The sequence below is a fragment of the Nomascus leucogenys genome, chromosome 4 (genome assembly GCF_006542625.1).
Source record: "Nomascus leucogenys isolate Asia chromosome 4, Asia_NLE_v1, whole genome shotgun sequence".
Taxonomy (NCBI): domain Eukaryota; kingdom Metazoa; phylum Chordata; class Mammalia; order Primates; family Hylobatidae; genus Nomascus; species Nomascus leucogenys.
In genome coordinates, this window is record NC_044384.1 from 5,718,748 (window position 1) to 5,786,431 (window position 67,684).

At 38.1% G+C, this 67,684-nt stretch overlaps 1 protein-coding gene across 1 annotated transcript; it reads right to left on the reverse strand.

The window, feature by feature from the left end:
* Positions 1-2,951: 2,951 nt before the first annotated feature.
* Positions 2,952-39,301, reverse strand: C4H18orf63 (chromosome 4 C18orf63 homolog). Its single transcript, XM_030810071.1, has 12 exons — positions 39,168-39,301; positions 36,569-36,647; positions 34,406-34,462; positions 29,142-29,253; positions 28,163-28,204; positions 26,256-26,332; positions 18,377-18,486; positions 15,394-15,490; positions 15,196-15,281; positions 13,813-13,996; positions 3,203-4,213; positions 2,952-3,008 (listed from the first exon to the last, which is right to left on the reverse strand). Exons 1-12 carry the CDS (start codon positions 39,299-39,301, stop codon positions 2,952-2,954), a joined length of 2,046 nt encoding a protein of 681 aa, XP_030665931.1.
* Between the last annotated feature and the right edge of the window lie 28,383 nt (positions 39,302-67,684).

The following is a 67,684-nucleotide window of genomic DNA, read 5'->3' on the forward strand; positions in this document are numbered from 1 at the left end:
AAAATGTTTGAAAGCCAGAATAATATTCACTGTCTGAGAAGCTCCACTTCTGTTTCTCTTTTTTTCAAATGTTAGATAATTTATTTGTAATATGGACTAGAAGGTCATTCTGGACATATGCTTCAATACATATATATCCCTAAGTCTGTGCTGGGAACCCAGAATGAATTTGCTTGAGACTAGACCACCAGCGCTCCGGGGCTCAGGCCATGGCTCTCTCATCCATTTCCGCAGCAGACAGTGTTTTCCCCACTGCCTGGCACACAGAAGATGCTATGAGTACTGGTGGACACAGAAATCTCCACCCCAAAAAAGGCTCCAGTTTTGTTGAGAAATACGTTTTACATTTATTCAGGGCCTCCTGTTAGTTCGCATATAAAAGCAAAAGAGAAATTTAGTGAGCCTGCAGAGATATAGTAGAGATCCCCAAAATATAATATATATACACATTCTTTTTTTCTTAAAAAATATACTATATCTTATGTTAGAAATATATACACTTTGGTGTTTATGGGTAAAATTATATGATGTCTTGAATTTGCTTTAAAAGATTATAGCAAAAAAAAAGCATGTCTGTGAGGAACAGATGAAACAGTGACAAAATATTAATAACAGGTAGATCTGGGTGATAGGTACTTAGAGGTTCTTCATACTCTTCTCTGTGCTTTATGTGGTTTGAAAATTTCAATAAGGGCAAAATAAAGATATTTTCAACTATCAAAATGACTGTATAAGATCATTGGATATTTTGCAAAGATCTGCAGGAGACTATTTACATGACGTTGTAATAGTGAAAAGTTGGGAAGAACTGAAGTGTCTATCAATAGGGGACTAGTTAAATACAGAAACCCACATACAACAAAATGCTATGCAAACAATAAAAAGAAACTGTCGAGTGAAAAAGGAGGTTCCACAGCAGTAAGCAGAGCTGATTTCATGGTCACAGGAGTGTGACAGACATCTGGAAGAGTGTTCATCCTATATTCAGAATGGTCATCTCTGCGAAGAGAAATTACAGATGGTTTTTTACTTTTTTCTTGAAACTGCTCTGTACTACTCAAGTACAGGAGTATGTATTAATTTTATATTTAGGGGAAATTATTTTCTATAATGATTCCTGTTATTAGGAACTAAAAAATGTATACACGTGGACATACAGTGCAGAATGATAGACAGAAGAGTAGGGGGTAGGAGGGGGGTGAATGATGAGAAATTACTTAATCAGGTACAATGTACATTATTCCAATGATGAATACACTAAAAGCCCTGACTTGACCACTACAATACATGCATGTAACAAAGTTGCACTTGTACCCCACAAATTTATACAAATTAAATATTAAAAATTTTCTCATGTTATTCTTTCTACTTGATGAAATTATTTTTAAAATTTAACATTTATTGACTTTGAGACAGGGTCTCACTTTGTCTTTCAGGCTGGAGTGCAGTGGCAAACACAGTTCACTGCAACCTCCACCTCCCAGGCTCAAGCAATCCTCCCACCTCAGCCCCCAAAGTAGCTGGGACTATAGGCATGCACCACCATGCCCAGCTAATATTTCTGGCAGGGGATGGAGTCTCACTGTCACCCAGGCTGGGAGTGCAATGGAGTGATCTCGGCTCACTGCAACCTTCCACTTCCCGGGTTCAAGTGATTCTTCTGCCTCAGCCTCTCGAGTAGCACGTCCAGCTAATTTTTTGTACTTTTAGTAGAGAAGGGGTTTTGCCATGTTGCCCAAGCTGGTATCAAACTCCTGATCTCAGGTGATCCACCTGCCTCAGCCTCCCAAAATGCTGGAATTACAGGCGTGAGCCATCGTGCCTGGCCCTAATTTTTAAATATTTTTTGTGGAGACAGGGTCTCACCCATGTTGCCCAGGCTGGTCTGGAACTCTTGAGCTCAAGCAATCTGCCTGCCTCAGCCTCCCAAAGTGTAGGAATTACAGGTGTAAGCCCCCACTCCTGGATGACTTTTTAATTTTAAAAATTGTGTCAGGACTTAAGTAGTTCAAAGTGGGAAAGTGCTGTATTTCTAAAACAATATGAAACCTAGAATAGATTTCATTTATTTCTAAAAATGCAAGCAACATCTTAAAGGCACATGCATTTTTCCCTCAGTCACCTACTGAGTGCATTAAAATGTTAAGATGTCAAAAAGTACATAAAATACAACATCATAACGTATATAGGAATAGACTCAAATACTTTTTGGTTAATTAAAATCAGGCTGAAAATTCTTAGTTATAGGAAGAAATAGCAGTTGGAAAAGAAAATGTTTTCTAGTTGGTTCTTAAAGAATCTGAATTGAAAGTATTCCAATAGTTCTATGTAAAAAAATAACTTGTGGGTATTTTAGTAATATGTTTGTTCTTAGAATAGAACAGATAGCAGAACAAAATAAAATGTAATTTCCAGATGTATCATGTTGTAAATTCAGTGCCATGAACTCGGCATTATTAACTGAGTATCAAGTTTAAACATAGCCAGCACTGTAGCACTTTTGGAGTAAATTTTAACTAAATGATTAACCTTTGAAACATCATTTAAGGTTTATTATCTTGGGTAGGTATCCCAAAAAGTGGATATTGTAGTAGCTGTTCAAATCTTCTATTTTTAGATAGTCTGCTGCTGCTGTGTGAGCTCTTCCTAGTCTGCAAGGATGCCCAGAACAGAGTGAGGGGGAGCCCACAGTGGACCATTTGCACCCATCCCTCTTTGGAGTCATTACAAAACAGCTGCTGTGTATGGTCCTTATTCAAGGAGTGAACTGTTCCCACCATGTCCTATTTCCTTGCTGATTTTACGGTTTCAAAGAATTTAAAAGTAGCTGCTTTTTACCAAGAGGTTGGGGACCCCTAAATTTGGCAATCCCAATTCAGATAATGTAAAAACAAATCAAAAGCTATCACTTCAGTTACCTGGTAGACATTTCCTTCTTTCAGATCCATGTTCTAAGCATTAGGAATGATGAGAGATTTCTTAGGTTTTGATTTATCTGAGTCAAGTATCTGTATTAGATTGAAGAATCACATTTTGTTACAAATTAACTGCATATACTTACAGTTGCTCTAGGGTGGACATTCTGTTTATTAATTAGCATGGTTCTAAATGATCTTGGGGAAATCATTTAAATCCTTATTTAGGGGTTTTAAAGGTCTAGCAGATGATAAGTAGTGCCAGATTAATTTTTTTTTTTTTTTACCTGCTTCTCAGAAGAACTGGATTGGCCATAGCGCAGAGTATTGGAATGATGCTTCTTTGAAGTTTTGGAAGACTCTGGACATAATTTTCTTTTAGACCTGTGGGCTATTTTGCTTACTATCAACCTGTGGTCACTTGTACCAACTTCTTTAGCTTGATTTTCTGATTGCTGCTGTAGCAGTCGGGGAACTTCGGTTTCTCCATCTGATTCAAAAATATGTGGCTGTCTTTTCAGTTTTAGTGACCCATGGCTTTTCCCTAAAATTTGTGTTATACATTTGCCTATTAAATTTTCTTTTCCTTTCATTTGGAAGTCAACAGCACTTTTTACCACCCCTAAATGGTTATTTGACACCACAAATACTGCACTATTAGATAGTTGCTTATTTTTATTTAAACTCACAGTCGATTTTCCTTTAGAAGAGGGAAATTTTGTCATATTTTCGGAAGACTCTGTATTTTTTTCTTGCAGAGGTCTGGAATTCTCCTGATTTAAATTGTTAGCAGCCTGCATCTGAATGTTACTATTATATTGGCTTTTTATAGCTGGACCTAAATTCAGTTTGTCATGCTGGATCATACTAGTTTTGAGTGAAAACAATTTAGACTGTGTCACAACATGCTGTTTTCTTTTTGGGCTGCCAAGTACTGAGGTATTTTTGTTCATCTGTAACAATCTATTTTTGAAAACTGGTACAAACTTAGGGGTGATGTTGCTTTGGGAGCTAAGATTTGTGGGCTGAACTTGAGTATTTCCTCTGTTGGGCATTAATACTTCCGGAGCCCTGATAGACAGGGATTTCTCTCTACCCTGAACAGACTCTGGCTGGAGATGCAAAGCTGAGAAAATGCCTGATGTTGGCTGGCTGACTGAAAGCTCCACCTTGTGGTCCACTGCTACTGAACATGGTAGAAGACTTTTAGCACAGGCGGGCTTTCTGGAAGTGGCTTGAGTCGGAGATGCCCTAAACATTTTTTTAGTGGTCAAATTGGGTGGCTTGACTTTGTGTTCCTGAAAGGATAGAGATTAAAAAAAATTAAAAATGTTAATAATGTCCTTAATGGAAAAGAAATAAAATATAAAGTATCATCCAAATAAGAATATAAAGCAACACTATGATTTACAGAACAGGTAAAGAAAAAATAAAAATGAGCCTTCTGATGGAAATGTGTACATTTCTTATGGTTTGTATCCTCCTTCAGATACTATCCAAGATACTGTCTTAAGATAAAGGTATATACTACATTTCATATGAATCTACTATAAAAACCATTCACACAGCTACCCATTGTCCTCCAAACATGCTCATGCTGCTGTCTTGCTTACTGAACAAGGTATGGCCTCCTTTAGATACTCAAAGTCCCACCTTCTCCCACCCATCAATCTACCACAGAGTGACTGTTTTTCTGTCAACTCTCCAAGGATCTGCTATCAATTAAATAATATTTGTCACAAAAAAATAGTACAAGGTAAGCTCTCTTATCTTTTACTGCACATGTTCTATCTTCCTAAGTAGGTACTAGATTCTTGGAGGGTAAGAACCATGACTTACTTACTCTTATATCCTTCACAGTTACTAAAAATCCTTGTTGAAAGAAATTAATGAAGAGGTGGCTGCATCTACACTAGGCCTTTAGGAGTAAGTGGGATTTTGACTACAGGGAAGGCACTATCTGTGTCTTAATCATGTTTATTTTTTCACTGCCTACCACAGTGCCTGGTACCTGGTAGCAATTCAGCAAGTATTTGTCAAAGATATTTGTCAGATACATTAAAAAGAGCCAAGCATTTACAGTCTTTTAAAGATGAACTGTGGATACACACACACATACACATAAATAATATAAAATGTACCATTTTAACCATTTTTAAGTGAACAATTCAGTGGCTTTAAGTACATTTACCACTGTACTGTGTTATATAACCATCAACACTATTTCCAAAAATTTTTTTTCATTCCAAACAGAAACTTTGTACTCTGTAAATAGTAATTTCCTGTTTCCTCTTCCTTCTAGCCCCTGGTAACCTCTATTTTACTTTCTATTCTATGAATTTGCCCATTCTAGGTACCACACGTAAGTGGAATCATACAATATTTGTCTTTTTGTGTCTGGCTTATTTCATTTAGCATAACGTTTTCAAGGTTCATCGATATTGCAACATGAGTCAGTACTTATGCCTTTTAATGACTGACTACTCCACTGTACGTATAAAGCATATTTTATCTACTCATCTCTTGGTGGAAGTATTGTCTTTTAAAGTACATATCTTGTCCTGTTGTCTGTAAAAGAGTGATAGATGGCAATAACCCGAAACACTGAACACCAAGTTCTTTTCTCACTTTCCCCATCAAAACACAGGTTCACAGCTTGAAATAAACATTTTAAAATGGCTACGAATAATATGCAAACTTGAATGACTGGTTTTTCTCTCCACTACTGGAGGTTCCATTGTTGAATTAGGTTGAGAAAAGAATAGGAAAGATTTTGGGAAATCAGAGTTGGAAATAGGCACAAGTAAGAGACTAATCCAATTATCTATTAGGCACAAACAAATCACACCAACATTTAGTTGCTTAAAACCAATAATTATGTTATCTTCTCTCACTATTCTGGGGGTTGGCTTGGCTTAGTTTGGCATCTCTCATGCTGTGTGGTTAGATACTCTGCAGCTGGAGTCACATTGGAGTCACTTCCTCTTTCACATGTGATGCGTGATGCTGGCTGTTGGCTGGAATGCTGATAGGCAGTCTCTTCCTGTGCTGGGGATCTCTCACAGATTGGGTTCCAAGAACAAATGTCCCCAGAAAGACCGGGTGGAAGCTGTTTCTCCTAAAGACCTAGCCTCAGGGTATGTTGCATCACTCTGTCACAGGGACATCCAGACTCAAGAGAACAAGACCCATACCTCAATGGGAGGAGTATTGTCCCATGACCAAAATGATGTGGAGAAGGAAATTCCAGGAAACTTAGTTCCATAATACTTAAGTTGACATAATAGAAAGTCATTATAGAGAACAATACTCCTCCTTCCATGTTGACTATTCTTGGGAAAAATAGAAAGTCCCCAAGAAAATATTGAGTGAGATTTGGGGGCGATGGTGAAAATAGGTGATTGGGATTCATTTCTTATCTGGAGATTACTTCAGTTGGAGGCTTACCCATGCCACCAGGGCAAGAAGACACACCGTCTTTGTTTTGGCTGCTATAACAAAGTAGGTAGTTTATAAGCAACAGTTTTGGAGGCTGGGAAGTCCAAGATCAAGGCAAATCTCTCTTGGGCCTTTTAAGTAAGAGCACTAATCCTGTTCAGCACAGCTCTATCCCCATGACCTAATCACCTCCCAAAGACCCTACCTCCTAATATCATCGCCTTGGGAGTTAAGGTTTCAACATTTAAATTTTGGAGAAACACATTCAGAGCATTGCACATCCTTCTTAATTTGCCCATTATTTTCAAGGGGTACAAAGAAAACCCAGCTAAGTTTCATGACCCTGAATGAAGAAATACAGAAGTTAACCAAGGAAGAATTACTGGCTTACTGCCCCTTGACATTGCTCAGCTGAGTGAAAAAGCATGCATCAAGAAGGGGTTTGTATTAGTTTGCTAGGGCAATGTGGTACAAAGTGCTACACACTGGATGGCCTACACAACAGAAACATATTATCTCAGTTTTAGAGCCTTAAAGTCTGAAACCAAGGTGTTGGCAGGGCTGGTTCCTTCAGAGGGCCAGGAGGAAAGGGTCTGTTCTGGGCCTGTCTACTCGGCTTGTAGATGCCCATCTTCACCTTCACATGGTGTTCTTCCTCTATGTGTGTGTGTATCCAACTGCCCCTTTTCATAAGAACACTAGTCATATTGGATTAGGGGCCCACCCTACTACAGTATAACTTCATTTTAACTAACTATATCTGCGGTGACCCCATGTCAAATAAGGTCACATCCTAAGGAACTGGGGGTTAGGATTTCAGTGTATGTATCTGAGGGGTACACAATTCAACCCGTAACAGTGTTGGATATACACTTCTGTAGAGAATAGTGAGAGGAGGGAGCTGTTTTTCTGAAGACTCCCTGTACAAGGGAGATAGGGTAAAGCTAAAAAGTAACTGATAAAACCTCATATACTATCTCTGTTGAGATACCATATGAGCAGAGACCACCACCATCAAATCAACCCAGGTCAAGAAGTGAAGGTGTGAAGGCCTCCTACCCCCACACTCCCCACAGCCAATCTCTGTGCTGTGACTGCAATGGATAGGATGGACTGGTGTTCAACCTCTATTCCACCCTCCTCCTAGTGCTCCTACACAGACTAAAGCCTGGAAATCTAAAATTTATATTTCATCTTTTGCAGCTAGCTTTGGATGTGATTTAGAACCAGCCAATCAGATGCACTCATAAAATATTTGGAAGTAAAAGTAAGGTCAAGCCACACTTCTGCTGTTTTTGCAGAAACACTTAATTATGAATGCCTTTGATTTTCAGTTACAGAGTTAGCAGCTTAAGTGTAGGGGAGCAGAATGTAGGGCACCATTCTCTTGCTATAGAGGAGTAGTCCTCAACCTTTTTGGCACCAGGGACCAGTTTTGTGGAAGACAATTTTTCCATGGACCGGGGTGGTGGGGGGAATGGTTCTGAAACGAAACTGTTCCATCTCAGATCATCAGGCATTTGATTCTCATAAGGAGCATGCAACCTAGATCCTTCGTGCACGCAGTTCACAATAGGGTTCGTGCTCCTATAAGAATCTAATGCCGCTGCTGATCTGACAGGAGGCAGAGCTCAGTCGGTAATGCTTGCTCGCTCTCCTGCTACTCACCTCCTCCTGTGTGGCCTGGTTCCTAACAAGCCATGGACTGGTAGGTCCATGACCTGGGGGTTGGGGACACCTGCTATAGAGCATACTAGGCAAACATACCAATGCACTTCACCATATACCACTGCCCTCATCCTATGCAAGGTTTCTCTGCACAGATGCTATTGTGAGAAGAATGGTTCTTAAATTGGATTGAAGAATATTTCTACCTTAAAGAGATGTTTTGTCATAAGGGACTGAGTCACCTTGAAGTGTCCAGATTGAACTTTTTTCCATTTGATGAAAAAAATGTTAAAGAATTAAGTTAAAATGAATTATAGAAAAGCAAAGAACACCCACTGTTTGGACCCTTGGGTTCTATAAACTGTAGTAACACTTAAAAAACATATCTACTACTTGAGATAAAAGAAAACTCAGGCAGATTCATATAAATTATTTGTATTCGAACATAAAACTGTACTAGAATGTGTGGTATATGAAATATGTTCATATTCACACACTGTTTCTTCTTCTGCTGTCTTTTGGAAATATACATATGGTGAACATAATTTCCAGAAGTTTCTTTTGCTCCCTAGCCTAGACTGTCAATATATTATGTACTCATTCTTTCAATTTTTAAGATAAAGTAAATAGCTCAAAGGGGGAAACCTCTAGGTTTATATTCAAATTTATAAAAAGACTACAAAAGAGCCTATGTAAACAGCAGATGAGATGATAAATAATTCACAAACTTAAATATACTTAATAGTCAACAAACTACAGCCTTGTGAAGTCACAAGCCGACAAAAAAAATATGCTTTATTATATCATTATCATTGTTCTGCCAAGTGTCATTGGCAAATGCAACTTGGTTGAATTTTAATTTCTAGAATTTATATACAACTTATGTAACTTTATACATTAATGTAACATTATAGAAGAAGGCCAAAAGCTTGAACTTAGATATGAATGAATATCTCACAGAAGCTTTATATTAAAGTAATAATTAAATGAAAATGAAACTCGAGAAATGACAAAGATGACTAATCAAAAGTGTTTTATCGATTGAAATTTGGTTAAGTGCATTGCACCACCTCAGTGTATTTCTTGTTTCAAGTTGAATCAGGATTCAATCAAGCTTAGATATAACCACAGGTTTATAAGACATATGGGTTTTTGAAGAATATTTTCTTTAAGTGACATGACACAACAAGGAAGTAGTCAAGTTCAGAATATGGGACATTCTCCAGAGAAAACAATCTAGTTTTCTAGCAAATAACTGGCCTAAATAAAAGGGGAGAGAGTTTGAGATGTTACAGAATAAAGAGATTTAAGAGACATACATAAAATTATGTGGACCTTTTTTTTGTATTCTGATTTAAACAAAACTCCTAAAAATAAGTCTGTGTGAGATAAATGGGGAACTTCAGTGTGAACTAGTACTTAATAGATATTAAGAAACTATTGTTAATTCTGTTAGGTGTAATAATAACATAGGGGTTATATAAAAATATTTTGAAATGAAAGAGAATGTACACCATAGTCTTTACAGGTAAAACACTATATCTGGGATTGGTTCTAAAATCCCCCAGTTTACTCCTTACCCAAAAATATGTCAAGGGGAAACTAGATGAGAAGCACATGAGAGGTGATTATACTAATTTCCTTTATGTATCTTTAACATTCTCTCTATGTTAAAAAAAAAAGAAAAAAAAACAAGTTTGACTAAGCATTCCTAATTTTTTTAAGCTGGCTGAGTTTTATCTAGTCTGATCAACTTATTTCCCATTTTTAAAATTTATGCCTTTTACACTGCATGAATCTTAGAGTTAAAATGTATATGGTCTAGTAATAACAACTTACTGAGAGCTCACCAAGAAACTTTTCTATGTATTATCTCATTTAGTCCTAAAAACTCCTATGAAGTAAGTACTGCGAAAGACATGACCACCTTCAAAGGAAGGACTTACTGCCTCTGGTGGAGTGCTGTCAGCAGAAATTCCTTTAGGGATTGCTTTGGTTACAGAGGGCCAATGCCCAAGGATATGCCTGTCTCAGGGTGGCCCAAATCCAATGACAGATACAGAAAGGGTTATAAAGGCCTGGCTCTCTGGGCCAGTACAGAACAACTCTGATGGGCCATTTTAGTCTCAGAGCTCCTCAGAAGAGTGGCCAGGGCCATCTGGTGTCTGCTTTGTTTTTGACTTCTCCCTTTCTCCAATCTTGCTTCCTCCCTGCCTTCCACGGGTATTGTTTCCAAGGGCAGTCCCTAACCAACATCATGTGCACTAGACCACCTCAGAATCAGCTCCTAGAGAACCCAATCTGTGACAAGTTTTATCATTACCACCGCTAGCCTCTGCCTCATTTTACAACTGAGAAAACTGGGGCACACAGAGATCAAATAACTTCTCCCAAATTATACAATTAATAAGAGGTTCAAATTCAGGCAGCCTGTTTCTAGAGCTTGAGCTCTTAGTTACAAATATAAACTTTTTCCAATTACAGGACTAAGAATCTTGGGTTTCCATTCTAATTCTGCAATGCATTTAACTGTGTGGCTTTGGTTAAATTATTTGGATGTTCTGAGCTTTGGTCTCCTCTTCTGCAAAATTGAGTGAATTCTTTATCCAAAGATCAATCTTAAATGAAATAATACACATAAAAGCAGCTGGCATGCAGAAAGCACTCAATAGAATTGAGTAGGATAAATTCTTATTGCAAGGAACAATATAAAACCATAACTTCCAATTAAGTGTTATTTTACACTTATGAAGCAAATTTTAACTAGCACATTGTTCTGATTAACTATTTTTAAAACAGACATGGGCTGGAAATCTTAAGTATTCCAGAAATATATTCAATAAACATGCATGATGTAACAACATATCTTCTTCCAGATTCTTTAGGTTCAGACTTGGCCAGCAACTTTAAAAAATATTATGTCTGGACAAAACTTTAATACTATTTTAAAGATGTCAATGGGCATTTGTCCACTCACTCTCCCTTCTAAGGAGATGACCTTGCCTGTAGGTCTTTGTGTCTAGATTGTCAGGTTTTTGTACAATTTTTCTCTAACTAACAGTAGGAGGAGTTGACCCCTGACCAGGAAGATAAACAACTCTCAATTCTAAATTTACATGTATATAATATTGTGGTCTCAGAATACATAAAGCAAAATCTGAAAGTAGGAAAAGTGATAAATCCACATCATGTTGGGAGATTAAAACACACTTCTAAGCAACCGACTGACAGGTCATAACGTATTTAAGCCAGAAACACATAAGAAAAAGATAGCTAGAAAATTCCCATATCTTAGAAAGTTAATACATTTTAAAATAATTCATGTAATTAATACATTTTGAAGTAATTTATGTATAGGAAGTATAAAAGACTTCCCTATACATAAAGTTATAAACTATTATTGAGAGAAATTAAATAATATATATGTAATATGTGGAGAAATATACAATATTCTTAGATTGTAAGACTCAATGAAATTCCCATCAAAATCCCAACATGCTCTCTCTGTCTCTCCCTATGTGTGTGTGTGCACGAGTGTGTCTGTGTCTATGTGTAAGTTGACAAGTTGAAACTAAATGTGTATGGAAATGCACAGATCAATAGATAAGATGCTTTATCAGATTTCAAAAATCTTATAAAATTTAAGATTAAAACACTATAATAAATATAAAATTTAAGATTACATAATTAAGATAATTCTAAAAGCATGGTGTTGGTGCTAGGATCAACAAACTGGCCAGAGAAAGAGATTAAAGAGGCCTGAAACAATACCATACACACGAAGACACTGGATTTATGACAAAGGTAGTGCTGCAAAGTACTGAGGGGAGAAAAACTATTGGGGAAAAAGTACTGGGATAAGAATTGTGTTTTTTATTTTTGGCTTGGACATATGGATATCCATATCAAAGAAATCTGACTCCCTACATCACATCATATTACAAAAATAAATTCCAATTGCATTGCAGATCTAAATGTGAGTGCAAAACAACCTTTTATTGGATGATATTAGAGGAGAATACCTTCATGACTTTGGGGTACAGAAAGATTTTTTAAACAGGGTACAAAAAGTAGCAACCATAAAGAGAAAGATTGATCATTTTGATTATAAATTAGGACCTGCTGCCAAAAGATACTATTAAGACACCAAGACACCTTTAAGAGAGAAAGCATGTTATAGGATGAAAGAAGATAATTGTGTATAACTGATGAAAAACTCATACCTGGCTTATGTTAACAATACGTATAAATCAATAAAAAAAACAAACACATAACACAGTAGAAAAATGAAAGAATGGCATTTCAAAAAAAATCCAAATGGCCAAAATACATATGAAAAGATGTCCAATCTCATTAATAATCAGGAAAATGCAAATCAAAAACACACAATAATAAATACACCTATCGGAAGGGCTGAAATTAAAGACCAACAATACCAAAAATGGGCAAGGATGTGAAGCAGTATAAATTCTCCTATACTGCCTTGGGGCAGAGGGGAATACAGATTGGTTAGGGAAATAGTTTGGTGTAGCCAGCAAAGTTGGAAACACCCATACCAATTCTACTCCTGGAGGTTTCATGTACATGAGCACCAGCAGACACATATAAGAGCGTTCATCACAGTATTACTAGTAATAGCCCCCAAAGAGAAACAATCCAAATACTCATCAATAATATTCTGAATAAATTGCAGCATAATCACATAATAAAATGCTACATATAAAGGAAAAGAAACCGACTACAGCTAAGTGGAGCAACATGGATGAATGTCACAAACATGATGCTGAGCCAAAAAAGCCAGGCACAAAGGAATACATACTCTATGATTTATTTTACATGAAGTTCAAAAGCAGGCAAAATGAAATATGATGTTTAAGGACACATACTTAGTTGATAAAAACAAAACAAGGAATAATTTCCATAGTAGTGGTCACCTTTTGGGAGGAGGAAAGGAGTTATGACTAGGAAGGTGTTAAGTAGGAGGCTCCTAAGTCCTGGCAAGGTTCTATGTTTTATCTGTGTGATAGTTACATGGACGTTTGATATTCATTAAGCTATACAGTATTACTTTTCTATATGTGTGCCATATGTCATCATAAGAATAGATTTTAAAAATGCAGAGGAGACAAACTCAGTAGAAAACACCCTCCCTCCCCAGTAGTTTCCATCCTCAGTAAAAATAAAAACCGTGAATCTGATTTCAAGTTAAGTCTTCAACAGCTTTGTTCTGACAAACTCTGAGATGTAGGCCAATCCCCATATGGCCATTTCATCTTTGATTTGTCCATTAGCAGACAGCCAATTGTATTAATTTCTTAATGAAATCAGACAGGAGCCAGACACTAGCCCTCTGTTTTCCTTATACAGCAGGGGTCATACTTCAATCTCTAAGCGGTTCCATAGAAGCCTCAACTTACTTGATTTGGTGAGGGGCAGGCATCTTACCTTCCATTTAACTGAACTTGTACTGGCAGCACAGTATCTCCAAATAAATACTCTTCATGAAACTCTGTCTCTTTAATCTCCAATAACCCAACTCATTTATATCCTTGATGTAGGTGAAACATTTCAGTAAACAACTACTACTATAATACCGTGTTAAATATAATAATAATAACAAATGACTAAGTATAGTAATAATAATAACGAATCGTTTCAGGGAAACATTGAACTGAAAGAAAATAATTAACTGCACATTGGGTTGGGTATTCCACCCCAGAAGACAAGAGATTCAAGTAAAATAGATGGATAGTATGTCTTGGAGAACTAGATAGGACAAGAGATCTCTTACCTGTATATTAGGTTTAGTTAGTTCTTGTGTGTAGTAGCACGGTTTACTTGTCATCTTTATGGGAAATCCACATATATGGGGCAGTTTAGATTTTAAATCTGAAAGAAAACTTTTCAACATAACTTCCGAATCTACCCTTGGGAAGAACTGCATGGGCTGACTTCTGATGCAACTGAGAGGATATCTGAACAATGTTAAAGAACAATGTCTGATTTTATTACATAAGAGGTGGAAATTTTTTTATGGGATTTTAAAAAGTATTAAAGTAGCAATGTTAAAAAGGCACACATAAATATATCTTAACTCTTTAATATTGCTTATCTGATACCATCCACAGCTGAAAGTATGTTTTCTCACAGGGATCTTCATTCCTTCTATTCTAACATTCCAAACCAAGACAATTCATAATATCTTACTATATGGCTTTCTAAATGGAAGGGCAACTACGATATTCCAAAAACGATTTATAAGGAAGATACTATAAGCCTTACCAATTACAAAATAAGAATTATAATAAACAACGAACAGGTTGCACCTCCAAAAACAGTTAAAAATTCAGGACAGAGAAACAACACATATAGATTGTATTCAAGCTGCAAAAGCAGTTCTTTGAGAAAGCAGTTATTTTTCTGACGAAACATATTCTGAAGATTTTGAATAATATGTTGGCATCTAATGAAATAAAATAACTGATATATGTTAACCTCAGTTTTACTATTAAAATAAGTTTGGCTTAGGAAACATAGAATGCAAAAAGACAACACTACGGCTCTTCCTTCTTCCATTTTTAAACTCCAGCAGGGTCAGAAGATAGAAATGGTGAAATCAGTACTAAGATTTAAGAGTTTTGCCTGAGCACTTATGCTCTTCTCGTGTGTATATTTCGATTTTAAAAAATATTGTTTAAAAGATATTTTCTTAAGTCAATGGGGTGCAATTAAGTATAAGTCAAATCATCGAAAATTTGCCTATAAAATTAGATAATCTCCTCAAAAGAAAAATCTTGTTTTTGTTTACAACCTAAACTTTTAATTTAACCCTTTCAATTGTATCTGAAATGCCACTGGAGGGAGCACTTGGCTAAGGAGAATCATGATTGCTTTCTTACTTTCTAAGTACACATTTTTTTCTAACTTTTGTTTTCTAAATTGTTGAAATGGTGTTTAAGGAAAATATCCTTACTAGGCTCATCCTCAAATAAAAATAGGAAGATATTCTAAGCAAACTAAAAACACTTGTGCAGATAAGAAGTAGGAGGAAATGTACCATAGTTTCAGTTAGACACAGAGAAAGAAGGTTGCAAAGTATGACATGAGAGTGGGAGCAAAACTAGATTATAAGGTGGGCAGACAGCATCTGCTTCAGTTGGTGTGTAAAGGATATGTGAAGGTCCTTTCTCCGAGCATTTTGAAATAGATGTTGCAGTATATTTTAATTTTTCCACTATCATCTGGAAGTTTATAGCCATACTAAAAATTAAGCACAAAATATTAAATATCTTGGAGAAAGCCAAACTTAGGTTAAGTTACAATAAACAAAAATCAAATAACTTCTAATGTAACATATATTTCCATTCCTTACCAGGGCATCCCAGTGTCTCTGGAAATCTCCATATGAGTGAAAAGGACAGTCAGGGGGGATGGCATGAAAAATATTTATAATTTGTCCCATTTTCATACTATGAAAAATGAGAGGAAGCTATTATGAGTCAATGCTTAAATACAGTTTAATAAGTCAACTACGTGATTTAGAAAGTGCTCAAAAAAGATTTAACAACTATCTCACTAGCTATATATAGTAAACTAAACATCTCAAATTTCAAACACATTGTACTAAATCTTTTTATTTTGCTTTAATTGACAAATAAAAATAGTATATATTATTTATCATGTATGACATATTTCAAAATATGTACACATTGTGGATTGCTAAGTCGAGCTAATTAACATGCATTTACTCACATACCTTTTTGTGTGTGTGGTAGACCACTTAAAATGTACTCTTAGTGCTATTATTTATTTTTTGAGACAGTGTCTCGCTCTGTTGCCCAGGCTGGAGGGCAGTGGTGCGACCTCAGCTCATGGCAACCTCTGCTTCCGGGTTCGAGCCATCGTTCAAGCGATTCTCCTGCCTTAGCCACCAGCTGGGATTACAAGCGTGCACCGCTATGCTCAGCTAATTTTTGTATTTTTAGTAGAGACAGGGTTTTGCCATGTTGGCCAGTGTGGTCTCAATCCTGACCTCAGGTGATCTGCCTGCCTTGGCCTCCCAAAGGGCTGCGATTACAGATGTGAGCCACCTCACCCCTTCTTAGTGATTTTTAATATGTATGTAAAAAAAGTAATTGCGATTTTTGCCATTACTTTCAATAGCAAAAACTGCAATTACTTTTGCACCAACCTAATACATTTTTATTAACTATAGTCACTATGCTGTACAATAGATCTTTTGAAGTAATCCTTCCTATATAACTGAAATTTTGTATCCTTTCACCAACATCTCCCCAATCCACCCCTTCACTCCCACCTCCCCAGCCCCTGGTAAGCACTATTCTACTCTCTGCTTCTGAGAGTTCAATTGTTTTAGAGTCCATAAGGAAGTGAGGTCATAAGGTATTTGTCTTTCTGTGCCTGGCTTATTTCATTTAACATAATATCCCTTAGATTCATCCATGTTGCAAATGACAGGATTTCCTTCTCTTTTAAGGGTGACTACTATTCTATTTGTGCATATACCACATATTTCTTTATCCATTCATCTGTTGCTGGGCACTTAAGTTGATCTATATCTTGGCTGTTATGAATAATGCTGAAATGAACATGGGGGTGCAGATATCTCTTCAACATACTGATTTAATTTCTTTTGTATGTATCACCAGTAGTGAGATTGCTAGATCATAAGATAGTTCTATTTTTAATTTTTTGAGGAACCTCCATACTGTTTTCCATGATGGCTGAACTAATTTACATTCTCATCAACAGTGTGCAAGTGTTCCCTTTTCCCCACATCCTTGCCAGTATTTGTTATATTTTGTCATTTTGATAATAGCCATTCATCATGTATGAGGTGATCTCTCATTGTGACTTTAATTTGCATTTCCCTGATGATTAGTGGTGTTGAGCATTTTTTCATACACCTGTTGGTCACTTAAATATCTTCTTTTGAGAAATGTTATTCGAGGGCTTTGCCCATTTTAAAATCAGGTTATTTGTTTTCTTGCTATTGAGTTATTTGAGTTCCTTATATAGTTTGGATAGTAGCTCTTTATCAGATGGACGGTTTACAAATATTTTCTCTCATTCTGTAAGTTGTCTCTTCACTCTGTTGACTGTTTCCTTTGCCATATAGAAGCTTTTCAGTGATGTAACCACATTTGTCTATTTTTGCTTTTGTTGTCTGTGCTTTTTCACAGATATGTAGTTTTCAGTGTACAGGTCTTTCACCTCCTTGGTTGTTAAATTTATTGCTAAGTATGTTTTTGGTAGCTATTACAGACAAAATTATTTTCATTGATTTCTTTTACAGATAGTCTGTTGTTAGTATATAGAAATGCTACTTTTTTATGTGATTTTGTATTCTACAACTTTACTGAATCTGTTTATTAGTTCTAACAGTTTTTTGGTGGAGTCTTTAGGGTTTTCTATATGTAAGATCATGTCACCTGCATACAGCAACAAGTCAACTTCTTCCTTTACAAGTTGGATGCCTTTTATTTCTTTCTCTTGTCTAACTGCTCTAGCTAGGACTTCTAGTACTATGTTGAACAGAAGTGGAGAGAGTGGGCATCCTTGTCTTGTTCCTGATTTTAGAGAAAAAAGCTTTCAATTTTTCACTGTTGAGTATGATGTTAGCTACAGGTTTGTCATGTATGGTCTTTATTTGTATTATATTTTAACAACTAGAATTACTAGAAAAAACTAAATTAAATTGTTGTAGACAATGTGCCAATTGTAAACACAAAATAATGACTAATAAATTTTTCCACCCAAAGATATTGCTGGTAATTGTTAGACTTCAGGGAAAAGTCTGTAAGGGGGTGAACGAATTAGAGTCAAACCTATGTTTTCTACCTACCTCCTCCCAGCTTCAATGACTGAATTATTAGGTGTATGCTACTGAAGTTCTTTTTCCTAAGCAATTTAAAATTTTATCCCAATAGTCCTGCTTATACTAGTAACAAATTATTTTTTCCTGAAAATAGTACAAACTTAAAACTCAGCTCATATCAAATTATAATGAATCATTATTAGATACAAGTTTATGATGTTTTATTAATATTATTTTGATAGTTTTCATTTTATAATGAGAAATATAGAAATATTACCTTTTTGAAACTAGATCTAATAAGATGCGAATATATAATAAATTAGTAATTTGATAAAGAAAATTCATGGCTTTTGTAAATATGACAATATTGTTTCAATACCTTTGTGAAGTCATAATTCAGTATTTTAAAATTCACCAAAATGGTTTATACTTTTACACATATCAATGTTAAGGAAGCAAAATAAGGGAAACTACCATATTTTGAACCCACCCTAGATACTACAAATTGAAATCTCACCTTGGCAAAACGTAGCACCAGTTGCTTAAAATGGAATGTCTCTCAATGACAGCACGCTTGTTAGCATGAAAATCCCTTATAATATTCTGGGAAATCTCAAACTCTTTTAGCTTTTAATAGAAATAAGACTTGTAAGTCCTCAAATCATTTGGCAAAAAAGGAAACATTTTAAAAGATACGTATTTGTTACATGCACACAGTAGGTTATAAAGTAGTTTTAAAGACTTAAGTTACATTGAATCATGCATAACCACTTTACATAAGTAGTCAAAGTTGCAGCTCACCCTGCTTCTCCTTTATACAATATATGAAGTATTTCATGCTTTCCCTCTTACCATCCAAGCCCAAACTCCTATTTTGCAGTGATTTTAGCTGGTTTTCAGGTGTTTTTTAAAATTATGTTAATTTGCAGGAAAGTTGAATCTCTTCCAAAGGAAGGTGTTCATATTTTAAAATAATAGCTTTTAACCTCAATTTTTTTTTTTAAATGGAGGATGAGTAAGGGAATTATACTTCCATCTGGTCTTTTGGAGGAGAAAAGACAGAGCCAATGCTCCAGTCTCCTTTTATACCCCACCCAGCTTCCTAGAACACTTTCTTCCCTGTTCCTCCAGTGTCCTCCCTGTAGGGCATTTTGGCTTGTATTTAACCTACAAGAGTTTGCCAATTACAGCTCTCTTACCCTGGAAAATCTCCCTGAGAGGCACTGTTCCAGTTAGCCAAAGATATAAAGAGACCTCAAAGAGGGTGAAAAAATAAGGTATTAATGGGTGAAAGGACACTATATTAAGATTAGACAGAATGATTCATAAACCCTTACTCCATTTTTAACCAACCACCTAATATCTTTTGGGAAACGATGTTCTAACTTCACTGCCTACTACTTTTCAAGGAAGTCCAAGTAAACTAGACAACTTTTTATTGCCTGGACTCCTACCAATAAGGTCCTAATGCCTGGATCTAGACCCATCTTCTCCATGTCCAGTGACTGATTCTTCTCTGAGTTCCTATGTCATTCATTAAGACTAATGGAAATGGAGGAGCAGGGAAGAGCAGGAAAACATGAATGCAGGAAGAGGAAGATAAGATATGCTAGTTACGTTGTGAGGTAAAAGAGCAAGGACACGCAGAATGAATAAGGACACATATTTTCCTGTGCACAAGAGATAAATCTTGCACTGTGATGTACTGTGCTTAAGAGATCAGTTGCCTGAAATGTGTGATAAAAACATGGTTAGAGAAGGCATGGTTATGAATGTCAGAAAAGACTGGTTGCAGAGGGAGGACTAAACTGAGAGAAAACAGAACTTAAAATTGAATTCACAGAAGTTAGGTATCAGGTTCAAATGTTTAAAGTTTATGGGTTTCCATATACACCTACTTATATAGCTTGAGTATATATCCTCTGGGTACTTTCTACAGTATTCAGAGACTCAAGTCAATTGCTGCAGGGACCTCAATAAGTACCAGTACTTACTGTTTACATTGGTCTTTCTCAACACAGATTAAAGACTGGCAAACCACCCAACTGTTCACCATATACTCCAAGAGACTGTGAATGCTAACCCTTTGTATTTCTTTATTTAGCAAATATTTATAAAGTGCCCTTATATGATGACCAAAACCATACTGAAAAGCAGGTATTCAATAAATATTATTTTCTCCTTATAACGCCAATCTAAAGAATTTAGACTTAATTTTCTCTAGGCAATGTTGAAATACTAAAAATATTTAGGCTGGGGACCTTTGTTTTACAAAGTGAACTCTGTTGACATTGTAAGGAAAAATTAGATAATAAACTTGAAGGAGAAAGGCTGGAAACAAGGCCCATATGGAGACTAGTTTAATAGTTCAAGTAAAAAAAGGGAGTCTGAATTAGAGCAACAGAAATGGAGGCAGAGAGGAGTCCATTTCAGAGACCAGAGTAGGCTATTAAAGACTAACTGGAAAGAGAAAGTGAGAAAGAGGGAAAGCCAAGGATGACTCTGAAGTCTTTAGGTAGGTAAATTATTGACTGCTGATGCCACTAATGAAAAGAATAATTACACAGGAGGAACAGATTTGGGGTTGAGGAAGGTGACAAATAAATACATTCAGTTTTAGACATAATTGGGTCTGATTGCCATTAGTACATTCATTTGAAAGTATCCAAGAGATGACAGAAAAGTTACAACTATACAAGAATATTTGGGAGGTACTGGTGTATAGGCTGAAGCCACTGAAATGGGTGAGCCTGCTAAGGAAAAGAGGGCTGAAAATGGAACCCTAAGAAACAGCAACATTTAAAATGATAAATGAATGAGGATAAATGAATTCTAGGAGATTCTAGAAAAATCAGTTTCAGAGAAATCAAGAGAGGAGATTATTTCAAGAAGAAAAGGGTGAAAAATAGTATGTGTTCCAAAGATTTCACATATGATTCCCTCAGACATTTTCTTTTTCTCTTAATTCCTGAAGTAACATAGTTCCTATAACACAAATTTTGATACTCCATTACCAAACATTGTTTTTTAATTGTATTTTTATTTAACAAATATTAGGTTTCTATTTCTGTAAGGCTCTATGGGACATACAAATTTGAACCAAAAAACCTAAGGCTAGGTGAAGGAAGCATGGTATAGTAGAAAGAACAGAGTTGAAGGACAAACTCAGATCCTGAATCTCTTACTACCTTTATGACCCAGAGCAACTTACTTAACTGCTTTGTGTCTTAATTTACTTATTTATAAAATAATAACAATAGCTATCATTTTTTAACCTCTACTGTCAGGTACTATGCTAGGCCCTTAATGTACTTTACCCCATAACCTCCTTACAACCCTAAAAGGGATATCATTATCTCCAATTTATAAGAAAAATGGAGATTCTGCGAGATTAACTAACATGCCAAAGAGGCACTGCTAATAAGTGCAGATCTGAGAATTTTAATGTGATTCTAGGCCTACACTGAATTTTCTGGGTATGTGAATATTAACCAGTACTCAGTAAATGTTCCCTTCTTCTGGTGAGTTTTATGTGTGTATGCTCTTCTTTCTTCTGACCTAGATAAAACATTCTGGGAGGAAAAGGTGTTTTCCATCAGCACTTGGCATATATACATAGTAGTACCCAGTAAATATCCATCTATGAAATAAATAGAAATTTGTTTCGAGGCACTCATTTCCCAAATTTTCCATATATTAAATTTCAAGGCAAACAGTTTAATATTACATAATGCTTTTCTGAAATATATCCCTCATGTAACTGTGGATTCAATTATAATCTCAATGCACCAAACAGTAAAATGGCAACTTGTGCATAGAAATTCCTTTAGAAACATTTAATTACTTCCAGGAAAGTATTATTTTAAAGTTTAGCACAGTCCAAAATTTGAGAAATGAGTAAATTACTGTTTCAATTACCTCTTAAATTTTTTGATCTCTATTTAAATTGTAAAGATAAGGGCTGAAATCCCATTTTTCATAATGAATTATAATAAACTGCTTTAAAATTTTTCTAAATAAGGTCAAAGGTCAGGATTTAGAAAACTACTCCAATCTCTCACCCAGAGGAATTAAAAAAGAATTTAGAAACAAAAGTCACCTAGTTCAAAAAATAAATTGGTCTTTCACTCCAGTCAATGCTCCATTCATTCCATAAATCTTTACTAAAGTGAGTGACAGGCACTAGAGTAGGCTCCTATGATAGAAAGATTAGTAAGACACAGACCCTTCCCTCTAGGACTTCTCAGTTTAATGAGACATTTGCATAGATAATATGTGATAAACAACGCAGGGAGCACCAAGAGAGATGAGACTTAGGAGCTGGGGAATTCTTCAAAGGGGTGATGTCTGAGATATGCCTTGAAAGATGAGCAGAAAAAGGGAATTACAGGCTTAGACAATGGTGTGATAAAATACATGGAAGGATGAAAGATCATACTATCTTTGAGAAACAATTCATAGTTTGGCTACCTGAAGAGCAGTAATGGGAGATGAGGCTATAAGTAAGGTTGATTTGGATCAGTTTGCTGAAGACCTTGTATATCATAGTAAACAGCTGAGATTTCATCTTATAGTCAATGGAGGCCATGGTAGATTTTTGAAAAGGGGAATGAAAGCAAACAAAATAAACTGGAGGGAAGAGAAACCAGAAACATCCTCCTTCTCACCTCTTCATCCTTATTTCTCCCCTCCCCACAACCTGACCTAATAACTATGAAAGAAAAGAACCAGAATCTCAGAACCCCAAACTCGCTATGCCAAAGGGAACATTAAGCTTGGTAACTGAATCACGCAAAAACAAGAGATAAAAAACCCCTGCCTTCCTTTCATTCCCAGACAGCTTAGTTTCAGATTATTACTGTAAATGTAGATTTACTGAGTGAGAGAAATGCATAATTGACTTTTCCGCTACCCCTTTTCATGTGTATAATGTAGATTCACTCAGCTGTAATCAAAGCCTCACAAGAACATAAGCATTTGCCTCATTGCCTACCCTCCTCCTCTTTTTTCTCCTTCCTCTTTCACCTTCTGCTTGTTCTTTTCCCTTAAATACTGAAGTCCTCAAAACCCTCTTTGGAAAAAGCACGAGGCACGGATCCTGTTGTAACTTGTATTTCTTTTCCCTGGGCATGTCATCAACCTTGGCAAAATAAACCTGAGTCAACTGAGATCTGCCTCAGTCACTTTTTGGTTAACATAACCAATGCCAGATTTTAATAAAAGGAAAATTAAATGCAATTATCTTTTAGGCTCCATGGGGAATAAAAATGAATAACACAGGACCTAGAATCTCAAAAAGATTACAATTTAGTAGGAACATAGGTATATATGAAACTAATTTTTGTAGCAGTCAGAATGTGTAAGACACCATATCAAAAACATAAGTAAAAGTGAGATTCAGAGAAGCTGATGAACAATCATAATTTAGAGAATCGATTTAATTTAACAAGTACATGTTGAGTGTATAATGTTGAATAGAGGAGAAGAATGTGTTTGCCCCATTTTTGGTGTTTCCTTCCATGCCCAGAAAGCTCTACTAACACATATTCCTGGAATCATTCTGCTCTGTCATTCATTCCTCCCTAGGGCATATGGATGGTGATATGGTTTGGCTGCACTGCAACCCAAATCTCATCTTGCACTGTAGTTTCCATAATCCCCACATGTTGTGGGAGGGACCCAGTGGGAGGTAATTTACTCATGGGGGCAGTTACCCTCATGCAATTCTTGTAATAGTGAGTTCTCACGAGATCTGATGGTTTTATAAAGGGCCTTTCCCCCTTTGCTCTGCACTGTTCTCTCCTGCCACCTTGTGAAGAAGGACGTGCTTGCTTCCCCTTCCATCATGACTGTAAGTTTCCTGAGGCCTTCCCAGCCATGAGGAACTGAGTCAATTAAACCTCTTTCCTTTATAAATTATCTAGTCTTAGGTATTTCTTCAGAGCAGCATGAGAATGGACTAATACAGATGGTAAAATTGGGATGAATAACCAGGCATGCTGGCTCACCTCCTCCCCTTCCTCTTGGGAGTTGGCCTGCTGGCAGAGAGTGGTGTTCTGCATTCTCTTTGTCATATCAGAACCAGTGCCTTGTCTCCCAAGGGAGGCCTGTGGTTTTTCCACTACTGCAATAAGTGGGTAGGTAAGTCTGCCTAATTCTAAGGTTCAGATAAACCATGTCCTCCAAGAGCTGTTTTTCCTTGCCAGTAATGAACAGCATCCCAGTTCGTGCATGTTGGGTCAGTATCTCATCAGGTTAGTGCCCCTTTCACTCTCAGAAGCATCCTATTTCGAGGATAAATTATAATCTCACCCTAGTAATACAGGTGACATTCTGATCTCTATTTATGTCTTACTCCTCTGTCAATCTCTAAATTGGTTCAAACTGAGGTGTAGAATACAGAAGTATCATCTGTAGATAATTCAAAGGTAAATAAGCCACAATATTAGTCTTCATGATGCTTCTTATAAGGAAATCAGAGGTATAAAAATAGAAATAAGTATGTGAGTATAAACTACAATTTGACTATGAGTCCCCTCCAAAACTCATTTTGGAATTTAATCCCCAATGTGGCAGTATTGAGAGATGGAGCCTTTTTTTTTTATTATTTTTTATTTTTTTTCTCTGAGATGGAGTCTTGCTCTTCTGTAGCCTGGGCTGGAGTGCAGTGGCACGATCTTGGCTCACTGCTACCTCTGCGTCCCAGGTCCCAGTTCCAGCAATTCTCCTGCCCCAGCCTCCCAAGTAGCTGGGATTACAGGAATGCACCACCATGCTCAGCTAATTTTTGTATTTTTAGTAGAGACGGGGTTACACCATGTTGGCCAGCCTGGTCTTATACTCCTAACCTCATGATCCACCCACTTTGGCCTCCCAAAGTGCTGGGATTACAGGTGTGAGCCACCGTGCTGAGCTAATGTGGAACCTTTAACAGGTGATTGGGTGATGAGGGCTTTGCCCTCGTGAATGGATTAATCCATTCATGGATTAGTGGATTAGAAGGTTAATGAATTAATGATTTATCATGGGAGTAGGACTCATGGCTTTATAAAAGGAAGAGAGACCTCAGCTTCCACACCCTGCCGTCTTGCTATGTGACGCCTTGCACCACCTCAGTACTCAGCAGAGCAACCCCAACAGCAAGAAGGTCCTCACTGGACATAGCCTCTATAACTTTAATAAATAAATTCATTTTCTTTACAAATTACCCAGTTTCAGGTATTCTAAATGACAGAAAACAAAGACAGTATGGTACAGGAGAGTATGAGGGTTTAAATGAGGGTGGGAGATCACACAGGGTTTGGAACCTTGGGAAGGTTCCTCATCAGTCCAAGATATACATGTCATGTTACCCATTCCAGTTATTTATATGCAGGTCATCTTCCCTACTGGCTTACGTGATTCTCCAGGGCAGAAAAGTAGACCCTATTCATCTTGGACTTATCCATTGTCCTTTGTTACTTACCCACATAAGAGGTAATCAAAGAATTAAATGGAAATAAATGAATAGAGGAGTAGCATTTGAGTTGGCCCTTAAATGATGAGCAGGACACGTATAGCCAATCAGAGGGGCATTCTAAGCAAAGGAAGCATCATTTGTCCTGTGCCTGGGGTTTCTCAACCTCCACACTATTGACACTTTGGGCTGGATAATTCTGTGGGTGGGGATAAGATGATTGTCCTGTGCAGGGGAAGATACTCATTAGCATCCCTTCTCTGGCCTCTACTCACTAGATGTCAGTAGCAACACCATCCTTCCTCCATTGTGATAACCAAAATTGTCTCTAGACATTGCCAAATGTCTCATAAGGAGCCAATCATTCATTTCCCTGCCCTCAACCGCTTCCATTGAGAACTACTGGCCTAGAGGAAAGACAATAACATTGAGTGACACTAGTGTGAAAGATTCTATGCTAGGTGCTATGGGAATCCACAAAATAAAAGACATATCCTTCTACCAAGAACACAGAAAGTATTATGTGTAAAAAATAGATGCAAAAAAATGCTACTAGAATATCAAGGGCAGGGGAATTAATATTAAATTTAATAAGAGCTGAAATCATGCTTTTTATATTTGGAGGCAAAAGAAGAGGCAAGAAGTGGGTGCTAAGGCAGGATAGGTTGTGGAGAGTCTCAGATACCATCTTAACAAAGTTTTTGAACAAAGGAATAATGTGAAGACCTGTGTTAAATGGACAGAATAATATTTTCTTTGGGGAAGCAGATTTAGAATGATATAAATATATCAAGCATTTAATAATACAGATTTTGATAATAAACCCTTTCTAGCACCCTTCATGTTAAAAATTAAAACCTAATCACATGTTAGTAACAATAATAAACATAAAAAGTATATAGTCAATATAATAAAGTGTAGAAATCACAATATGTGGTACCTCAGGTGCTGGCAGTCTGATTGTGCAAGCTTCTATACTTAGACAAACTTGAGTTTCTGTTACATTGATGTTTAATACTGAAAATAAAATATTTAACTGTGAACTATCTGGAATTATTACTCTACCATTAAGTATTTTAGTAACAAAGGAAACTAACTTATTCAAGTCAAAAACAAGAACAGATTTTTTTCCACACATGATAAAATTCAAATAATAACCACTTAATATTTGACAGTTTACAGATGAGACATCTAATAGAGGACAAAAGTATGAAACAGCATGAATATGTGTGTGGGGTGCAGGTCATAGGCAAGGTTACAATAAAAAAAGAGACATCCCACAGTTAGGAGAAAAATCCAACAAATACCTTACATAAATCTGACATATATTATATATATAAATATGGAGATTGTCCTCTTCTGTAATCTAAAGAGGTATCACACCATGTTTCTGACTTGAGTAGTCTTTTACTAACAAATATCCTCAAATATACTGGCAGATATATTCCAGATCTCCTAGAGCCTTGAAGTCTTTACCTTTCTTTTTCATAAAGAAAACTACTTCTGAAATGTCCGGATAGTGGTGACTTTGGGAAGGGTTAGTACATGTAAAAAGCATGAGGGGGATTCTGGGGTGCTCTTAATGTTGCTTCTTGATCTGAGAACTGGTTACCAGAATGTTTAGTTTGTTAAAATTCAGTGAGCTAGACACTTAAAATTTGTGTATTACATTTCAATAAAAGTAAAAGAAAACAAATCCTAACACAGGAGTGAGGAATTTTCCTCTCCTAAACTGTTATTTTTAATCCCTACAGCTGTAGTCTCATGACAGTGTTTGGAGATGAAACTAGATGTAGGTAATGAACCCATTCACCCAGAGGTTGGGCACACTGACTGACACTACACAAATTAAACATACAACTAGTGCAAGGAGAGAAAACAGGCTTCAGCTGGAAAGTCAACCCAGATCTAATATCTGTAGATTACAGGTCAGGATTTTAAGGCTATGCCCAAATGATGTGAAAAGCTACCATGATTGATTAATAATGTCTACAGTGGTGGCTCAGGATTCTCATCTATCTGCTATCTCTGGACTACTGTTTAGGGAAGTGTCTATCTGAAACACAACCATGCGAATCAATGAAAGAACTGGATTAGGCCATGTAATAAACTGTATAGTTTAGATCATCTGTGTCTCTTTTTCCAATTTTTTAAGGAGAAAATGAATCCTATTCTATAAGAAATAAAGTTTTGACTTACATCAGTACTAAAGAATTTTTGATGATATGATTCTGGAAACTATACATTATAAATGCCTACAGAATTAAACTCCTTCACAGTCATGATTTTCTTTAAGTAGAGAGAATAAAAATATAGCTTTTTCCAATTAAGATGAATTTTTCTCATACAGTCTAGAATGTACATTTTGAATAAGAAGTGATTTCCCAGGTGAAATTCTGATTACAATACTATCTGATTAAGGTCTTATACAACCTAATTAATCAATAATTATACAGCCCAATGATCTATGTTATTGGTTTTTTGGGTTTTGTTTTGTTTTGTTTTGTTTTTAAATAGGGTCTTGCTCTGTCACCCAGGCTGGAATGCAGTGGCGCAATCATGGCTCACTGCAGCCTCAACCTCCTGTGCTCAACTGGGCCTCCACTTCAGCCTCCCAAGTAGATGGGGCTACAGGCATAGTGCCTGGCTAATAATTTTGTAGAGATGGGGTCTTACCATGTTGCCCAGGCTGGTCTTGAACTTGTGGGCTCAAACAATCTACCTAACTCGGCCTCCCAAAGTGTTGGGATTACAGGCGTGAGCCACTGTGCCCAGCATATGATACTGTTTTCCTTAGCAACTATGAATTATATTGTTTTATCTATTGACTTATGCATTTTTACTTACCAACAGCACTTTGTTTTCCCATCTGAGAAAGAAAATCTCTTCCTTAAAAGAATCATAGAATATGACATATTATTACAACTCATAAATAATCATGCTTGATATTTATAACTATGCTTGATGTGAAATTATCAAAGCTAAAGAAAATACTTTAAAATGCAGTTGTTATATGAAGTAATATCTGATGAGAGCTGAAAAAATATAATCATTCAAAAGGTATCTCTTCAATTAAAAGGATGGAAATACCCAATTCTTCCCCCAAATATCTATTTCCTGCTATAAAATATTTAGAAAACAGTCAGACTTCAAGAAAAATTCAGGATAGCTTCTCAGTTTTAACAGTATTGTGTTCATTTTATCATACTGCTTTGTAACTTACACTTATTCCTTAAGTATAAAGTATTATATACTAATTTTTTTAAAGAAACATCAGGCCTCTGTATATAGTCCCAAGGTAAAGAAATGACATTTATGTTGTTGTGGGCTTGCTTGAGATTGCTTAGTTAGGTCAGTTTTAAGAATTATTTTCTAAAAATTATATATCTTAAAATTAAGAACAGATGCATATTGATATGGTTTGGCTGTGTCCCCACCTGAATCTTGAATTGTAGCTCCCATAATTCCCACATGTTGTGGGAAGGACCCAGTGGGAGATGATTGAATCATGGGGGTGGGGCTTCCATGTGCTGTTTTCATGATAGCGAATAAGTCTCATGAGATCTGATGGTTTTATAAAAGGAAGTTCCCATGAGCACACTCTCTTGCCTGCTGCCAAGTAAGATGTCCCTTTGCTTTTCCTTTGTCTTCTGCCATGATTGTGAGGCCTCTCCAGCCATGTGGAACTGTGAATCCACTAAACCTTTCCTTTATAAATTATCCAGTCTCCAGTATGTCTTTATTAGCAGCATGAGAACAGACTAATACACACATAACAGAAGTAATCTAGTTCAGAAAGCCCCAATGACTAAAAAGATAAAGTTACCTTGTATCAAGAGATGGCCTGTTCTATTCCAGGCTGGAGCAAGTCTAGCCATGAATGAATATGAAAGGCAGTTCTGAAGAATTACAGGAATTACTCTTTGTGGAGCCTCCATCTAAAAATATTAAATGGCAAATATGGGCCAATTTAGAGCAATTGCTGTGTATGTATATACTAATAGGAAATGATTGCCCATTTAGATCACCACCCAACAAACTCGGGTATTCTAGAGCTAATCCTATCTGGTTCTAAAGTTAAAGAAGTGTTAAAATATATTCACTTCAAAACCACTGCTATTGTCATGCTATCATGGCCAAATACTACCTGCTTACCCTGGCCAGTAGGTCTAAATCTTGGGAGTTCTGTGCTAAAACCCTTGATCTTTACTTTGTATTCTGCTCCACAGAGAGAAATCCAAACAAGGACAAACTTGTAATAGTTCTCATTATTGTTCACTCTGTTCCTGGACCAAACTGAACGTTGGGCTGCTATTTCTTGTGGCCCAATAACGAGATGCAAATGAACTGGAGAGGAAGAGAGTTTTTATTTTCTGCAACTGGTTACAGGGAGAAGGCCTGGAAATTATTGCCAGACCAACTCAAAATTACAAAGTTTTCCAGAGCTTATATACCTTCTAAGCTATATGTCTATGTGTAAGTGTGCATTTTTCTAAAGATATAAGTGATTAACTTCTTTTAATCTATAGCTAAGGTCTGAGTCCTGAAGACCTTCTTCTGGAGCCTCATTAAGTTTACTTAATCTAAATGGGTCTAGGTGCTGAGGTGATTACCATTATCTTGTCTCCTGCTAAATCATAAAGGTTTGGGGAGTTCCTTTAGACCCCAATAAACTTGTCTGTGGAGGCCTGGGGAGTTTCTTCAGACTCACAATAAAACTTGTTTAATCCTAAAAGGGTCCGGTTAAGAATTCCTCCGTTATCTTGTCATGCTTCAAGGCCCAGGAAAAGCCTAGGCAAAACTCTTGGTGGGCTCTTTGTTACATTCCAGCCTTTGTAAAAGGGCATGGGCTCAATTAGCTTTTAATGTTTAACCTTGCTACTCAGTCAGTGCTGGGACAGTTGTAATGGAGGCCTGAGTTAGTGACACCTTGCCTGCCACAACTGTAGAAAACAATACATACTTACATGGGCACACACAACCAAGAGAATATCTCTATTTGTATAATACAAAATTAATTTTAAAAATTAAGATTTTCACTTACAATTAAGACCAATAAGTAACAGGAACCAGATTTATCCTCCCACTTGAAATGCCTAAAACACCAGGCAAGTTATATGAAATAACAGTTCACAACATATCAGACACCAGGCAACAAAGAAAAGTGATCCCCAAACAATGGGAAATGAAAAAGATAAGCCCTAGGATTTCCCCAGCTTCTTGGTGATAGAGGGTTTCTAGGCTGCAGTACAGAGCAGGGGAACCTAGAAACAGGCCAGTAGTCTCCCTGAATTGAGGAGACAGAGCTGAGAGTCTAGGAAGCTAGAGTTTTCAGTGCAAAGTATGGGAGCTGCACAGAAAGCAAACTCTGGAGGTCAACAGAGAGTCTCTTTTGAGTAATCAGCTGAGTATGGATTAGCACAGACATGTGAGGAAGCTACCCAAGGCTGGAGAAAGAGTCAAGGCTGTTTGGTATATAAACATCCTGAAAATACAGTCCAGAAAAAATTGCTGGCTTTGCGTCTGTGAAAAAGGACATGCAGAAGCATGAGAAAGCCGAGGAAAATTGTCTCCCAATATTATCCATCTCTAATTTTTGTACCATTTTGACTTCTGGTGAATGTTTCCAGGACATAACTGAATAATCTGTTGGCAGAGGATGGAACCAAATTTCTGCAGTTTGTCTCATACAGAATTTAATTAAGGCTACTATCATTAGGACTCCATAATGCTGACCTCAAACATGGCCCCAGGGGCCCAGACCCAAACAGCTGAACAAATCCCATAAACCACCAGGGTCTTCCTCAGAGAGGAATTTCTGCATTGACTTTCTCTATGGCCCAAGGAATTAATCCAGATACAGCAAAATCTATCAGCACAGACTCAGCCTTGGCATGCAAGGAGGAAGTATGGGGCAATTCTGTCATTCAGAACCATCCTGGTTGGTGACCTGGATGCCTTGCAGTGCAAAGATGGTGTGAGTTATCACTTCAGCTAAAGTCAAGGACAAATTCTCTACCACCTTTTCTATGTAAGTGACTCCCATTGCAGGGAAAACTGCTTTCAGGATGTGCATGAACAATGGATTGTTATCTCTCTAAGAAGCTCCTCCAAAATAACCAAGGGCAGCCTCATTTTGGAAAGTTTGTGGCAACTGTCTAAGGGCTACGAACAGAACTTCAAGGAGAAACAGACAAATTCATAATTACAGGTAAAGACTTCAATACTGCTCTCTTAATAACTGATACAAGTGAACAGAACATAAGTGAGAATATAGCAGACTTAAAAACACTATCAACCAATGTGACCCAATAAACATTTACAGAATACTTGACACATTTATAGAATACTCATTCTTCTCAAATGGACAAGGAACATTTACTAAGATAGACTATATTCTGGAGCATAAAATAATCTCAATTAATTTAAAAAGATTCAAGTTATAAAGAACGTATTCTCTAACAACAATTACACTGGAAATCAATAGCAAAAAGGTCCCTGGAAAATCCTCAAATATTTGGAAATTATATAACACACTTCAAAATAACCCATAGATCAAAAAAGAAATCAAACAGGAATTAGAACGTATTTTAACTGAAGAAAATCAAAACAAAACGTGTTTAGGAAGAAATGTACAGCATAAACGTGTTTAGGAATAAATGTCTCTATATTACAAAACAAAGAAATTTTCAAATCAATGACCTCAGCTTCCGCAATAAGAAACTAGAAAAATAAGACCTATAAGATTACCAAGGGCAGAGACTTTATCTGGTTCACAGCTTTATCCCCAGAATCAAGCAGAGTGCTTGATATATTACAGATGTTCAATACATATCTGCTGATTATGATTATGTGAAAAGTACTCATATAAAGAAAAACTGAGCAAAACCATAAAGGCTCAATGAGGGTAGAAAAGTGATACTGCAAGAAAGCTTGTGAATAATAAAGAATTCAGGGTTGGAAAGTCTAGTGAAGGTAACAAAAATTTAGTTTATAGGAATAGAAACTGAGATACATGGAAAAAAGATAAGAGTGTAAACAGAAAAATCTTAAACATTTTGGAGATGTGGTACCTTGTACTGATGAAGTCACAGGTGTGAATTAACAAGGTGGAAGAAAAATATAGGACAAAGCATTTTTATTATTGTATAAGGACTACGGGTGATATTTTCTTAATTTTTCATTTTTTATAAAGTACACATAAAAATGATGATGCTTAGTATAAATGTTACTTTATTAAATCAATGCAGTAAGTCCTCATTTAATGTCATTGATAAGTTCTTACAAACCATGACTTTAAGCAAAACGACATATAACAAAACCAATTTTGTTATATTGGTTTTGGCTATTGCTAAAACTATAGGCTGATATAAATAAAAGTTCCTATGGCATAGTTCTGGTCACCAAAAATCACCAAGCTTTTAAATAAAGACCAAAAACACTTGTAATATTAACATTGAAATAAATGTGAGCTATACATACATTTAAGAAAGATTAATAAAAACAAGTAAGAATTATTTACCCAATTTTTGGTGAATCAGTGAATGACAGTGGTAGTAGTGGCGGTGGGTAAAATCAAGGAATAAATGTTTGCAAAGCGAAAATTGTAAGGAGCACCTCCTACTACCACACAGTTCAAAACAATCACAAATATGACAGGCTCCCTGAGTGCTTTTGTACCGCATCATTTACCGTAGTGCATCTTTATGATTATTGTATACTTTATGAACATTTATTTTATAATAATTTGTATTCATGCATCAATTTATTCATTTATTTTCCAACTAGCTTATTCTAGTTCAGGGTGGTGGGTGGCCAGAGCCTATCCTGGCAGCTCCAGGCACAAGGTGGGCACCAGACCTGGACAGGACTCCATTCCATTGCAGGGCAAACACACACATGCCCACATTTACTCAGCCTGGAACACTTTATACATGCCAACTCACTTAATGTGTGTGCATTTGGGATGTGGGAGGAACGTGCAGTATCAAAAGAAAACCCACCCAGACAAGAGGAGAAGGTGCAAACCACACAGACAGTGGCCTTGGCTGGGAACCGAATTATTTTCCTTTCTCATTAATGTTATATTGAAACAATGTTGAACAAAATTAATTTACTCAAGGATCTGCTATACTAAAATGTTACCTATTCTTAGGCCTTAATAAACAATAGAATATGGTAGAGATTGCTTAAAGACCCAAGTCCTAGTTCTAGGTGAGTAACATACTGTAAATCTGGTTCTCGTAGCTAGCTTGTAAATGGCCTTTCAAGATAACCGGAATCCTTAGATAACCAAAGACTTGTCTCAGCAAAAAGATGTAAACATATTCTTTCCTCATTGCTCCTGAATAATACTGTTTTCCCACAGATTGTAACTGATGGCCGGAACCAGCTTTCAAGTCATTCAAAGATTTCTCAGGGAACTGGAAAGTGTTACTAACATTTTACTTGCATAGGACCTAAAGGCAACATCTCATTTTAAAGATGACTAGAAACCTCATTATCCCAAACTCTACTAGACTTAGGAACAGAGGCCAGCAGTAACAGCTGGATGGGCTTCTGGGATAACCAATGACACAGTGTCTCAGAGTTACATGCAGAGGCATGAAAGGAGCTCTAGTCAAGGCTCCATGACTCAATTTACTGAGACACAGAGAGGTCTCAGTAAATGAATGCTAACCACTGTATTCATCTTTCCTTTTGTGAAGATCCAGAAGCCCATCACCATGTGGAATACAATCTATAATGTTTTATTTCTCTACGTATTAGCTATATAATGTGGACAATAATTTCATCTCTCTGGGTTTATCTATGAAAATGACGAGATTCACTTATTTGAAGATGTATATGGCAAATAAGATTATGCCACATAAAATGCCTGAAATAAAGCATCCAACAAAAAAGCCTCTTATCCTCTTTCTACACTAATTGTGCACATAATAATTGTTAGAAAAAATTTGTTGGGTTCTTTCATATGCATAACAATGGTCTATGAGAAGATACGCCAGTTTTTGTTTGTTGACAAAAGGAGTGGAACATATTAATCACTATAAACAACATATGGTATTAATATCATTTTTTAACACTTACCTTAGCTCCATATTTTTCAACATAGGCATTAAGTTTTCTTGCTTTATAAAATGGTATCTGTAACAAAAATCCACATTTATAAAAAGGACTTAACATAAATATATAATTAAATAATGCAATAAAGAAAGAGTTTAAGCATTATTCTGCAGAGGGCAAAGAACCAGGCCATCATCCAATTAGGGTTTGTGCCTTGGAGAGGAAGTGATGATCATTCTCTCCCTGAACTGGAATCTGTGGGCACATTTGCAAAGTGAGGAAAGCCTTTCTAGGAGTGACATGATCCCAGTATCCATATAAAGTAAAAGGTCAATAAATTTTGTATAATAAATATTTCACACCTTTCTTAATATAGAATTCTTAGGCATGAATAAGGAAAATAGACACAAATGGAAGATCATGTTCAAAGGTCTAAGTGCTCCAACTCATTAATAAAAGGAATACAAATTAAAGGAAAATATTATTTGTAACCTAACAGACTGACAACTATTTAAAGGCGTGAATATCTACAGTGTTCGTGAGGGTATGGAAAAACAGGTTTTCTCCCAGACTATTTGTTAACATGCAATTCAGCAAAAAGCTTTTCAGACAGCAATTTAGCAGTATCTATATTATAGTTTAAAGTGTATTACAATCTACCTCTAAAAATGTAACCGACAAACTATCAGACAAATAAAAGTGATACGATTTCAATGATGCTTTCTGAAACACTGTAACAGCACAGACTCAGATGTGCACTGGAAAGTATTAAGTAAATTACTATACATCCATACAATGAAATATTTCACAGCCTTAAAACTGAGGTAGATATGTGTACTGACATGGAAAGATATCCAGGAAAGGTTGTTAAAGGGGAAATGAATGGCAAGTTTCAAAATAGTATGTATGCAATCCCATTTTCTACTTTTAAACATCAACTTTTTTTTTTTTTACAGAATACCTTTGTAAGAAAGCAATACATTTTTTAAAAACAGATAGCTACTTTCCTCTCATTGCCCTTGCTCAAATTCACATACCTGAATTTACTAGTACTCTAAAATAATGTCCTTGTTCCATAAAGATGTTTAGGTAGAAAAAGATACGAATAAGATATTAATTTACTTGTTCACTAACAGCTTGCCTTTTAAAAAAACTATATTAAGAATAAGAAAATATGGCTGGGCACAGTGGCTCAAGCCTGTAATCTAAGCACTTGGAGAGGTCGAGGTGGGAGGATTGCTTGAGCTCAGGAGTTCGAGACCAGCCTGGGAAACACGGGGAAACCCTCTCTCTACACAAAATACAAAACATTAGCTGTGCATGTTGGCATGCACCTGTAGTCCTAGCTACTCGAGAGGCTGATGGAGGAGGATTACTTGAGCCTGGGAGGTGGAAGTAGCAGTGAGTCGAGATGGAGCCACTGCACTCCAGCCTGGTCAAGAGAGCCATACCCTGTCTCAAAAAAAGGAAGGAAGGTAGGGAGAGAGTGGGGGAGGGAGGGAAAATACGAGATGGACATATAACCAAGACCTAGGAGAAAAATAAAAGAACTAAACTTTTAGATGATTTATCAGCATTGTCAATAAATGCTGATTTCACTGGATTCTGGGAATTACAATATCAGAAAAATGGAATTTCCAGAAAGATTTCTGATAAAAATCTCAGGATAATATGATTTTTAGAAAGATTTTTGGCACTTCATTATAATTCAGGCTTACATACAGAATTGGGAAATGTTTCTCATACTAATTTTAAAATTTTAAGTGTAAAAATATTTTTAAATAAAGTGTTCCATTAGAAGAAATGTTGATCCAAGTTCTTTAAAAACAACTGGAGATTTGTTGAAATAGAAAGTTTTTCCTTTTAGTCTAAAGAATAAAATATGATAAAATGTATCAAGCCCATGCTATCTTAAAAATTATACTGTAGCATGTTTTATTCATTAATAGTCTTTATCTTAGCATTTATAATGAGAAAAATAAATGTTAAATTAGAACCACAAAAATGGATTTTAAACATCAGGCATTTCAATATTAGTTTGTTAATAATCCAATTAACCTGTAACACATTGTGATTAATCAATTAATCCTCATAAACATCTTAACTTTAGCTATAATACCTAAACTATTATTTATCAATATTGTCCTCAACTAGTAATAACATTTCACAAAATATTAAAATACTAACCGCCATCACCACCCAGATTTGGTTTAATATTCCAGACACAGGTGATGTAAGAATATCTTGATGCAAAAACAGCAATTGCCTGTGGAGATGAAATATATTACAAAGTGGACCTGCTCCCTGGTATGGTTTGGTTCTGTGTCCCCACCCAAATCTCATGTTGAATTATAATCCCCAGTGTTGGCAGAGGGACCTGGTGGGACGTGATTGGATCGTGGGGGCGGATTTCCCCCATGTTGTTCTAGTGATAGTGAGTTCTCATTAGATCTTGTTTAAAAGTGTGTAGCACTTCCTCCCCCAACCTCTCTCTCTTGCTGTCATTAGAAGAAGGTGCTTGCTTCCCCTTCACCCTTCTGACATGATTTTAAGTTTCCTGAGGCCTCCAATCATGCTTCCTGTTAAGCTTGCGGAACTATGAGTCAATTAAACCTCTTTTCTTCATAAATTATCCAGTCTTAGGTAATTCTTTACAGCAGTGTGAAAACAGACTAATATACTCACTGTCCGTTTTTACTTTATTGGAATATTTTAAACCTTTGCTTAGCTAAAATGTTAAGTTTCTCCTAGGCAACAATTGTGTTAGAGACTTTCTCTCCCCACACTTAGCATAGCACCTTGAACAGTGTAGGTGTAGGTACTCAGGCAATATTTGACTTAAGAGAATTAGGAAGTTTCAGATACTAATGCTAACTTGAGAACTTGTCCCTGCATCTGAATTTCCCAACCTCTTTCATCTGTGAACCTAAATTCATCTTTTAGAACTCAATTTTTGTCCTGTATACTTGAAGAAATCTACACACAGTGAAGAATCTGTCTCCTTTAACTCCTATTTCTTCCATTTTTCCTTTAAAACAAAAAAAAGGTGGTGGGCAGGGGGCACCAGAGGCAAGAGTCTAAGGATTCACCTATCAGTGAAGTTACCAACCACTTAAACATTTAGAACTACTGACTAAATCCTTTTCCTTCAGAAAGGAAGTTCTTCCCAAGCCAGAAAGAACTGGGTAGTGGTTTCAACAGCCAAATGAACTTCAAACAAACATCATCAGAATCAAATTACCATTAATAACTTCATTTCAAGGTTCCAGGGAAAGATAGGAAAAACACAAAAAGAATACAGCTGGAAATCTGAAAACCTTCAACATTACTAATCATCAAAGAAACAAATGAAAATAACCATTAGGATGTGTATGGGGTTACCTTAAAAAGCAACATGGGCCAATCTGTTTCTGGTGGCTTCATATTTGTTGGAACCAAGGTATATCAGGTACTTGCCTTGGCAAGGCCTGCCATTACCTGACACAGCCAAATGCTAATAGGCAGAGCTCTCTCTATTCAAGACTCTCTGTCAATTACCGGGAGGGTGAGTTAAGATAACCCCACTCTGTGGGCATGGCTACCTTCAATTTGAGGGCAAGCAGAAGAAAAACCTCACTTTAGGTTTTCTACCTATTTTAGTATTTCCAAAAGGAGTCACAGATTAAGTCCTTAACAGGTATCAAATTATACTTTAGCAGGAAGGGTACAGGCTCCCTGATGCCCTTGGGTGGGAAAATATGCAATGGAGAGAAGAAAAGCTTTGTAAATAAGAGGAAAACGAAGGACACCCCAAAAGTGGCTTCCTTATTTCTTGCCTCTGGGTATCTTCTAGTTGTTTGTTCTTCTCTAAGCAATTCATTTAAATATAGAATCTTCTCATATATTCTATGACTCTTCCTTTGAGTGCCTCAAACAATTTAAAGGAGGGTCCTCAGTAATCATGGAATTATACTTTAGGTTTCCTCTAAGCTGTTTTTCTTTTCTTTTTTTTTTTTTTTGAGACAGAGTGTCGCTCTGTTGCCCAGGCTAGAGTGCAGTGGCATAGTCTTGGCTCACTGCAACCTCTACTTCCCGGGTTCAAGCGATTCTCCTGCCTCAGCCTCCTGAGTAGCTGGGATTACAGGTGCCTGCCACCATGCCCAGCTAATTTTTTTTATTTTTAGTAGAGATGGGGTTTCACCATGTTGGCCAGGCTGGTGTTGAACTCCTGACCTCATGATCCTCCCACCTCGGCCTCCCAAAGCGCTGGAATTACAGGCGTGAGCCACCACGCCTGGCCCTCTTAAGCTGTTTTTCAACGACTATGTGGGATCAGATATTTTGAGACAGATCCTAGAGAAATACTCCTCAGTGTCTCATACTGACTTGAGAATTAAGAAACTATACTAACATACGATGTTTATAGGATCTCTAAGTGCCCCACCTACTGGAAATACCTACTGGAAAGCAGTAGGTATTTCATAAATATTGATTAATTAGGACCTCTACGTTTCTGGGAGCCTGAATTTAATTCATGAATGCCTGTGGATATTTTAAACTTTTAAAAAGCACATATGAGGTCACAAATATAAAAACTCAACAGTGAGATAATTCTATTGCAAGTATTTTAAATCCCTCCTTAAATATAATCCAATATACCTGGTCAAAACAAAATCTGACTTCCTTTATTTTAAAATTATAAACACAAATTGAGTGAATGAGTATTTTGCTTTATAGAAAATTACTCTAAACAGCTTTTATAGGTCTTAAAGTTTTAAAAGTCTTAGTTATAAGATGTATTTTTTACCTGCACATCTTCATTTGTATAGTCCTAATCTCAGTATCTGCCACCTTATTACTCAGTATTATTCTGACAGCACAGAGTTTGTTTAAATCTGGAAGTGTGATGAAGAACAGAGACTGCTGCCTAGAATCATTCATACTTTCCTGACTGAGTGTCTCAGCAATCAGGCCTTTAAAAATAAACAGCGAAAAAAGGTAGTAAATTATCTTACCAATAGAGTTCCAATACCAAGTCAGCACACAATATTTGATATTGTTTTAGAATAGGATGATACAAACAAGTTAGTTTGCAAACTTCAGCAGTTAAGTATCACTGCCATTTACCTTTAAGTTCTTCTAATGATTTTTTAGGATTTTTGGTACAAGTTTTACTAAGATACAGTTCACATGACATAAAATTCACCCATTTAATGTGTACAATTCACTGTTTTTTACTGTATTCAAAGTTGTGCAGCCATCACTGCAATAAATTTTAGAATATTTTCATCACTCCTTTTTCTATAACAATAACTATTTTTTAAAAGTCAAAATGTATAGCAAAGAATTTTGTTGTTTCAGATTTTTCTGTAAAGCACTTCAAGGTTGAGGAATATATTATTTTTCATTGTACACGAAATAAAATGTTTACTGAAGTCTCTAAATTGTTACCTAGTTTTTGTTTCCACTAAATTATCCAGCTTTCAAATTCTATTGGAGGTACAGTTTACAGTTGATAATTCATAAGGTATACCTTTGAAGTCTACATTACGTTTTACTACAGTAACAAAAACTGGAATATAGAAGTAAAGCAACCCAGTGAAGCTTCAGTACACTAACATGCACAAATACATCGGGGAAAAGTAAGCTGGATTCTAGTACTTTCAACTTTTCAACATCAACATGTTTTTTCTTTTTAAGAAATAATAGCATACTGGCCCAGTAATGTGCAGTGTGACCAGCCTTCTGATCACAGTACTGAAATGAGTTTGCGGTGTCATCTGAGGAATGCCGGCAATGCCCTTTGGCTCCAACACATCTCCCTCACTCTAGCATCACAGTGTTTGAAATTTTCATCACTAGAGAACCACTTGGTTCTTTTAAAAATAGAAGTACTCTTACAAAGGTTAACACAAATTCACACAAGGTGTTGATGAATTAAGATGATTCCTGGTATCATTAAAAATAAAAATATTCCCTTTCTGATTTGACGTTTTGAAAAGTTAAAAAAAAAAAAAAGTACAGAGTTCCAGGGTAAACACCGCTGACTTCACAATTTTAATTCTCTTCGCCTGAAGGTTTTTAGTAGCGAGCATCAATAATGATCAAGGTAAAATACATGGCAAAGGCTGAATACGGCTTAGGCCCAGGACAAATACATATTTTAAAGAAAATAGGTCAAAAACATAGGTGAAAGTTTGTGATCTGTTACTTTCATTTCTAACGCACATTTCCCACTAAAATTACTTTCTTTTTTTCTCTTTTTGAGACCGAGCTTCGCTTGGTCGCCCAGGCTGGAGTGCAGTGGCTCGATCTAGGCTCATTGCAACCTCCACCTCCCAGGTTCAAGCGATTCTCGTGCTTCAGCCACCCAAGTAGCTGGGATTACAGATGTGTACCACCACGCCCAGCTAATTTTTGTATTTTAGTAGAAATGGGATTTCGCCACGTTGGCCAGGCTGGTCTCAAACTCCTGGGCTTAAGTGATCCACCCACTTCCGCCTCCCAAAGTGCTGGGATTACAGGCATGAGCCACTGCGCCCGGCCTAAAATTACTTTCTCTCTAATTTTTCCTCTAAATTACAGTAGGAATGTAAATTCCAGGTCACCAAAAAACTCCTGGGTGCAAGTCCTCCCGTTTTGCCAATCTTCAAATACGGATTGCAACACTGTATGTAAACAAGAGTGATCTGTTCAGGGATAAGCATGAATTTATTAGAATTATTACTATTGTTTAATTTTAATTTTGTGAGTTCCTAGTTGGCAAAACTTGCAGATTCAAAAAGAATGTTGTTTTCTTTGGCTAGGCTGTAGAACTATATTGTGAAGCTCAAAACGTGGGCCAAGCCTTATTATGATCTACGGATGCGCTATTAACATCCTGTCCAGGGAGTCGCTCCACTACGTTTCTGTCCCAGGATTTCATCTTTGTTCTTAATCCCCAGCAGGGCAAGGAACAAGTGCTAGGAGCAGGCAACAGGAACCTACACAATTCTACACGTGAGGGAGGACTCAGAGAACCCCAAAGGACCAAAACTCAGCGCCCAGCTCGTGCGGTGCCATGCGCGAAGCCTCGGGACCACGGTCCCATCGGGAGCTCCACTGGCCTCTGGCTACGAGGGACCCTTCCTAAAAATCAGCCTGGGGCGCGGGGTTCAGGGCGGCCCCAGACCCGGCTTCCCGCTGCCCCCAGGCGAGCGCCCACCCCTCTTCCGGCCTGGCTTCTGTGAGAACAGTAATGGACGTGAGTGGAAACGAATCTAAGGTCTTTGGTTCGGCTAAATCCATTTTAAAAGGTGATTCTATAAATTTCCAATATAATGGAATGCCCGAAAAATTGGGACTCATGGGTCTTTGCAGATGAATAAATTTTTTTCCTGATCCAAACCAACATCCTCATGGCGCCGGCACCGGCAACGGCACCGGGATCCTCCCCTCAATGCGGCCCTGACCTGCTCCTCCGCAACCGTGGGGAAGAGAATCAGGAAAATGGTCTTACAAACTGGAAAAGCAACGCTTCCAACGCCCACGGCCTCCTGCACTGCAGACGCGCCAGGCTTCTCCTCAGGGGGAGTAAAGGGCGGGTGGGCGGCAGGACCTCTGGGGACCTCCCTCGATTCCGCGAGCCTCCTTCAAACAGCTACCCCCCACGCCAGGCCTCCTGGTCTCTGCGGGGCGTCGATTGAGAGCCCGCGCTCCTCAGCTCCCTCCTCAAGGCCCTCAGGTGACGCTCCCGGCTCCTGGCTTGCCCCGTGCCCTGCCTTAGTCAGACTGTCCCCTCCTCACGGCCCTCAGGATCCAATCCCAGTATTTCCCGTGCTCTCCCAGCGTTCCCTGCGCTCTCCCAGCATGCCCTGCAAGCCTTGCGCTCCTGGCACGCAATGCAGGTCAACTTTTCCCGCCAACGCAGGAACCCACCAAAGCCGGTCATGGATGACCCAGTGAATCCCTGAGAGATTCTCTCAGCCCGAGCTGGTGTGGGTGGGGCCGGGACACAAGGTTCTGGCCGCCCTCGAAGGCGGGAAAGCTGGATCAGCGCAACACGTCCAACGGGGAGCTCCAGCGCTGAAGCCCCGGCTAACTGCTTGCTGCACAGGGGCTGCCCAGCCTCTTGCCTCCACACGTTTCTCCTCAGATTTTCATGCCCGAATTTACAGCTTCTGCAGTTCCTTTAGTGGTGGGAATCTCCATGACTGGAACATCTTCATGCCAGGTGTGGAGGGGAAGCGTGGTGCAAGCTCGTTGGAGTAAATACACGAAGCACCTACTGTGTGCAGATGCGTTTCTAGGGGCTGCTGCTAGAGCACTAAGCAAACAGCATTCCCGGTCCTTGTGGGATGCACATTTTACTTGGGAGTTGGGGGAAAACAGATAAGCAAGATAAATGTGCAAAATCTTAGTGTGGCAGATGGTGATGGGTGCATTGGAGAAAAATTAAGTAGGGTAGGGAGGCGGGGAGTGCCGAGGAGAAGTCTTTAGGTTTAATAGCGTGGTCAGGAAGGCCGCGTGGAGAAGGGGACGTTTGAGAAAGACATGAAGGCGATGAGAGTGGGCAGCCTCGTGCATGTCTCGGGGGAGAATGTTTGTTACGAGAGAGGGAATCCTACAAAAGGCCAGGGCAGGAGGGACGCCAGCTGGCTGCAGTAGAGCAGGAAAGAAGTGGCTCCCTGAGGCCGGAGGAGTTACAGAGACCCAGACAGGGTTAGGCCCGATAAGCCATGAAAGTATTGTAAGTGCATCCAGCCTGCTGTGCTGGAATGGACTGATGGGGACAGGGAAAGGAAGAAAAGCAGTTAGGAGGCAATGGCAGTAAGGAGAGAGGTGGCTTGGATCAGAGCAGTGGCAGTGGAGGGGATGGGATGGGATTGGATTCTGGATATACTTTGAAATTAGATTTAATAGGATTTGGATATGGATTGATGTGGGGTCTGAGAGAGAGGGAGAGGAATCAAGCATCACTCCAGGGTTTTTATACTAAGAATTCAGAAGGATTGGGTTGCCATTAATTACGAAGGGGAAGACTAAGAGGAGCAAGTTTGGGGCTGAAGAGCAGGAGAGTTCATGTCAGTTTTGGACTTGTTGACATTGAGAAATGAAGAGGAACAATAAGAGTTCTGGGGAAAGATCTGCATATAATAGATGTTATTTAATTCCTGAGACCAGATTGGATCTCCAAGAGAGTACATGTAGGAAGAAAAGGAACCCTCACACTGGATCCCAGGACACCCCAGTATGAGGTCAGGGAGATGACAAGGAACTTCATGGGTGGAATGTCAGGAAATTTTCATTAAGTCAGAGATTTGCTGCTTTTCAATCCCACATCTTCCCAGCTCCCAGAAGTGGTATTGTGAAAGAATGAGATTTTATATTGTGTTTAATGTCTAATCAGTTAGAGTCATTTACCTATTTTATTTGCAAAATAATTTTTGGCAAAGAGGAATGTTTTTACATATCTTCCTATCAATAAGAATGTGTTCGATGTTTACAATTGTTTGTTTACTTATGACCCCAGATGTGAGATCATAGTAAGTGATTATCACAAAGTTGTTGAGACAAATCAGCCTCCTAAGACAAATACACTTTACATTAATTGAACAAAACAGAATCTTCTGAAATAGTTTAACAAATGTAATGTCTCAAATTTAACACCTGCAGTCTGAAGGTTTTATGTCACAGTCCTTGCAATTATTAAAACAAACCTTTCAATATTACAGAAAATCTCTTTGTCCTACTTGGTATATACACATAGGGAAAGAAACCCCTCTGTTTTATGAAGACAGGTAAAAAGTAAATATAGATTCAATTTAAATTTTGTGATAACTGTGGATATTCACTAGCCTTTCCTATCTATCCAAACAAAGGGAAGCCAAGTGTTCTTTATTCCAAAAAGCACATGTATCAACACTTTATGTGCTTAATATCTGTGCTATTGAACTTATGGCCTCTGGTTTCAACAATAATTTTAACCAAGGCAGAATTAAAGACATTTGAAGTTTGTTTGTTTGTTTTGAGATGGAGTCTCGCCCTGTCGCCCAGGCTGGAGTGTCGTGGCGCAATCTTGGCTCACTGCAACCTCCGCCTCACGGGTTCCCACATTTCTCCTGCCTCTGCCTCCCCAGTAGCTGGGACTACAGGCACGTGCCACCACGCCTGGCTAATTTTTGTATTTTTTAGTAGAGACAGGGTTTCACCATATTTACCAGGCTGGTCTTGAAGTGCTGACCTCGTGATCCACCCGCCTTGGCCTTGCAAAGTGCTGGGATTACAGATGTGAGTCATGGTGCCTGGTTTGAAGTTTTAAATTATGTTCACATTACCAAATACCCAAATACCAAAAAGGCCATTTCTAATCATATAAAAGATGCTTAACAAATATTTATTGAATGGATTCACAAGCAGATGTCTCCCAATCTTTTATATTATGCCTGTGAGAAACTGGTACGATTTTATGTCATGAATTCTGAATCTTGCTACCATCTTTGATTTAGCCAATAAGCTCAAAACCAAATTTGAGATCCACTTTGAGCAATTGTGCAGGACTTGAGGAAATGCATCTTTATATATGCGTGAGAGGAACTGTTGTTTAGTAGTTAAGAGCATGGTCTTTGGGGCCAGACTGCCTGGATTTGAATCCTGGTTCTGCCAGTTACTAGCTAGCTATGTAATGTTAAGGTAGGATACTTAACCTCTCTGTACTGCAGTTTCATTACCTTAAAAACAGGGATTATAGTAGTACTTTTTAGGGTGATAATATACCCCTTAACATAATAAAGGAGTTAATGCACATTAAATACATAAAATACTTACATCAGTGCTTGATATAAGGACAATTTAAGTGTCAGGTATAGTTAATATTAAAACCATAGGGAAGAAGTATAAAACAGGCTGTGGAGGCTCTGGTATTAATACTAGTCACGTTTACTATGTGTCCTTTGGCCTGATGTTTTGCTTCTCTATGATACTATTTGACCATATGACACACGGGAATGACAGTCACTAGCTCAGAGTCTTATTGTTAGGATTAAATGAGATAATGTATATATGTATATAAAATGTTTGGAAATACTTCCACATAATAAACACTTACTGAATGTTAGTTCATCTTCTTATTAACTTTACTCTTGTTTTATCTTACTTTACCACCTTGGTCTTCCTATGCTTTGGTTTTTATCTGCTATAGATTGAGTCATGTGTCTCCCCCAATTCATATGTTGAAGCTTAACCCCCTTACATGTGACTATATTTAGAGACAGGGCCTACAAGGAGGTAATTAAGATTAATGAGATCATAAGGGTGGGGCTGAGCATATGTCAGGAGGACAAGCTAGAAGAGCTACCCACTCCCAGGGCCTCCTCTCTGTGGAGAGCTGCAGAGAGGAGCTACACACTCCAAGGCCTCCTCTAAGCTATTGTGTCACTCAATAAACCTTCTCTTTGCCTTGCTCACCCTTCTTGTGTCCACATACCTCATTCTTCCTGGACGCAGGAGAAGAACTCAGGACCTACTGAATGGCAGGGCTGAAAAAGCTGTAAGACAAACAGGGTTGAAACACACCCCTTGCTCGCCACGTTGCAGGTGAAAAGGAAAGAACTGTGGCCCTTCAGGGACCCCAGACCTGGGAGCTCCCGAAGCCTGGATTATGACTCCCTCTTTGGGGCCCTGCAGTTCCTGGAGTCTCCAAGCTTCTGGGCAACACCACATTCTCTGGTGGCAGCCATGGAAGCTGCTTGCAGGGTGCCTGGTCCAGCTGCAGCCTTGCAGAGAGCCGGCGCCTGTGCCAGCACCTGGAGCTGCCCCGCCCTGCTGCAGCAGCCAGGGTGCCTGACTGTGTGCAGTGGCTGAACCCCATGCTTGCTTGCTCACACACCCCTTGTCCCTCCACACCTGGCTTACCCTTGGCAGGCATGGGATCCAGCCAGTAGCGTGAGCTGAGTGCTGCCTGCCAGGCCAAGTGGGTGGAATAAGCCCAGGGGGCCTGAAGGCAAAGGTGCCACCAGCCACAGAGGTTTCCTGCCAGAAAAGTGACACCCCAAAGATCCTGTAACAGAATCATTGTACTTTATGCATAATTCCTTTTTTGCTATCCTTTAACGAAGTTCATTTTAATATTCTAACAGTGCTATAAGAAAGCAAGGTAAAGGCTATGCATCCCCACTTGTGCCACAGTAATGAAAAGAGAAGAGTACTGGTGGGTGGCAAGGAGTGATATTGGTAATCACTGAGGGAATTGAGGGAAAGAAGGATCCAAAGGATGCAGTTGCATACTTGGACACTAATGTCCAAGGTTTAGTTTCGTCTCGAATCAACAGAGTTCCTAGACTATTTTTATCAAAGTAGATAGCTCTGTTTCCGACATGTGACTCCCAGCAGGATAGGGTATGAAAATGCCATTACCCTCTCCATTGTTCCTGTTGTGTTACTTATCAAGCACCTCAGACTTGGACTTAATCAAGTCCAAGTTGATTACAGCACACATTTTCATTTTAAACTATTTTCATGCTACTGCTGACATTAGCCTCCCTTTCCCTCTGTTCTCTATACTGGAAAAGAAATAAAACAATATTTCAGCTTTAGTAGAAGTCATGGAAAAAATTTAAAACTTTGCTGGTACTCTTGCTCGTGACAGATAAGTAAGTAAATCCACATTTCTCCGTATGGTTACAATATAGTTATGATTTTCCATGTACTTAAAATGTATCTTCTGGATCACATTTATGCTCTTATTCATTCAAAAACACTTATTGAACATCTGCTGAGTGCTAGGCACTTTGCTAGGTGCTGGAGATAGCAATGTGACTAACCATCGTTGTCCCAAAAAACGCATGATGCAATGAGAGAGACAGCCATGTAGATGGACGATGTAGTTGGTGTGTGTGATATAACCAAAGAATCAAGGAAGCACTGAGAGGGCACTTAGTGGAAGGGAAGGGTATGGTCAGTACATGCCTCCTCCAGGAAGTGACTCCTAAGCTGAGTCATAAAGAGTCCTCAGCCCTTGGCCAGTACAGAGAAAGTGGGAGAAAGGAGGTAAAGAGAGTACTCTGGCAAGGGAGAGGACTTGAGCAAGGGTATGGAAGTTGGGAAAGCGTGCTGTGTGGAGAACTAAAAATAGCTAATTTTTGCTGGGTTCTAAGGTTTGAGGCAGAAATGACAAAGGATAAAGCTAGAGAGATAGGCAGGTACCAGATTTTGAGTGATCTTGTATGTTGTGGTAAGCAATTTCAACTTTGGTTATCAAGAGACATGGGAAGGTCTTAGGCAAGTAGTGATATGATCAGATTTTAATTTTGAGTCCACTCCTGTATGGAGGATGGATCTGAAGAAGTCAGGACTAGAGGTGAGAGTAACCTGTTAGGAAGTTATTGAAAGCAGAGTATGCAGATAATCCCAGAATGAAGATCTGGAGCAAAGATTGTAGGAATAAAGAGAAGAGCACTGATTGGAGGATGTTTAACAGGTAAAATCTATAGGACTTGGTGATGAATTCAGTTTCGACGATGATGTGGATGATTCCCAAGCTTCTGACTTGGGTCACTGATAAGGTTAGACTTTGTGTCCCCACCCAAATCTCATCTTGAATCGTAATCCCCATGTGTTGAGGGAGAGACCTGGTGGGGGGTGACTGGATCATGGAGGCAGTTCCCCCATGCTGTTCTTGTGATAGCGAGTGAGTTCTCAGGACATCTGATGTATTTATAAGTGTTTGATAGTTCCTCTCTTGCTTGCTTCTTCTCTCTCCTGCCACCCTGTGAAGAGGTGCCTTCTGACATGATTGTAAGTCAGCCATGCAGAACTGAGTCAATTAAACCTTTGTTTCTTTATAAATTACCCAGTCTCAGGTAGTATCTTTATAGCAGTGTGAGAACAAATTAATATAGTGACCTTATGGCAGTGGCAGCGTCAACTATTTCATGGAACTGTCTAGAACCCTGGACACTTTACAAAGTTAAATATGATATCTGGAATTTCCTTTTTACCATTTTACCCTTGTTCAATTTATGCTGGAGACAAAAAGAGATTTAAAAAATAAATTTTATATTTCAATCATGTCCTACAATTAAACATTTACTGTCCTTATTGGCCTTCTCCTACTTAAAGATGGACCTACAAGAAAAATGTGCCTAAGGACATATTTACAGTAAGATGCCCTACATAATTAACCTGCCATTGAAGTTACTGAGGAAAATTCCACTATGTCAGCAATGAACTTCAGACATTTGTTTTGGGTTTATGGTGAGATATTATCCGTTGTGCTCTGCTCCTTGTTCTGCCTCGGCAATCCAAATGATCAGAGGCTCTCAGCAGACATGCTGGTGGGTTATAAATGTACATGAGGGAAAAACAACTTCAAGTCATAAATGCTTTATTTTAAAATGAATAAAAACTTAAAAAATTTAGCAAAGTTTGGGAATTACTGCTAATAGATAGGGAATTGTTTAGAAATCAACTAAATGTGGTGTATCTACTAGAAATAGAAATATTTTTGGAAGGAAAAAAGTAACCTGTGCTAACGTGATATTTAAAAGACATGGATATACTACAGATGATTTGTGTAGATACTTGAAGATTTCATTTGCATAGAAGTGCTCATTTGCTGAGGGAACCAGCTCTCTATTGTTGATATAACTATTTGCCTATGGGCAGGAAAGATCTGCTCAAGTAGGTCTTGTGGATTGAGTGACAGAAGGAATTAGAAAAAATGATTTAAAAAGTAACAATACTACTTTTTGGTGTTATGATAGAAGAGAAGAATGAGTGCTTTTTACTTTATATTTATTTATTTATTTTTTTATTATTATTATACTTAAAGTTTTAGGGTACATGTGCACAATGTGTAGGTTTGTTACATATGTATCCATGTGCCATGTTGGTGTGCTGCACCCATTAACTCGTCATTTAGAATTAGGTATATCTCCTAATGCTGTCCCTCCCCCCTCCCCCCACCCCACAACAGTCACCAGAGTGTGATGTTCCCCTTCCTGTGTCCGTGTGTTCTCATTGTTCAATTCCCACCTATGAGTGAGAACATGCGGTGTTTGGTTTTTTGTCCTTGCGATAGTTTACTGAGAATGATGGTTTCCAGTTTCATCCATGTCCCTATAAAGGACATGAACTCATCATTTTTTGTGGCTGCATAGTATTCCATGGTGTATATGTGCCACATTTTCTTAATCCAGTCTATCATTGTTGGACATTTGGGTTGGTTCCAAGTCTTTGCTATTGTGAATAGTGCCACAATAAACATACTTGTGCATGTGTCTTTATAGCAGCATGATTTATAGTCCTTTGGGTATATACCCAGTAATGGGATGGCTGGGTCAAATGGTATTTCTAGTTCTAGATCCCTGAGGAATCGCCACACTGACTTCCACAATGGTTGAACTAGTTTACAGTCCACCAACAGTGTAAAAGTGTTCCTATTTCTCCACATCCTCTCCAGCACCTGTTGTTTCCTGACTTTTTAATGATGGCCATTCTAACTGGTGTGAGATGGTATCTCATTGTGGTTTTGATTTGCATTTCTCTGATGGCCAGTGATGATGAGCATTTTTTCATGTGTTTTTTGGCTGCATAAATGTCTTCTTTTGAGAAGTGTCTGTTCATGTCCTTCGCCCACTTTTTGATGGGGTTGTTTGTTTTTTTCGTGTAAATTTGTTTGAGTTCATTGTAGATTCTGGATATTAGCCCTTTGTCAGATGAGTAGCTTGCGAAAATTTTCTCCCGTTTTGTAGGTTGCCTGTTCACGCTGATGGTAGTTTCTTTTGCTGTGCAGATGCTCTTTAGTTTAATTAGATCCCATTTGTCAATTTTGGCTTTTGTTGCCATTGCTTTTGGTGTTTTAGACATGAAGTCCTTGCCCATGCCTATGTCCTGAATGGTATTGCCTAGGTTTTCTTCTAGGGTTTTTATGGTTTTGGTCTAACATGTAAGTCTTTAATCCATCTTGAATTAATTTTTATATAAGGTGTAAGGAAGGGATCCAGTTTCAGCTTTCTGCATATGGCTAGCCAGTTTTCCCAGTGCTGAAAGTTCTGGCCAGGGCAATCGGGCAGGAGAAGGAAAAAAAGGGTATTCAATTAGGAAAAGAGGAAGTCAAATTGTCCCTGTTTGCAGATGAGATGATTGTATATCTAGAAAACCCCATTGTCTCAGCCCAAACTCTCCTTAAGCTGATAAGCAACTTCAGCAAAGTCTCAGGATACAAAATCAATGTACAAAAATCACAAGCATTCTTGTACACCAATCACAGACAAACAGAGAGCCAAATCATGAGTGAACTCCCATTCACAGTTGCTTCAAAGAGAATAAAATACCTAGGAATCCAACTTACAAGGGATGTGAAGGACCTCTTCAAGGAGAACTACAAACCACTGCTCAATGAAATAAAAGAGGATACAAACAAATGGAAGAACATTCCATGCTCATAGGTTGGAAGAATCAATATCGTAAAAATGGCCATACTGCCCAAGGTAATTTATAGATTCAATGCTATCCCCATCAAGCTACCAATGACTTTCTTCACAGAATTGGAAAAAACTACTTTAAAGTTCATAGGGAACCAAAAAAGAGCCCGCATCGCCAAGTCAATCCTAAGCCAAAAGAACAAAGCTGGAGGCATCACGCTACCTGACTTCAAACTATACTACAAGGCTACAGTAACCAAAACAGCATGGTACTGATACCACAACAGAGACATAGATCAATGGAACAGAACAGAGCCCTCAGAAATAATGCCGCATATCTACAACTATCTGATCTTTGACAAATCTGACAAAAACAAGCAATGGGAAAAGGATTCCCTATTTACTTTGTATTTTTACCCGAGGAACTTGAGGAGTAGGATTGGTTTTCTAAATATGTATAAAACTGTCTTTACTGTAGGGAAAATCAGGAGGAGTTTGTAAATATTTGTGTTGCTTTCTCTGTTATGTTTGTCTCTAAATTTGCCTAGATTAACTTCACATCGGAGTAACTGCCAAATAGGATGCTTCTTCATCTTTGTTTTAGAATAAGGAAATCTTCTGAGTAATAATAATAATAGCACAAGCTAAAATTTATTTTTTTAATGTTTTATTTTTAATTTTGGGGGGTACATAGTAGATGTATATATTTATGGGTTCCATGAGATATTTTGATACAGGCTTACAATGCGTAATAATCACATCAGGGTGAATGGGCATCTGTCCCCTCAAGTATTTACCTTTTGTGTTACAAATAATTCAATTACACTCTTTTAGTTATTTTAAAATGTACAATTAAGTTATTTTTTACTATAGTCACCCTGTTGTGCTAACACATACTAGGTCTTATTCATTCTTTCTATTGTTTTTGTACCCATTAACCATCCCCACTTTTCCCCTACTCCCTGTTATTACCCTTTCTGGCCTCTGGTAACCATCATTATACTATCTGTCTCCATGAATTCAGTTGTTCTAGATTTTTAGCTCCCACAAGTAAGTAAGATCATGTGAAGTTTGTCTTTCTGTGTCTGGCCTATTTCACTTAATGACCTCCATTTTCATCCATGTTGTTGCAAATGACAGGATCTCATTCTTTTTGTGGCTGAATAGTACTCCATTGTGTATATGCACCACATTTTCTTTATTCATCTGTTGATGGACACTTAGGTTTTGTTAGACCCTTATTAGTGGTTCTGCTTTTTGCCCTTTGAAGCATGTGATCTTTGTACCTACTCCCTGTTCTTACACCCCCTCCCCTTTTGAAACCCTTAATAAAAACTTGCTGGTCAGAGACTCAGGTGGGCATCACAGTCCTATCGATATGTGATGTCACCCTTGGCGGCCCAGCTGTAAAATTCCTCTTTGTACTGTCTCTCTTTATTTCTCAGCCAGCTGACACTTAAGGAAAATAGAATGTATGTTGAAATATTGGGGGCGGGTTCCCCCAATATCTGGCTCGCCAACGTGGTTTCCTTTTTCCTAAGTGCATGTGGGAACCCGATTCCCTTTGGTAGGTGTGTAGAAACGTTCATCCGTTTGGTCCACAGAAACGCTTGTTCGGCTCCCTGACAATTGGTGAGTTGTCTGTGTATTGTCCAGGGTAACTATGGGTCACGCGGAGTCTAAACATTATGCCATCTCTGCTATATTAAACTCCTGTTAAAACAGGGAGGAGTTCGGGTGCCCATGGAAAATACGGTCACCCTATTCAGAGCAGTGGAAGAACACTGTCCTTGGTTTCCTGAAAAGGGAACGTTAGATGTGGAACTATGGGATGGTGTTGAAGAATTTCAAATCAATAATCTAAACTCCTGCTTCAAGAAACTAGAAAAAAAGAGAAAAGTAAACCCAAAGCAAGCAGAAGGAAGTAAGTAATAAAGATAAAAGCAGAAAGTTAATGAAGAAAGAAAAACAATAGAAAAAAATCAGTGAAACAAAAAGCTTTCCCTTTTAAAAGATCAGTAAATCTCTGGAAATGTTGACAAAGAAATAAAAAGACAAAAGTCACAAATTACAAATATCAGGAATTAAACTGAAGATACCATTACAGACCCTGCAGACATGAAAAGGATAATAAAGGACTACTACAAACAACTCCATGCACATAGACTTGACAACTTCAATGAAGCAGACCAATTCTCTGAAAGAGTATAAACTGTGACAACACACCCCATAGGAAATGGATAATTTGAATAGTCCTATAACTATTAAAGAAACTTAATTGATAGCTTAAAATCTCAAAAAGAAATCTCTAGACCCATATCGTCTCACTGGAGAATTCTACCAAACCTTTAAAGACGTATAACATTAATTTCACAAAATCTTTTTCAGAAAAATAGAAAAAACAGAAAAGAAGGTCCTAATTTATTCTATGAAGTCACTATTAGCCTAACATCAAAAGCAGACCATTACAGTACATAAAAAGAAGACTATACACCAATATCTCTCATAAGCATAGATACAAAAATTATTAACAAAACATTAAAAATAGAATTCGGCAATATATAAAAAGAATTATACTCCATAAACAAGTGGGCTTTATTCCAGAGATGCAAGGCTATTTGAATATTTGAAAATCAATAAATGTATTCCATCATATGAAAGTCTAGAAGAAAAATTACATTATCACATTAACTGATACAGAAAAATAATTAGATAAAATTCACACCCATTTATGATAAAAAATCTCAGAAAACTGAGTGCAGTGGAGAGCTTCCTCAGTTTCATAAAGAGCATCTAGAAAGATATACAACATTATACTTACTGGTGAGAGACTGAATGCTTTCTGTTTAAGAACAAGAATAAGACAAGGGTGTACATTCACCACTGCTATTTAACATAGTACTGGATGGTCTAGCCTGTGTGAAAACACAAGAAAGGGAAACAAAAGGCACACATCATTTATAGATGACATAATGATCTATGTAGAGAATGCCAAGAAATTTACAAAAAAACCGAGTTCAGCAAGGTTGCAGGGTATAAGACAAACATAAAAATCAATTGTATTTTTATATATTATCAGTGAGCTCATAGAAACAAATAAAAACTACAATACCATTTACAGTTACTCAAAAATAAGAGGAATGTTTAGCTGTGAATCTAACAAAACATGTACAGGACTTATATGCTGAAATTACAGAATGCTGATAAAAAATATTAAGAGAGATTTCTAAATAAGTAGAGAGATATTCTGTGTGCATGGATTGGAAAAGTCAACGCAGTAATGACAGCAGTTCTTCCAAACTGCATACAAGTTTAAAGCAATTCCTATCAAAATCTCCAATGCATCAATAGATACAGACAAGATTATTCTAAAATGTATACGGAAAGGCAAACAAACTAGAATAGCTAAAACAATTCTGGAAAAAAGTGGAAAGAATCATTCTACCTGATTTCAGGACTTATTGCCTAGTTACACTAATCAAGACTAGATGATATTGGTGGAAGGATAGATATATAGATCAATGGAACAGAATAGAGAACTCAGAAATAGCTTCATACAAGTACGATGAACTAATTTTTGACAAAGGCGCAAAAGCAATTCAATGAAGGAAAGATAGTCTTTTTAAACAAATGGTGTTTGAGCAACTAGATACAAGAAAAATGAACCCCAGTGTAAGTGGCTCAAAATAAATTATAGAATTAATGTAATACTATAAAATTTTTAGAAAATAGCATAGGAGAAAATATAGGGCTTGGTAAAGTTCTTAGACAAAAACACGATACATACAAGAAAAAAGTGATAAATTGTACCTCTTTAAAATTAAAAACTTTTGCTTTGAGGAGGAGTAAGAGGATGAAAATACAAGCTACAAAGTGGGATAAAATGTTCCCAAACCACGTATCTAACAATGGATCCATATCTAATATATAAAAAGAACTCTCAAAACTCAACATTTTAAAAATTTTAAATGGGCAAATTTTAAAATGGGCAAAAGACATGAAAAGACCTTTTATTGAAGAGGATATCCAGGTGACAAATAAGTACAGGTATATGAAAAGATGTCCCAAATTTAAGACCACAATAAGATATCACTGCATACCTATTAGAAAATCGAAAATAAAAAATAGTGACAATACCAATGTTGGTGAGGATATGGAAAAATTGGATCTCTCATACACTGCTGGTAGGAATATAAGATGCTACAACTACTCTGGAAGACTGTTTAGCAGTTTCCAAAACAACTAAACATACACTTCCCATATGTCCCAACAGTCACACTTCTGGGTATTTATCCTAGAGAAAATAAAAACTTATGTTCACATAAAAACCTATACACTAATTGTTCATAGCAGCTTTGCTGTAATAGCCAAACACTGGAAACAACTAAAATGTCCCTCAATAGTGGAATAGCTAAATAAACTGTGATACTCTTGTACGTCCATACCATGCAATAATACTCAGTAATTAAAAGGCACTGACTATCGATACATTTAAAAACTTGGATGGATGTCAGAGGCATTATGTTAAGTGAAAAAAGCCAATCTAAAAGGTCATTTTGCATGGTTCCATTTATATAACATTTTTTAAATGACAAAATTATACAGATGGGAAACATTGCTGGTTATGAGGGGTTAGGGGTGGTATGGGAAAGGCAGTGGGTATAACTATAAGGGGGTAGCAACAGGGAGACCTTTGTGGTGATAGAACAGTCTGTATCTTGTTTGTGGTGGTTGTCACAAATCTACAGAAGTCCTAAGACAGGATGGAACTAACAGTCCTCCTTATCCACAGTTTCATTTTCCATGATTTCATTTACTGTCAACCACAGTCCAAAAATATTAAGTAAAAAATTCTAGAAATAAATAACTCATAAGTTTTAAATCGTGCAGCATTCTGAGTAGCAGGATTAAATCTGGCACCTTCCTGCTTTGCCCTTACATCCCAGCATGTGAATCATCCCTTTATCCAGAATACCCACACTGTAGGCATTCCACGCCCATTAGTTAGCCACTTAGTGGCCTTCTTGGCTATCAGATTGACTGTTGTGGTATTACGCTGTGTGTTCCAGTGAACTTTGTTTTACTTAATGATGGCCCCAAAGTGCAAGACTAGTGATGCTGGCAATTCAGATATGCCAATGAGAAGCTGTGAAGTGCTTCCTTTAAGTGAAAAAAAATGAAAGTTCTCAACTTAATAAGGAAAGAAAAAAATAGGCTGAGACTGCTAAGATCTAAGGCAAGAATGATCTTCGACCTGTGCAATTGTGAAGAAAGAAAAATTCAGGTTAGTTTTGCCTTTGCACCTAAAACTGCAAATGTTATGACCACAGTGTGTGATAACTGCTTAGTTAAGATGCAAAAGGCATTACATTTCTCAGTGGAAGACATGAACAGAAACATGTTTTTATTGATAATGTTGAAGTCAAAATATAGAGATGAATCTCTAAATTTAAAACACTTTATTTGGGAAGCAAGAATTGCAATTCTGGCCGCACACAGAACATTTTATTTTAGGCTTCAGTCTTTGGTATGTCTGAAGAACAAAGAAGGTTGGAGGTTTTATAAAAAGGAGGAATATTACATGTTATTCTGAAAGTTCATTGGCACTAGAAAGTTTGATAAGTGACAGTAGTGGGTAAAACCGGTCTTAGAGTTGCAGCAGGTTGTTTCAGTAGTGAGTAGATAAAACTGATTTCAGATTACAACAGGCAATTTCTGAAGCCAGCCTTGCAGATAATTACATTCTTAGTGCAATGTTATTATATTATGTGCTCCGAGTGTTTTTTCCCCCGGACTCTCAACTTTGTTCTCGTTGAATATAAAAAATGACCCAATTTGTATGATCACCTTTCACATTTCCCTTTTCTGATCAGGATTTTTCTCTGAAAACATCAGGGACCAACCATTATGTAGTAAGGCTTAATTGTTCCTCAGTGACAGAATGAACCTATCTAATATGTCTAACATATTTGATTTCTGTGAATTTATGTAATTTTTGAAACGTGATTATCAACAACATACCCATAAATGTAACTAAAAGATCTAGTATCACTTATTTGACAATGTTTCCTACACAGTTTACCAAATAAGCCTAACTAATATCTCTACAAGATGACATATATCTTTTGAGGCTTTCCATGGGCTCAACTGAAAAATCCTAAAGTTAATTCTAGGTCAGAAAGACTTAAGTTAGGATTTGATTTTAGGGAAGTTTTTCAAAGATGTTAAAAAGCTCAAAACACTTGATCAAAACAGAATCACAGGTCACTGTAAAATAATAGTCATTCATTTAACAAGAATGATAGTCAAAAGACTCTAAAAGCAATCCAGAAAGTTACACAGATATAAAAACCTTAACCCTTTTAAAGCTTAGTTTTCCTAAGTAATAAAAAATCTAATAAAGGCAACATAGAAAGTTATCTTGACAAAATGTAAAATGTTTGTTTCTTGGACCCGCTACCAGAAAGGTAGAGAAAAACCTTCTGCAGGGTGAGTGTTTCTCCTTATGGAACCTCATTTAGATAACCTCGAAGTCAGGCCTGATGCAGACATACAAAGACTATGTCCAAAGTTATGAGTGTAACAATTCATATACATCAAGAAAAGCTAGGAGTACAGAATCAAGTTATACTGAAGGAAAATATTGCTTTTCTAGGCCTTTAAGATAAATATTTCAGTGTCGGGCCAACAAAGCAGAGTCAGAACTGGAAAAAAAATGTTTTAGGAGCTGATAACAAAGTTGGAGAAGAGCACTGTTACCCCAGGCCTTCACAAGGGGGGGGGAAAGGTGAAGGCAGGGATGTCGGACCTACAAGTCACGTGTAGCGAGATATAGCAAAAGTTGAATCTCTGAGATGTGAATGTGAGAAATTTCAGAAGGAAAACTTTACCTCAGGAAATGAAATTACCATTTTCAATGAAAAGGGCAGTATTTTAAACCTGAAACTAGAGAAATTAAATAGATCTCAGGAAGAAATGGCAGAAACAAAAATTGTGCAGTTCAGAACATGGCTGTTAAAACAGATTTTAGAATTAAAAATCAAAACCTCTTGCAGTTTTATTAAGGACAGTTCAGTACTTCAGGAAATATTTGTTATTTTAAATATAGAGGACTATACTCTGTTCTGGTATCAGCAACTCCTAACACCAGTGTTTAATTTTTAGAAAAACACATAAACAATTTCTTTCTAATCCCAGCCAATCCGATCACAAATAAAACTTCCTTCATAAAGCCCATCTTCTATAAATCCTCTTCAACTTGTTTAGAATTTTCATTATTTTCCTAAGCCCCCATTCTTAGTCCTGTAGTTTTTCTTTTTTGTAAATTTTAGAATAACTATTTTATCTCAGAACAAAAATGTACCACTTAAGATTTTTTTCTCATACAAAATTATTTTTCCCTAAATTCATATTTTGATTAATAGACCTAAATATATTTAGTATTTTTATAAAATTTAAGAAGCCAAGAAAGAACTTTTATGTATTTACCAATTTGGCTCAATTTTGGATATAACTTGGTCATTTAATGAGTATTATTACTTAATACAACTTTAAAATTTTAAATTGCATAGAAGTTTCATTTATAAATGTTAATTTCATTTCTGATTACCTAATTTATTTTTAAGTAATTACACCTAGATTACTTATGAAAATTAAAATATCAGAGCAAGTCACTATTTTATTTCTTATTAACCAATTTAATAGCCTGTTAATATCAAGTGTTTACTTAAGGTAGAACCTTAAAGTTTAACACAGGGGTATCCTGTTGATAAGTCAGAAAATACAGCTGTTTTTATTAAATCAACAATATTAAACCTTATCAATCAAAGAATTACATACACAAACATTATTTTGTTTTAGGCTGGGTTTATAGCTTTATAACCTTAAGAACTCTAGCAGAGGCAAATATAAAACTGACCAGTAAACCCAGCCAAAAATGTTGAAAATTTTGAAGACTTTTCTAATTTTATTTTATCAACAATTTAAAAACCAATTAATTTATCAAGGATTTGTTTAAGTAAGGCAAAGCAAAAATATTTGGGGTTGTTGCATATTTTATATGAGTGCATATTTTATCTAAATAGAATTCCTTAAGAGATTTCTGGCCGACTACACCAGGTTTTATCATGTAGATGCAACACATCACACAATACATGTATATATGCATAAATACATCTAAACACATACACATACATATAAATAAAGATCTTACAGATTTTACTTTAGAATTTTATTCATGAGAGTAGAACATACATACTGGTTTCTTAAAAAGCAGTTGAATTGAAATTATTTTCTGACAAAATGGGAGAAGGCTAAGCTTTTAACTTGTTTGCAGTCCTGTAAAGGCTGTGAAACAAATTTTGAGTAAAGCAGTTTGAGGCAGTTACCAATATAGTGGATTGGACAAAGAATAACTGTGGAAATGTGTCTGAATTACGTGAGGAGGGGTAGAAGATAAGAGTTACTCTAACAAGGTCTGTACAGTGTTTTCTTGTTCTCAATTATTTGTCCTTGAAGATAAAAATGCTGCCATTCTTTATAGTATAGTGTTTACATGAGAATTTAATCTTTAGCTTTTAAGAAACAGCGCGAAAGTCAAAACAATTTTATTTTATATCTTCTGGTTTCAAGTGTTTTAGAATAATTAATATGCCAGAATAGCTTAGGTGTTTTAGAAAAAGAAAGTTTAGGTTACAAAAGGGTGAAGAGGAGGAACTGTAAGAAGGGGAGGGGAAGATCCAGAGAGGAATGCCTCCCAGCTAGCTTTGAGACAGTATTTTGTAGCTAGACAATCTTTGAGTGCTGAATTTTTTTTTTTTTTTGCCTCAAGGTATCAATTGAAATCTAAGTCTCATTTGCAGTGTATGATTTTATAGCTGTGGTCTTTCAGATTAGTTTTAAGAACATAGTCTGTTTGAATGACCTCTGTAATGTTTAAACATGTTACCAGGTGGAGTTAAAAAAATATTTTGCCATGCCTCTGAACTTTGAGAGCCCATTTGTAACTAAATTTATCTAGGTGATTTAGCACTTGCCAATTAGATGCAAGTGCTAATAAACAAAGGCCAAGTAAATGCAAGAACTGATAGAAAATAAAGTACATATTTACTAAGAAAGATGACAGTCTTCTCCAAATGAAGAGGAAAATTCCCTCATCCAAACCTCAAAGCCAAGATGAGTCAGCTTTGGAATCCCACTTCTGATACCAAGTATGTCCAAGTCAAATGCAATACAGAGGTGAATCTAAAACGTTTTATTTGGGAAGCAAGAATTGCAAGTCCAAGCGTACACGAGTGATCTTTGGTATGTCCAATGAACAATACAGAGGTGAATCTAAAACGTTTTATTTGGGAAGCAAGAACTGCAAGTCCAAGCATACACGAGTGGTCTTTGGTATGTCCAATGAACAAAGAGAAAGTTTGAGGTTTTATAAAAAGGAGTCACCTGTATTGTTCTGAAAGTTCATTAGCATTTGTAAAGTTTTGGGGACCTGGCAAGTTCTGATTGGTGAGTGTTGGTGGTGGGTAAAAAGTCTTATAGTAGAAGCAGGTTGTTTTAATAGCTATTAGATAAAACTGGTTTTAAGTTAACAATAACCAGTTTCTGTGGGTGGGGTTGCAGACAATTACATTCTTAGGGTAATATATGATGTTTCCTGAGTGCTTTTCTCCCCTGGCCTCTCGACTTTGTTTCAACTGGGCATGATAAGAATGACCCAATTTATATGATCAACTTTCACAGTGGCAATCAGGTTTGGTACTATTGGTGGGTTCAGACTGGGGTCTTAGAACTATTCCCTGAGGAAAAGTGGGGCCTACTGTGGGCACATACATTATACAATGCTAATTTCCTGGTTTTGATATTGTGCTACAGTTATAAAAAGATGTAACCATTGGGGGAAACTGGATGATGGGTACACAGCACCTCTACTATATTTGCAACTTCTTGTGAACCTATAATTATTTCACAATTAAAGATTGGAAATCATTTCAACATATTTTTGTTGGTTAATGTGAAATAAAATATTTCTATATTATATATGAACCATGACTGATTAGTATATAATAGTACAAATAATTTACCCTCAACACTACTTAGTACTTAGAAATATCTCTGAATAACAAAATGTTGCACTTGGAAACATTTGCTTGATATGAAAAAAAGTGATCATTTTGGAATGCTTAAAAAATGTGTGTGTGCATTCTCACGCGTGTCCTTGTGAAGGGACCACCAACAGGCTTTGTGTGAGCAGTAAAGCTTTTTAATTGCAGGTGGGCTGAGTCCGAAAAGAGAGTCCGCAAAGGGAGTTAGGGCTGGGGCAGTTTTATAGGATTTGGGTAGGTAGTGGAAAATTACAGTCAAAGGGGTTTGTTCTCTTGAGGGCAGGGGCGGGGGTCATAAGGTGCTCAGTGAGGGAGCTTCTGAGCCAGAAGGAATTTCACAAGGTAATGTCATCAGTTAAGGCAGGAACCAGCCATTTTCTCTTCTTTTGTGATTCCTCAGTAGCTTCATGCCATCTGGATGTACATGTGCAGGCTTGGGCTCAGAGTCCTGACATTTCTGTCTTCTTATATTAATAAGAAAAACAAAACAAGACAATGGTGAAGTGTTGGGGCAGGGAAAATTTTGGGGGTGGTATGGAGAGATAATGGGCGATGTTTCCCAGGGCTGCTTCGGGCGGGATTAGGGGCAGCATGGGAACCTAGAGTGGGAGAGATTAAGAGGAAGGAAGATTTTGTGGTAAGGGGTGATATTCTGGGGTTGTTAGAAGGAGCATTTGTCATATAGGGTGATTGGTGATGGCCTGGATACGGTTTTGTATGAACTGAGAAACTAAACGGAACAGATACGGTCCGAATAAGAGAAGGAGAAAAACAAGTATTAAAGGACTAAGAATTGGGAAGACCCAGGACTTCAAATTAGAGAGTGCCTAAGGGGGTTCAGCATGATTATTGGCTTGGCTGGTGAGTTTTTGGCCTCTATCCTTGAGTTTTTTTTTATGTTGTCATATACCAGGCCAGATTGATTTAGGTAAAAACAACACTCTTCGTTTAAAAATATAGAGTCCTCCTTTTTCAGCAGTGAGTTAAGTCAAGGCCTATTCCTATCTTCTTATATTAATAATAATAAAAACAAAATAAAATAGTAGTGAAGTGTTGGTGTCATGAGGGGAACAGGAAGCTGTTTGGTCTTATTTGCAAATTGATGTTTGGGGGTAAGGAAAACTAGTGTACATGTGCCTGTCTAATTAACAGGTAGACACATGTAGGTGGAGGAGCCACAAAGGAAGAAGAGACCTTGTGTAAGGCAAAACTGGAAATGTAAAGTGGGTGAAAGAATTGAAGTGTGCTTTTCCAGCAAAGGTCATTTATCCATTCCAAGAGGGAGTTAAGAGTGGTAGTTAGGGGATAAGACCAGGACCAGCTATGATGGTTTGGAGGAAAAGTATAAGCCGGCAGTGTAGACAAGGGCAGGGCATTTATGGATAGGTGAAAATGAAGAATAGGAGTATGACTAGACAGAAGATAGCAGGGATGAAAAGTTTTTGGGATGCAGTCTAAGTAGTGGGGTGACTGCGTAAAGCAGAGAGTCTGGTAAGGAAGGATAGACCTAACAAAATGAAAGGATGTATTCGGCTCATAAGGGTTACTACTGTTCTTCAGAAATGTGGGTGAATTTAAGGGAAGTAAGGGTGAGTACGCGCGACTTCTAGGAGGAAGAGGAGAGATCAAGCTGGCTGTCCAATGGACACGGCTTTATTCTGGAACGGTGAACCCAATGGGGAGGGTCCTGCAGGAGGACGGCAGTTGGGGTATTATAGATGACTAAGTAGGGTCCGGTCCATCGAGGTTGTAGAGTTTGAGGGGTCAGATTCTTAACAAGAACTGATCGTCCAGCTAGGGTGTCTTTATAAGGCTGGGAATCTGGAATAGGCAAGAGAAGATTAGCAGCCTGGCAAATTTCCTGTCTAGCCTGCTGGAGGACTGGAAGATAGTCACCTAGAGGGCTGGTGTCTGGGACGAGGTTGGGGCTGAGCAGGAAAGGGCATCCATATAAAAGTTCAAATGGACTGTACTCTGTAGCATCTCGAGGACAGGCTCTAATTCTGAGAAGGGCAAGAGGTAAAAGTACTGTCTGGTCCTTTTTAAGTTGGAGGCTGAGCTTAGTGAGCTGTGTCTTTAAAAGACCATTAGTCCGTTCTACCTTTCCTGAAGATTGAGGACGATAAGGGGTATGAAGTTTCCACTGAATACCAAGAGCCTGAGAAACTGCTTGGGTGATTTGACTAATAAAGGCCGGTCCACTACCAGACTGTACAGAGGTGGGAAGTCCAAACCAAGGAATTATGTCTGACAGAAGGGAAGAAATGACCATGGTGGCCTTCTCAGACCCTGTGGGAAAGGCCTCTACCTATCCGGTGAAAGTGTCTTCCCAGACCAAGAGGTATGTTAGTTTCCTGACGCGGGGCATATGAGTAAAAATTTGCCAGTCCTGGGCAGGGGCAAATCCCCGAGCTTGATGTGTAGGGGAGGGGGCCTCAACAATCCCTGAGGAGCAGAATAGCAGATGGAACGCTGAGAAGCGATTTCCTTGAGAATAGATTTCCATGATGGAAAGGAAATGAGAGGTTCTAAGAGGTGGGCTAGCAGCTTGTAACCTACATGGAAGAGGTTATGAAGTGACGACAGAATAGAATGGGTCTGTGAGGCTGGAAGGAGATATTTTCCTTGGTCTAAGAACCATTTACCTTGAGTGGGGAGGGACTGATAGGTGGAAACTTCAGTGGGAGGGTAAGTAGGAGTGACTGATGAGAAGGAGAAAAACTGGCCATGAGGGACAGAAGTAGGAATGCTAGCTGCTGCTTTAGCTACCTTATCAGCATAAGCATTGCCCTGAGCGACGGGATCTGATGCCTTTTGATGGCCCTTGCAGTGAATGACTCCAGCTTCCTTTGGAAGTAAAGTGGCCTAGAGAAGAGTTTTTATTAAAGAGGCATTAATGATGGAGGACACTTGTGTAGTGAGGAAACCTCTCTCAGCCCATATAACAGCATGGTGGTGCGGGATATGGAAGGCATATTTAGAGTCAGTATAAATATTGACACGTAGTCCCTTTGCAAGAGTGAGGGCCTGGGTTAAGACAATAAGTTTGGCTTGCTGAGAGGTAGTGGAAGGGGGCAGAGTGGTAGCCTCAGTGATAGATGTGGAAGACACTATAGAATAGCCTGCCTTTGCCAGTGATTGGCGATTGGGCCTGGAAGAACTATCATCAATAAACCAAGTGTGGTCTGGGTGGGGAACAGGAAAGAGGTAATATGGGGAAATGGGGAGAATGAATGATTTAGTTAGGATGGCAAAACCAGGTATCTAAAGGCGAAAGTACCTAACCATGCCTAGGAAGGAAAGGAGTTGTTTTGTAGAAGGGGTTGGGGTTTGGGAGATTAGCTGAACACGATTAGCAGGCAGAGCACATGCATTTTTATGAAGAATTATGCCGAGATAGGTAATGGATGAAGAAGAAATTTGGGCTTGACTGAAGTAATGGAGGCTGTCCCTGAAGCCTTGCACCAGTACAGCCCAGGTCAGTTGCTGAGGCTGATGGGTGTCAGGGTCGGTCTAAGTGAAAGCGAAGAGAGGCTGGGATGAAAGGTGCAAAGGAATAGTAAAGAAAGCATGTTTGAGATCCAGAACAGAATAATGGGTTATGGAGGGGTAAAATGGGGGAATTGTAAGGAGAGTTTATAGGCTTTATAAGGCCATGCTGTAACAAGTGAGTGATAACAGGCTTTAATTCTTTTAAAGCGTGCTGTGGGATGGGATATTGGTGTTGAGCAGGGTAAGGGTGATTAGGTTTTAATGGGATGGTAAGGGGTGCATGATCAGTTGCCAAGGAGGGAGTAGAGGTGTCTCATACTTGTGGATTAAGGCGAGGAGATACAAGGAGACGATGCGAAGGAGGCTTTGAACTGGGGAAAAGGGTGACAATGAGGTGTGGCTGTAGCCTAGGAATAGTCAGGGAAGCAGATAATTTAGTTAAAATGCCTCAACCTAATAAGGTAACTGGGCAGGCAGGGATAACTAAAAAGGAGTGCATAAAAGAATACTGTCCCAGTTGGCACCAGAATTGGGGAGTTTTAAGAGGTTTAGAAGCCTGGCCGTCAATACCCACAACTGTTATGGAGGCAAGGGAAAGAGGCCCTTGAAAAGAAGGTAATGTGGAGTGGGTAGCCTCCATATTAAGAAGGGGACGGACTTACCCTCCACTGTAAGAGTTACCTACAGCATCTGTCATGGTCCAGGAGGCTTCCAAGGCGATTGGGTGTCAGTCTTCAGCCACTAAGCTGAGAAGATCTGGGAAGGAGTCAGTCAGTGAGCCTTGCGCCAGAGTTCCAGGGACTCTAGGAATGGCTGCCAGGCGAGTTGGACAGTCCAATTTCCAATGGGGTCCTGCACAGATGGGACATTGCTTAGGAGGAATCCCAGGCTGCAGGCATTCCTTGGCCCAGTGGCCAGATTTTCAGTACTTGAAGCAAGATCCTGGGGGAGGAGGTCTTGCAGGAACATCTGGCCACTGCGGTTTAAGCGTTTTGAAATTCTTGTGTGCTGGAGATGTGGCTGAGGTTTCTCTCACAGCAGAGGCAAGTAATTGCCACTCTTCTCTATTATTGTACACCTTGAAGGCAAGGTTAATTAAGTCCTGCTGTGGGGTTTGAGGGCTGGAATCTAATTTTTGGAGCTTTTTCTAATGTTGGGAGTGGGTTGGGTAATAAAATGCATATTGAGAATAAGATGGCCTTCTGGCCCCTCTGGGTCTAGGGCGGTAAGGCGTTTAAGGGTTGTTGCCAAACGGGCCATGAACTGGGCTGGGGTTTTATATTTGATGAAAAAGAGCCTAACTGTTTTGGAAGAGGTCGGAAAAAGAAAAAAGGAGCATTAACCTTGACTATGCCTTTAGCTCCAGCCACCTCTTTAAGAGGAAATTGTTGGGCAGGTGGGGGAGGGCTAGTCACGGAAGGAAACTGTAAGCTGGACCAGGTATGAGGAGGGGAGGTTGATGGAAGGATTATAGGGTGGGGGAGTGGAGGCTGAGGAAGAATCAGGACGTGGCTCAGCCTGGGGAGGAGGGAGAGGTCAGATGGGTACATAGAAAAGGAGGATTCAAAGTACTCAGAGCTTGGGGTGGAGACCGAAGGAACAGACAGGAGAGAAAGAAGAAAGATTTGGGATGAGTCGCATTGGGAGCAGAGACTAGGGCCGGACTGATGTGTAAAAGAATGCCTGGATGTCAGGCACCTCAGACCATTTGCCCATTTTATGACAAGAATTATCTAGATCTTGTAGGGTGGAGAAATTGAAAGTGCCATTTTCTGGCTATTTGGAACCACTGTCAAGTTTGTACTGGGGTCAGGCAGTATTGCAGAAGAAAATACGGTGTTTAGGTTTTAGGTGAGACGAGAGTTGAAGAGGTTTTAAGTTCTTGAGAACACAGGCTAAGGGAGAAAAAGGAGGAATGGAGGCTGGAAGGTTGCCCATAGTGAAGGAGGCAAGCCCAGAGAAAAGAGAGGGTAGAGACACCGGGGTGGGGGGCAGGGGTCGGTACTTGCCACCAAGGTGAAGGATCAAGGCAGGTGTCCCTGTGGTGATCAGACACCTCTGAAATGTGGGTGAATAATCACGCAGGCATCCCTGCAGTGATTAAACACCAAGGGAAGACTGTCTTCTCGAGTCCGTGACCAGTGCCTGAGTTTTGGGTTCACGGATAAAACACATCTCCTCTGTCTCTACCAGAAAAGGAAAGGAACTGAAATTAAGGGAAGGGATAGATTGAAGGATGGCACCAAAATTGAAAGGAGAAAGAGGTTGAGGGATAGTGAGAGAGGTTGGAGAAGAGCGTAAAAAGAAGCTGCTTACCCAATTTAAAATTGGTGAGATGTTCCTGGGGCTGGTTGGTCTGAGGACCCGAGGTGGTAGGTGGATCTTTCTCACAGAGCACAGAGCAGGAGGACAGGTGATTGTCTTATCAGTTAAGGCAGGAACCAGCCATTTTCACTTCTTTCGTGATTCTTCAGTTGCTTCAGGCCATCTGGATGTATATGTGCAGGCTTGGACTCAGAGGCCTGACGTGCGTGTGTTTTGTGTTTTTCTGGATAGGCATGCATTCCTATGGAGGAGGTAAGCAGGGGGAAGGGAGCTCCCATTCATCAGACACCTAGTATGTGTAGGAACCTTCTGCGTCCCTGGAAGGATGGATGACCCCACATGTGAAACCTCTCGTGTGATTCTTTTCGGAATTAACTACCATTGCTGAAAAGGGCCTAAATAAAATATCAAATTTTAACATGCTGGAATTTTTCACTTTTTTTTCTCCTTCAAACATTTGTAGCTCTTCGTATGTGGTATTTCCCCTGTGTCAGAAGGGAAAGAGGGTGCCCTTTGGGGAGGTTCTCTTCCAGACTCCTAGAAGAGAATCTGATTTACCTTAAATGCACAAACAAGGCCTTGCCATGTCACTGGCCAACCGCAGACAAACTACTTCAGTCACAGAAATAATTTGGACACTTTTGCTTTTTAAGGAAAAGATGATTTCCCTGGATTTTTTTCCTGTGAGGACGAGGCATTCCAAAACCCCAGCGGGGTCACGCACAGTTCGCCAACTTTATTTTTTGTGGGGGCAGCGCATTTGCTTCCCGAACTGAGTTGCAAAACCATTTTCTAGCGCGCACGGGGCTTTCATCTCTTAGATGCATGCGAAGGGCTTCCCGAGATGCCCCCTTTATGGACTTGGCCATCGCTACTTTTGTTACAAATTAACGTCTGGGACTCGAACTGCTGCCAATAGAAAACTCCCGAGATTCGCTGCCTAGGTCGCCGCCCTCACAAGACTGGACTCTGCACAGGCCATCCATGCCCGTTGGTGCACC

What these genes read in the sequence shown, in the direction of transcription:
- C4H18orf63 (XM_030810071.1), bottom strand. Translation starts at nt 39,301, where the DNA reads ATGAATGATTCTAGGCAGCAGTCTCTGTTCTTCATCACACTTCCAGAT. An exon ending in AGAGACACTGGGATGCCCTG is followed by an intron (nt 15,282 to 15,393) that starts GTAAGGAATGGA and finishes CTTAATTTTTAG; the next exon opens with TATGGCTATAAACTTCCAGA. An exon ending in TAACTAAACCTAATATACAG is followed by an intron (nt 4,214 to 13,812) that starts GTAAGAGATCTC and finishes CTATCCTTTCAG; the next exon opens with GAACACAAAGTCAAGCCACC.